The sequence below is a fragment of the Staurois parvus genome, unplaced genomic scaffold (assembly GCF_062004578.1).
Source record: "Staurois parvus isolate SC_StPar_1 unplaced genomic scaffold, SC_StPar_1.0 ptg000458l, whole genome shotgun sequence".
Classification (NCBI taxonomy): domain Eukaryota; kingdom Metazoa; phylum Chordata; class Amphibia; order Anura; family Ranidae; genus Staurois; species Staurois parvus.
The window spans coordinates 3566566-3638654 of NW_028318254.1; the positions used below are offsets into that span (position 1 = coordinate 3566566).

Consider the following 72089-nt stretch of genomic DNA (forward strand, 5'->3'; position numbering starts at 1 on the left):
TGAGCTGCAGGCACAATGTGCAAGGGCAGAGCCTTTGCAGGACTCAGCCCCTTTCCATGGGACAGTGGGAGTAGGGCCAGATTGCAGGACAGTTCTACTGCATATATGTGTTAAGCCAGGAGTGGACAACTGCATGCAGCTGTTGTGGAACTATATATCCCATGAGGCATAGCAAGATTGACAGTTACAAGCATGACTCTCAGAGACAGAGGCATGATGGGACTTGTAGTTCTGCAACAGCTGGAGAGATACAGTTGCCTGCAGTCAGCAAGAGGCAAAGCTAAGCTCCAGCCTTCTCTGCAGTCTTGCACAGTTGTATTGGCTCCTCTCCTGTACTGAAATTGCTGTGAGCCTCTCACAGTGTGCAGTAGAAGTTGAAGCAAGGCTGAGAGAGCCCACAATGTACATCCATTGTCAATCACGTCGCCCAGCAATGCAGATCCATGCCAGTCATGATGAACAACACCCAATGCTTGCCAGAAGAAAAAAATCCTACTGACTGATGGGACACGTCCAATCCCACCACTGACTAGCTGTGAATGACATCTTCTGTTCCCTGCCACTAAAAGTAAACACCTTACCCACTGACCCCAATGCATTTAGCTGAAATGGCAAATCATACCAAAATGTCTTGATTTTTGGAAGCTAGGACTCTCATTTCCACTCATCCCCAGCCATCTTTTTGGCAGCATTTGTAAATGACTAAACCAGACAGTCCTTTCTCTGGTCACTAGTTATTCAGCAGTCCTCATAATCTGATCTCTCTTTCTATTCTAGTCTATTTCACAACACAGCTGTAAATCAAGCTCCTAAAAGCTGCTGCGTTCGCCACCTGCTGGCAGCAAGTGATAAACCTAACATTTTCGTGAACAGAATTTAATAGGTGTGTATTGTTCTAAACATGCAAATAAAATATGTGTAACAAATATGCTTTGCTTCCTTTATTCTGCAGATTCTCTTTACAAACATTCAGAGATATTGAAAATAAATCATTTTAATATAATAATCGGAGCAGGCAAGCAGCTTCTGGCTCACACAGTAAATTATGCATGTGATGGGGGGTCACCCTGGACCTCTGGATTTGGTGGTGTCATCTGGAGCAGGCTTGGTACACTAGATGCAGGCTGTGAGCTGGGGGATTCTAACCTTCAAGGTGCTAAATAGCTGGGAATCTCTGTGAGTGTTCTCTGTGTTATTTCACCGATAAAATGTTCTGCCAGCCAAGATTGTTTCTGAAATGCCAGAAAATGAATTTCTAATCCACTGCTATTGGAAGAGTTCAGATGTCCTAAAATGAAATGTCAGAACATGAAAACAAGAACTGTCAGTGCAAGAAGCGTGCTCCCTCCACCACAGTATAGGAACTTTAGTTCTTCTGGCAGAGAACAGGAACAGTGTTCCTCCCACCATAGTACACAAACAGTGCTTATTCCAGCACTGTGCAGAAACAGTGCTCCTTCCACAACATTATAGGAACAATGCTCCTTCCACAACATTAGAGGAACAATGCTCCTTCCAGCACAGTACAGGAATGGTGATCCTTCTACCACAGTATAGGAACATTGCTCCTTCCAGCACAGTACAGGAATGGTGATCCTTCCACCACAGTATAGGAACATTGCTCCTTCCAGGACAGTACAGGAATGGTGATCCTTCCACCACAGTATAGGAACATTGCTCCTTCCACCATAGTACAGGAATGGTGATCTTTCTACCACAGTATAGGAATATTGCTCCTTCTAGCACAGTACAGGAATGGTGATCCTTCCACCACAGTATAGGAACATTGCTCCTTCCAGCACAGTACAGGAATGGTGATCCTTCTACCACAGTATAGGAACATTGCTCCTTCCAGCACAGTACAGGAATGGTGATCTTTCTACCACAGTATAGGATTATTGCTCCTTCCACCATAGTACAGGAATGGTGATCCTTCCACCACAGTATAGGATTATTGCTCCTTCCACCATAGTACAGGAATGGTGATCCTTCCCCCACGGTATAGGAACATTGCTCCTTCCACCATAGTACAGGAATGGTGATCCTTCCACCACAGTATAGGAACATTGCTCCTTCCACCATAGTACAGGAATGGTGATCCTTCTAACACAATAGAATTTATTCTCTCTTGACAAGAGGAGATTAAGGGGGGATATGATCAACATGTATAAATACATCAGTGGTTCATATAGTGAACTCGGTGTAGAGCTATTCCCCCTGAGGTCATCACAGAGGACAAGGGGGGCACTCTTTACATCTGAAGGAAAAGAGATTTAATCTCCAAATATGGAAAGGTTTGTTCACAGTAAGAGCTGTGAAAATGTGGAATAGACTCCCTCAAGAGTTGGTTCTGGCCAGCTCAGTGGATTGCTTTACAAAAGAATATCCGATTTCCTCTCAGGAATTAATTTTTTCCCCCTGCAGGAGCACATTAAATCATGCTTTGCTGTGTTTTTTGCCTTCCTCTGGATTAGTAGTGGGTATAGGATTATAACTTTTTTTTTGGTTGAACTGGATGGACTTTTGTCTTTTTTCAGCCAGACTAACTATGTAGCTATGTAAATATGTAAGTATGGCTCACAATAAATGGGACTTGGAGGAAGGGCTCCTACACACCAGCTGTGATGGGGTGCATTGGGTAGAACTGGCCAATGCAAGAGCAAAGCAAAGCCTTATGTCCTATATCTTCAGTTTTCAATAAAGCACTGAAAAAAAGAACATGTTCCATTTTTGCAATGCGTTCCAACATACTGTAATGCGTCACAGTGCATAATATTAAGCAGAAGTTTAAAAACAATGGAAAAAAAGATAGCACTGCCATGAGTTCTAACAGTGGACTGCAGTGTACGGCAGCATGTGTTTCCTCTGCAAACCATTGCATACATTTTATAATTTGAGTCAAAATAAACATTTCTAAAATATTCATAAATATATCTGTAAACATGAAAAAACCCACAACTAAATTCTTCCCATTAATAGTATTCACCCTTTCAGTTGAACTCAGGGCTTCTTTTTTGGCCAGAGCACGGTGGTACTCTGTGCTGCCATCTCTGGCACTGGCCTGGTGCTCACCACTGTCATTTGAAGTAAACACCGAAGCCGGCAGAGGAATCTTTCTGCACTATTTGCTTCCTTTGCCGGCTCCTGTGTTTACAACAAGTGACAATTCACTTCTGCTGGAAGGTCACGCAGAACCCTCCCTGTACCATCCCTATGACAGCAGAGGAGGAGGTCTGCAGGTTCAACCCCGTGGCAGTGGCTTCCTCTGCACTGAGAACTACTGAGGACTGCTTCTCTTCCACAGCAGCTTATCTCTGTGCCACTTTGTATTGGGAAGGTAGGGATTTGGGGATGGGGGAGAGTGCTATACAGGTGGGGGGTATTTGGGGAAAGTTCTGTATTTGGGATGGGGGGGGGTTTGAGGGAAGAGCTCTGCACTGGCAAGGGGATGTGGGGGGGGGGGGTGAATTTTGGTTGTACACTGGTCTTTGTGTAGCACATACCCCCCACAAGGGTTGCTGAAATTTTGCCCAGATTCACTTCTATTCAGTGCAGAGGCAGCCAGGCACACAGCAGCCGGCACTCATCCAGCTCAGTAAACAGTCTAGGGGTATTTTTTTTAAAGCTATATTAAAAAAAAAAATTGAACTTGAACAGGGTAATCATGGTATACTCCAGCAACATTCAGTATTCATTTGAGAACACCTACCTTCCTCCTAAAGATTCTGAACACAGTAATTGCAGCAACAAATAATGGGAGGAGCTACACTGGGACACCATGAACAATGTCCACTTCTAAGCACAAACTGAGTCTGATGCAGGAGGGATAGTAGCAGCACGGTCAATGGGATCTCACACACCTGTCTGTACGCACTAATGTCCTTGGATAGTTGGATGGCTCCTTCCAATATCTGCCAGACATCTCCTGTGAATTCTTCAGGCTGGATCCCCAAAAGGAGTCCCATAGTCAGCTGCAGCAGAATTCAGCAGATTAGGCCCCCAGCTAGCATAGCTGGGACCTCAATGAGCAGTAGAAATACCCAGCTAAAGTGAACAGAAGGGCAGCAGCCCTCCGGGCTGGGATCTCCTCTTCCTGGACAAGAACTCCTCTGCTCCATGCCTCAGGTTATTTATGCTCACTCCCAGCCACCATCTGGACACCCTCTTCCAGTGATTCATACTGTAGAATTGACTCTCTCAGCCCAATACTTTCCAGAACCATTCAAAAAACGGGGGAAGCAGCCAAACCCACAACCTGTGAAGCTGAAAGCAGCCCAGAGTAATCACAAGCAGCTACACTGATTACAAGAGAGCTAAAGAACTAAATGTAACCTAGCACCTATCTAGGAAGGTGCTACATCTGTGTTACCCACTCCTGTGCTCTATTTGATTCTTACCCCTGCATCCTGGGCAATATGCACTCCTGAGGACCTGTGCCCTGCACAATACACATTCCTGGGAACTGCACAATATGCACTCCTACGATCTGTGCCCTGTTCCATACACACTCCTGAGCCCTGCACTATTTGCACATCTAAGCAGTGCGCTCTGTACCATACACACTCCTAAGCCCTGGATAGTGCATGCTCCTGAGCAATATACACTTAATGCATACTCCTGAACCCTGCATGGTACACACTCCTGAGCCCTGCATGATACACACTCTAGAGCCCTGCACAATAAACACTTCTGAGCCCTGCACAATACACACTCCAGAGCCCTGCACAATAAACACTTCTGAGCCCTGCATAATACACACACTTGAGCCCAGCACAATACACACTCCTGAGCCCTGCACAATACATACTCCATAGCTCTGCACAATACATACTCCTGAGCCCAGCGCCCTGTGCAATACACACTCCTGAGCCCTGCACAATACACACTCCAGAGCCCTGCACAATAAACACTTCTGAGCCCTGCATAATACACACACTTGAGCCCAGCACGATACACACTCCTGAGCCCTGCACCATACACACTCCTGAGCCCTGCACGATACATACTCCTGAGCACTGTACGATAAACATTCCTGAGCCCTGCATGATACACACTCCTGAGCCCTGCACCATACACACTCCTGAGCCCTGCACCATTCACACTCCTGAGCCCTGCACGATACACACTCCTGAGCCCTGCACGATAAACATTCCTGAGCCCTGCATGATACACACTCCTGAGCCCTGCACCATACACACTCCTGAGCCCTGCACCATTCACACTCCTGAGCCCTGCACGATACACACTCCTGAGCCCTGCACGATAAACACTCCTGAGCCCTGCACGATAAACATTCCTGAGCCCTGCATGATACACACTCCTGAGCCCTGCAAAATAAACACTCCTGAGCCCTGCATGATACATAGTCTGTAGCCCTGCACAATACATACTCCTGAGCCCAACGCCCTGTGCAATACATACTCCTGAGCCCTGTACAATACACACTCCTGCACCCTGCACGATACACACTTTTGAACACTGCACAATACACACTCCGTAGCTCTGCACAATACATACTCCTGAGCCCAGCGCCCTGTGCAATACACACTCCTGACCCTGCGCAATATACACTCTTGAGTCATGTGCAGTACACAATCTTGAGCACCCTTTGCAATACATAATTGTGAACCCCGGACAAAGCATGCTCCCGAACCCTGTGTCCTACACGATATGCACTCCTGAGCCTTGTACGCAGTCCTGATCCCTGATCACAACCACCACTTTACCTCTCCTACCTGGGAAGGGGGGTGGGGATGTGGCAATGGGAATGTGAGATGCTGCACCTAATCTTTGGGAAAAATAACCCTGATTGTACTAATATAATTGTTAATATTATTTTTGTTATTCTTAATTTATATAGCACTGATAAAAGACTTAACATCTTGTACTCCCTAAATAATCACAGAAGGAATGAAATCTCCTTTCAATTGGTTTATGATCTAAAGAGGTTGCCACCAGGGATAGAGTTCTTCTGTTTGGGAAATATATTTTCTGATGCACAATTGACTTCCTGTCAGTGATCTCAAAGGAAAAAGACAGCCAGCAGCTCATCCCCATATTAAAGAACTTCAACTTACCCTCCGCTTAGTTGTAATTGTAACTTTTATATATGAGAACTTGGGATTTCTGTACATATTTAATCTGCCGCTCCCGTCTGAACTCAGATGTCACATTTCCCAGAGTTGTAAGAACAGCTGATGATACACGGTGATTCTGTCTGCTCATAGCTGAGCATGTAAAATTCATATGTTCAATATACGTGATCACTGCTCTATGGAGGTTTATTTGTTTGCAGGTTCCAGTGAGAATGTGTCTACAGTTCAAGTAAAATAGAATTTTACGTGTACATATCAGCAATATTACTGTGGGAGGAACTCTTGGTTTATGGTCGCTGGGCTATCAGGAATTTTATTCCCAAATAATATTCTAAAATAAATGTAACTGGTTTTTTATCTATGACGCGAAATCAAATGTTTCCAATTTTACAGGTTTATGAATATTGCTAGTCTTGTTGTGACATTATATATTGATATTTGGAAACAGACTCCTTTGAAATGGGCAGCCGGGGGGTAGTATAAACAGGTGGTTGATCTACGTTTTTACCACCCATTAACTGCCCACCTGCAAGTGCGTAAGGTACTGTTTGGTAAGTACACGCTGCCGCAGCCTTGATGCTTTCCACCGCAGCATGTCAGTTTTAACACAACATGCTGAATGTGACAGGCAGCACCATCTGTCAAACTCTCCCATGTATGTGAAAGGGACTGCACTGCAAATGTGAACCAAACACTAGGCTTTCAGTTATGGCGTGGCCTCTCTGTTGCTCAGGAGAGAGAGAGAGACAGAGAAAGAAAGGAAAGAAAAAAAGAAAGAGTTTGCTTCTAATGAGAGTAAGGCAAGCTATAAATGATGTGATTTTCGCCAGATTCCTTCCCCCAGCATTATTGTATTCTGTGGGCGGGGAGCCTTCCTTGGCGATAGAACACAAAGAATAATGCTGGTGGCCATAGCTGCCAACAGTAATCACATGCAAAAATCCAACAGGCTGGTTGGATTGAAGTTGACTGATGGATCGACTTCAGTATAGCCAGCCTGCCTGTAGATGGATTGAATATTGGCTAGTCCCTATTCAAGTTGTCCATATTTTATTGAACATTCTCAGACACTTTCTAATTTTATAGGTGCGTTTGTAGATAGGTAAAATCCTACTGATGGTTGTCTGCCAGGTAGATGCTGTTGGATGAGTGGGAAGAGTAGAATCTCTCATAAAAAACAAACAGCCCCCAATAATGTCTCACCTCTACCTTGTCTACCACTCCCAGGAGCATCACTAAGGGATCCAACCCCAGAGTCCGTCCACTAAAACCATTAATAATGTCTACCACTCCTGACCAGATGGGCCAAACCTGGGGACAGGTCTACACCAAATGGAAAGTGCCCGGCTGAGTCTGGCATCCTATGCACAGTGGTTTGACAGTATTATTGGTATATAGTGGAGGACCTATGTAAGAATTTAAGCTGTATAAATGTATTCCTTGCTTAAATCCTCTGAGGATGATATTGTCTAAGGCAGACATCCCAATTATCTTCTTTCAGATCAAAGCTAGTGTTCTTGCAAAAGTAGCGCATTTCGAGGTTCATATAATCTTGATTCAGTTAAATACATGTTTAAAGTATCCCTCTGGAAATGATTGCTCAATGCTCCTGTAAATATTGAAGGAATGTCTATTGATATCTTAGATCCACCTTTTTTGGATATAATGGTCATCAATACCAGTATCAATATGTAGTTCTGTTGTGTTGCAGAGGTCATACGTAAGGGATTAACTCTTTCCTTGGTTCACCCTTTCAACCCACGCGATACTCTGCAATCCCTTCAGATGGGATCCCTCAGAGTTTCTGTAACTGAGTGGAAAGATGCAGACTTCACCAAGGAAGGTCCAGCCTGGCATAACCCGGAATTTAGTTTCAGTGTACAGCACGTTCACCTATCAACTTTGGGGTTGATTTAATAAAAGTATAGAGTGAAAAATCTGGTGCAGCTGTGCATGGCAGCCACCATAGCTACTATAAGTAATGAATGCCCCTGCAAGGCTTTCAGAGCAGTACCAACTTTACTGGAGCAGCATTTAATAGCATAACAGAACAACAGTCATTAGGGACAATGATGGTCCAAACTTAATGGAGCAGTTGAAAATTCTCCAGAGGAGAGAGTTACCTGTGCCTGCAGATTTAGGAGTAAAAATGTTCATCTGTGATAAAAGTCAGTCTTACTTTCCAAATGGGAGAAGTCCCTGCATTCCCCCCAAGGGGAACGTGCATTTCAAGTGGCACACGCATACAAGTTCCCGGGTTCCCCATTAGGGGAACTGGCATTCTAGGTGGCACACCAACAACTCCCTGGGACCCCGCAAGGGGAACATGCATTCCAGTGGCATAAGCCTACAAATTCCTGGGCTCCCCACAAGGGGAACATGCATTTCAGGTGGCATACGCCTACAAGTCCCTGGGACCCCGCAAGGGGAACATGCATTCCAGGTGGCATACGCCTACAAGTTCCTGGGCTCCCCCAAGGAGAACGTGCATTCCAGGTGGCATATCCCTGGTTGATCCAGGGAATATCTATTTGCTTCTCGGGGAATCAGGAAGGAATTTTTTCCCCTGCAGGGGCAAATTGGATCATGCTTTGCTGGGTTTTTTGCCTTCCTCTGGATCAACTGTGGGTGTTGTATTATAACTTTTTTTTTTTTCATGGTTGAATTGGATGGACTTTCGTCATTTTCAGCCAGACTAACTATGTAACTATGAATACGCCTACAAGTTCCTGGGCTCCCACAAAGGGAACGTTCATTCCAGGTGGCACACCTACAAGTACCTGGGACTACATGGTCTTCCGTGGTTCAGCAAACTCTAGCACAATCCCCAGAAGACTACATTCTCTTTCCTATAAGACTTGTAGAGGAGGAGTCCCTGGGGAAGGTGGCACAGTATTACTTTGGGGGGAGAATGACTTATTCAGCTTGCTCACAATTACAGAATCACTTTTATTCCTGTTAGATTTATCCCAACATGCCATTTTTTTTTATTTTCTGAACATCCTTTTAGGTAAACGCGTGAATGGTGCCATAATAGGAAAAATGTGTCCCCAAGGACATGTGGTATTGAAACTTGAATGGATATCCACTAACAAGAATGATAACGTTCCCAAACATGCGTATGTGTAAGCTGAGGTCGATATCCATGTGGTGTGTGGTTTTCTGGTAAGTGCAAGTGTTGGCCTATAATAAGTATGTTTTCAGAAATTTTACTCCATCCGTAAGGCAATTGATATCCTGTTGGCAATTGAATCTGATAAGAGACGATCTTACCGAAATCCCAAAAGGTATTTGAACTGATAGTATGGTGGATTGGCAGCCCTGATATTCAAAGTTTGTGCAAAATGGCAGCAAATTGGTATTGGGAGAAGCAGGAATGGCCAAGAGTCAATCTGTGCCATGTAGGTCCATCAACCCATGTAGCCTGTTGATGTTCCCCAGGTAGACTTAATCAACGCTTTATACTTTACTGGTTACTGGGATCAGCAATCTATTTAGGTTTTTGTGTCTTTAACTGTTTATTTGTAGGGTGATGCCATTCTAGTTTTTCTCTCTGTTATATTGTCAAGAGGTAAGGAATGAAGACTGGTGAGGTTCACCTTCTCAATTTATCATGATGACCATTGTCAGAAAGTGATGGGAAACCCAAATGTGGAAATCTTCCAATGGGGATATCTGTTCTGATAACAACTGTCTGAAAGAGAATTTCATCATTTTAGATTTCCTCTAACTTCCTGTTAGGTCTCCTGGAAAGGAAGTGAAGGTGAATCTCCCCAATGGTACTCAGCCAGAGGTTTTAACCCTTCCCTGCTCTAAAACTACAAAGGCACTTTAGCAGAAAATAGGAGCTCCCTACACAGATGGGAGATCAAAAATAAAGGCACAATTTTTTTTAGGAAAATGTTTTCAATAGAAGGAAAAAACAATTTCTGTGAAGCCTGTTGGGAAAGAGATTGTCTGAAGAGGCGGCTGGATTATCCTTGTAGTAGCTCTTTGTCACGCCTGTTACATTGTATATTTCCCTCTGCACTTCTAGATCCAGCCATGAAAGCTGCAAGAGAGGAAAATGGTTTTTATTACCAGCAGAAAACAGTCAGGTTTAGTCCATCAAATGAAAAATTGGGAAAGCGGTTTTTAGGGCCAACAGCTCAATATTTGTTCCATTAATGGCTCCCTGATTTTCCCAGTCTAGAATCCATGCTCTCTGTGGGAGCTGGACCTTCGGCGTGGCCTAACCAACATTTCCATTATTATACAATCCATGATGGATAGATATCACACCGCCCTCAGTTTACTGTCCAACAGTTGCATCAACACCTTCCCAACCAAAACAACACCAGCATGGCTAGAAAACTTCGAGTCTGTACCCCATTGTACTTCTTCTGCCACACACTGATCTGTAGGGAATCTCAATATGAGAATAGAGTTACTGAATCACAAGCAGCTTTTTTTATCGTGAACAATTTTATTTTTCTCCTGTGTCTTATATAGTGGACATTGTATATAAGATTTTACCTGCTTTTAGGGATCTTTCAGACGGGCAGTAAGCTTACCGCCCTCTGAAAAGCGATCCACCCCGGTACAGCAGCACGGTCACCTCCTGATTACTTTTTTCATTTTTAAATGCCAAATGGCAGTTTTATGTTGTAGGAGAGCTCCACAACTGCAAGTGTTTGGCTTGTGATTACAATGATTTCAATAGGTGAGTCTGACAGGTGCTGCAGCCTGCGTTAAACCAGTATAAAACCCAAAATCAAGCATTTTTTATATTGCAGCTTACCAATTCATAGATGTGATGGCTGCATTCATTTTCTTTTATAGGTGTATTTTCTTATATTTTTGTCAGATGATCCAACCAGGAAGTCTGGTGTTTTTCCAAAGAACAAGCTCTTCAGCAGAATTTATGGGTTACAGAGATGAGACAAACTATTTACTACTGACGGGTGCTTACAATGATCAGTTTTATTTATGTAAAACCTTTATCTCAAAATATACAAAATTGTTTGCTGTAACTGATTATAAAGTGTGAACTTAAGATTGGCTTCAATTTGTTAGTGTATCTAAATCTGCTAGTCCATCAAACACTCCCCTCCCCCCAGATTAATAATGCTGCTGTCTAAAGGTGCCCCCTGTATCCTTCATCCAGAGCGGTGGCACTCTAATACAGGAGGTGTGTTACCGTCCATATAACCAGGTGAAAACAGAGGGAAAAAAGAAAACGAATGCATCCACCCAGGGGCGGACTGACAACTCATGGGACCCCCGGGCAATAGGGGATTATGGGGCCCCTGTGTCCTTGCCTGAACTCAAAAAAGCCTATGAAAAAGGTACCAGGGGCATCTTATGGGGCCCCCTGCTGACCCCGGGCCCTCAGGCAGTGCCCGAGTTTCCAAATGGTCAGTCCGCCCCTGCATCCACCACATCTAATGATTGTTAAGCTGCAATAAAATTACATTTTTGGTTTTGGGTTTAATACCACTTTAAAATTGCCACAGCCATGTAGCAAAGTGCTGTGCTATGCGTACAGCCCTGTCAGGCTAACATTAGACTGTCAGTGGGTGGCAAAACCGTGGCACAGCTGCCTGTTTTTACTGCCAGTGTGAAAAAGCCCTTATGGATTTAGGAGGTATGGAAAGTAAAATAGCGAAGGTAAGTCTAGGTGATATACATATTCATATATCATTGTAAAAAATACATCAGAATGATGTGTGCAATTTGAAATTCTTTAATAGAAATCAATTTAAACGTAAACATAAAAGAGAAAAAAAACAGATTAAAATGAATTCCCGCACAATGTGAAGGTCAGAAGAGCCGTATCAGGCGCAGACACTTCAAGCTTTTATTACATTTCCCTCTTTATCAGATGACTGACTAATTACTTCTTTTATATCATCATTCATACAGTTTATTTTACCCTTTACCATTCATTCTATTTTGGGTTTATATTGCTCTACAGTTGCCGTCAGTCAGCAAGTCAGTCAGCAAGTCACTATTGTAATAAAGACATTTGATTCATTTTGTTTTTCATAATCTGATCATTTCCTAATCCAAACTAATATTTGGAGTATGGTGTAATACGAGGAATTGTGTCTTGTACCCCAAAGCTTCACTTACTGTTATCAGAAACCAGGAGCTGGCAATCTATTTCTGAAAGTACCAACTGCCTGGCTTCTGCCATAAACATGAGATTGCGCTACAGTCTGGCCAGGGGCGGACTGACAACTCATGGGGCCCACGGGCAATAGGGGATCATGGGGCTCCTGTGTACTCGCCCACACTCAAACCACACCCAAAAAAGCCTATGAAAAAGGTACCAGGGGCATCTCATGGGGCCCCTACTGACCCCGTGTCCTCAGTCTGGCCAGGGGCGGACTGACAACTCATGGGGCCCACGGGCAATAGGGGATCATGGGGCTCCTGTGTACTCGCCCACACTCAAACCACACCCAAAAAAGCCTATGAAAAAGGTACCAGGGGCATCTCATGGGGCCCCCTACTGACCCCGTGTCCTCGGGCAGTGCCCGAGTTCCCAAATGGTCAGTCCGCCCCTGAGTCTGGCCCAAGCCCATCCCTCTCCTCACTTCATCCACTTTATGGTGGAACCACAGCCAACACTGTCGGTTTTTCATTTTGGATAGAACAAGGGAGGGTTGTAACCTCTGTTAGTTATTTGTTATTTTTATATTATTTATTATTTTGTATATTATTTTATTTATTTATTTATTAAGTATTCATTTATTTATTTTGCATATTTTGTATCATTGTGGAGATTTCCCTTCACATCCTGTCCCATAACCACAACAAGAAGAGAGAGAAAATGGCTCCAAAGTAAGGGAAATTTCTGCTTGTCTCCAGAGTCTCCAGCACTCTCCCCACTGGAAGATTCCCCTTCTATTCCTGTTCTGGTGACAACCCAAAACTTTGGATTTCTGTTCACTTTCTATCCTGGTGACAATTGAGACGGTGAATCTATCCATCAATTACTAACCCTCCCTACTCTATCCAAATCTTTGGGAAAAAAAAACATTTTGGCTTTAGATACACTTGGGGGTGTATTTGTTAACCCTTTGAGGACCAAGGGACGTATTTGTTCCATGTTTTTAATTGTGTGTATCATCTGATTAAGAACTTAAAACTCTTTTTTTTTTGGCTTGAGTCAAAATATTAGTTCTTTTCAACAAACAGCAAATGGATCTAGCTTTTTGCCAATTATTTCATGAAATGGCTTAGCTACAGCAACTGAAGTGTACGAACTTTAAAAACAAAATAATTGATTCTTTTGGCGTTCCAAAATCTTACGGTCCTCAAAGGGTTAAAGATTTGGCATAGCAATTCACCCAGTGAAAGTGCATCAGCATTCGTTCTGTGCAGATGAGTAAAAAAATGACATTAGGCTATTTCTTGTGCTGGATGAATGTTTTTGATCTAAAACTGAAATTTCTGCATTTGGCCACTAGATGGCGAAACTATGATACTTTCCTATGGTACTTAGGTCCATAGTGGCCAAATGCGATATTTTCTATATTAATAACATTCAACCAGCAAGGAAAATAGTCTGATAACATTCATCATTTCACCCCAATTGTATAGATCAAATGTGCTTGCACTTTCACAGGGAGACTTGCTATGCGATTTTTTTTCAATACAGCCCTATAACTTTTTTAAAAGGAAAATGACCTTTCTTAAAGCGGTATTAAACACAAAAATGTCTTACCAATCTATGCATGTTGTGGTTGCATTAGTTTTCTTTTTTAGACATTCACACGTGGTATGTCAGATCCATCAGCACCATCACATCACCATCCCTGATTTATGCTGGTTATACTGGTGACCATTAGGTCAAGGTCTGGTATGACCGGTGTGATATGGGATTCACTGTACTGAAGGGCTCGTTCTCTCACTGGATTTTATGGGAGGTGCATATGTTCTGTGTTATGTGTAATAAAATTATATATATATATATATATATATATATATATATATATATATATATATATGTATATGTCAAAGTTGTTTTCACCCTGAGGGTATATAAGCACCTTCAAAGTCCTTCACACTTTAGTTTCCTTTTTTAGGCTTTTTTCCCCCCTCTGTTTTCACCTGGTGATCTGGCCATTAACACATCTCCTGTATTAGAGTGCATCCACTCTGGATGAAGGACACAGGGGGCACCTTTGGACTGCAGCATTGTCATTCTGGGAGGAGGGGAATGTTAAATGCACTAGCAGATTTAGATACACTAACAAATTGAAGCGACACTCCAACTAATATTTTATAAGCAGTTACACCAACATTTTTGTTTTCCTTTTGGGATAAAGGTTTTACAAAAATAAATAAAAGCTGATCATTGTAAGCACCCCTGTCAGTGTCAAATGGTTTGTCTCATCACTGTAACTGCTACTTATCGCTGGAGCATTTGTTCTTTTGAAAAACAGATTTACTGGCCAGATCACCAGAAATAGAAGAAAAAAAATGAAGTCACATGATATGACGTAACGCGTAGGGTGCGCCGATAATGTCAGGCCGCAAACTGGGAGCGCACGTGCCGCCATTTTGAATAAGGGATTTCTGCACACTTCTTACAGCAAACACTGTATAGTGCGTTTTGACCCTGTAGTGTCCCAGGAGGACACATTTTAATTGGAGCGATCTGGAGATGTTTAAAAGTGCTGGCTAACGGTGGTGAAGATCTATGTACCAGTATACCCTCACGGGTTAAAGGGGAAAGCGCAGTTTGACCTGTCATTTGGAAGTGGAAGTGGATGAGCACAAAGGGGTGACACAGGAGCACTGTACACGTATATATGGTAGTGTGTTACACTGGTCTATTTGAAGTACAGCAGATTTAAAGGGACGGTTCACCATTTTTTCAGACCATATTCCGATGACACTTATAGTTGGTGTATTTGGATCACGATTTATGGGCTATATACCACACAAGTCCACGTGCTGATATTCAAGATTTAAAGGGACAGTTCACTATTAAGGACATTTATTTGTTATTTGTGTGCACAATTCTTTAAGCACTGGTTATGTGCAGTTTATGGAGCCCTATATGTATGTATTGATTAGATGTCCGGTATAGCACACATTGATTTTCACAAGCATAGTCTTGTTTTTGCACGTATTTATTGTTTAGCACTATATTTTGTATATACGTATATTCTTGCACTGCATTTTTCCATTTATTTATGTTGTACATGTGGGAACACATTATATGCTAGCTGCACAAGTTTTTTTCAGGAGGTCCATACCGCTAAGAAAACTAATGCAACCATCACATCTAAAAACTCATAACCTGCAGGATAATAAATGTTTGCTTTTGGGTTTAATAGCCCTTTTATCAGGTAGCAGTTTTCTTTGTGAAGATGTAGGAATTGGATAAAAAGGACCATTTAGGAATATTGGGGATTCTTGGCCATGGTAAGAACCTGCACTTCTTATTTTAGTTGTTATTGATCCAGTCACTTATAAACCAGATTTCTACAGATAATTACTATTGGGTCATGACCACTATGTAGGAGTAATCCCCTATGTATTACAGCCTCTAAATATTCTGTAACCTGCAACAATCTTACTGGCACTTTACAATAGTAAAAGGAAGAGCGGCGAGATGTTGGAAAACAGTATAGAAGGAGGCAGCAGGTAGACAGGTAATTATCTGCTAACAGAATGAACTTGTAATAAGCATTGGGCTCTTCTCCAGCTCCCGGTCTGTGCCTTGTCTGTAGAGGACAGCTGCAGGACAGGCCATGGCCTAAGTGACAATGACAATGGCTGTGATTATCCGAGCTTCAGGTGTCATCCCCTCTGCACACAGGCGGGATATCTGCATGTGCCCCAGGCAGAACAGCCAGAGCCGCGCTCTCTATGAATAGCTCCTTCTTCCTGTCACTCTTTTAGAAAACTAAATTATGAACGTGTCTCCACTCAGGACAAAGGAGCCGGGCCAGGTCTACGACTCCCTGAGCAGAAGAACCCGCACAGCTGTCCATGAATGGAGAAAGAACATCAATGCTGCCAGAGTGACCGGCGGAGAGAACTTCTCCGAGGGTGAGCGCAATTACCGAAATATGCACTTAAAGTAGATGGAAATGCTGGATGACATTTAGGGCTCTAGCTATAAAAAAAAATGTCGGAGGAATGTAACAAGCAATCACCCATTCTTGACAAATTCCTGCTGCATTTTTCTTTACACCATGATATCCTCTGATCAGCAGCTCTGTCTAGTGGTCATTATGTGATATGTATGTAGAAAAAATCCTGCATTATAGTCACTAGATGGAGCTGATGATCATAGGAAATCACAGTAGAACTACAGGCAAAACTTTTTTTTTTTTTTTAATTCATTTTGGATGGTGTAAGGAAGTGTTATAGCACTTGTCAATTTTTTTTTTGCCATTTTTTAACCTTCATTTCTTGTCTAATAGCCAAAACAGGACATGCAAGGAAACCCATACAAATTAAAGGAATCCCTTGGGGACCCCCAGGTCACCAGAACTAGTGTCCACAATGGAAAGTTTCCCCTCTATTACTTTTTTGGGACAACCCAAAATATGGGATTTTCTTTCACTTTCAATGATAAAACAGGACAACTAGAGAGGGTGAATTTCCCTAACAGAAGCACAGACAGTAATAAAAACTTGACAAGTGTTCTAATCCCTCTCCACTCTATCCAATATTTAAAAAAAAAAAATGGAAAATTGTATCATACTTACCATAATTTTCCTTATCTGACGCCAATCCATGGCAGCATACCTGTGATATATCTCTGCCCCTATATCCACCCACAGGACCGGTGTATAATGTATAAAAATCTAACTGAGAGCAACCTCCCCCATTCTCCATACAATCAAGATCAAACAAGGGAGGGTTCGTATGCTGCCACGGACTGGAATCAGGAAAGGAAAATTATGGTAAGTATGATACAATTTTCCATTTTCCTGACACCAACATGGCAGCATACATGTGATAAATAACTAGCTAAACAGGGAGGGCTAAACTGTATAATCAAACTGCATTACAATGGATATGGAAGCCTAGACTACCATTCTATTGAAGTCCATTTACGTTTAAACCCCTGGATCTTCCCTGTAGTGCCTGAGGTAGGTGCACTGTCGTAACTAGCCTGCTGCTTTGCAAAAGTCTTCATAGACACTTTGCATTCGCTGCCCCAAATGTAGAGATGGACCTAGCTGAATAAGCCTCTACCACTTCTAGGAGTACATCCAGCTTGACTAGGTTAGGTACCATCTGTGCCAGAAAGGATGGAATCACCAATTTGTAAGATGAAAACTGAAGCCACCTAGGGACAAAGGTGCTCAAGGGGCATAGGCCCCAACTTGTTCAGAAGAAAGAAGATGTAGGACTCTGTAGCTTGAAGCACCTGCAGGTCCAAAACTCTGCCCCCCTAAAGTTATCGAGGGACACTGCTTCGAGTGATGTCCTATTGAAGACTCCTTTCTATTGGTGCAAACAAAGACATGGCAAGGAAATCCAGTGCCAGAATAGAATCCCACAGGGGAAATGTTTTTCCTCCTCAGGGCAAAGACTCAGGACCAACCTCCTGAAACGCTGGCAGCTCACACGCGCATATTCCCTAATGAAGCTGAAATGGCTGAAATTTGAGCCCTTACAGAACTAGGCTGAGCCCCAAATTCAAATCTCTGTGAGGAAATTATAGCAACTGGGCAACCACTGGGTTGCAAGGATCAAAATCCTGCTCAGCTGCAAAGACTGAACTTGTTCCAGACTTTGGAGTAAATGGCATTTGTTTGCATCCTTCCTGAAACCCTGCAGGATTTACCACTGAAAGAGAATGGTCCTAATCCTTCAATCCTTCCCTCTCAATTTCTAATCCATCCTGGCCAGGTGTTGTGGAAACACTAGTAGCTGAAGTGCTTGGTCCAGACTCCAGTTCAATGGCTAGGGTAAAACCCAGACCTGCAGGCTAATCGGGCATGCGTGTTATCACAGTGAGACTCTCGGACAACAGTCCCCCCTGGAACTTCATGACCAAAGGCAGTAGAGGAAAGCCATTTGCTAGGCAACTATTCCTTGGCTGAGTAAGCGTCCACTTCCTCCACCAACCGGTGAGGGTAGCATAAGAAGCATCTTGTGAAAGGATGATGATGCAAACAGGATCAACTGAGGGAGGCCTAATACTTGAGTGATATGGGCAAGATCTTTTCAATTAAAGACCCATTCATTGGGAACCAAAAACCCCTGGCGTCACAGCCCCTTTTGGCATCCTGGGAACCTGCAGCCTCTGTAGATTACATTGGATCATGGACATGATAGTTCCACTTCCACTGGAACCTGCAGTTGAGTTTCCTTTATTTCTAAATGCATGACACTGCTGCTGTGTTAACATCATGCAGAATAACCAGTCAAGCCTGAATGCGAGGGGACAGCAAGGTGAAAATAGTCCCAGATAATGAACCTACCTTCGAATGATCCCATCACACCCATACCCAGAGAGTCCTGCACATCTGAGAAGAAGCACTTTGAATCAGCTCAAGTGCTGACGTCTGTATTGCAAAAAGGAAATTCTTTGGAACGTGTAGAGAATCCAGTGTGCCTAGGGTAGCATAGGGATGCAAGACATCATCGTTTCCTGGAGACCCCTGAATTGGGAAGCTTGACAAAATTGGCAGAGATACCTCTTCCGAAGAGGCTTCCTGCTCCTTGGCCTGTTCTGAGAAGGAGCAGAAAAGTACTCATTCCAGCACTGAACTGGGCTTCTGTATTGATGACTAGATGGGTCTGCTCTCACAGTTTTGACACATCCAACCCAGCCAAAACTTCTCAGGCTGGCTGGATGAGAATCCATTTTGAACTAGTAGGTGATCTGGGCTCTGGGCCAACAGTAGAATACCATCCAAGTAATGATAGATGCAAAGCACCCCATTTCCTCAAGGGGGCTACACAGAGATTAGAACCTTCGCAAAGGTCATCTGTGAGGTGGAGAGCCATGAAGGAAGGTATGTAAACTGGAAATGTCAATCATCCACTGAGACTCAGTTTCTTTAAATTCAACACCAGTTGAATCTTCAGTCTTCTTCGTACAGACACAGAAGAGAATACAGGTCTGTGAGGGAGGACTTAGAATCAATGCCCTTTGCAGTCATATTATTGATGTGCTGAAAGAGGATATCCACCTCTTGAGCAGAAAATGTTACTCTAGTCTGGATGAAGAATAATTATAGAGGGCAATGTCTGAACCACCAAAAGTAACTGCGTTTTACCATAGAAGGCACCCATGGATCCCAAAAATGGGCTTTACCATCTGTGCGCCAAATCAGCCACACTAGCCTGGGATGGGGGGGGGGGGGTGTCCTCTCAACAAAACTCCTGTAGGAATTGAAAGGAACTAAATGGACCATGGCTGTTCACTCTTCCAGCAGCTCTTGAGTGCAGTGCTGTAATGTGTGTTACTGCAATGAATGTTAAGTGCGTTAGCATGTGGCCGTGCCATTATCCTCAACAGAGAAGTGGCGTTTTCCTCCTAGATAGGGTATAATTTTGCAGCTGCTTACTAATGAAAAACTTCATACCATTATTGCCACTCCTCTTGAAACAACCTCTTCATCCTTCCATTCACTGCGGAGAGTGGAAGGCTGTGCTTTGAAAATGTGAAGTATGTTCTGACTTTGAAAGGCAGTCATCTGGGTCATCCTGTTCTGAGCCTGCTACCCTAATGAATGACTGGCCCCAAGAGACACTTGAACCCTGCTTAGCCTTTTGAAGGAGGATGATTGACCTTCTTCTACCTCTGGTGAAGCCAAGTACAAGGCAAAAGTGAATGGCTTGGATAAAGGTGCCTCCAGAGCCAGGAATAAAGATGGCTATTATGGGCTTGGGCCTCCTTGGTAAGGAGGGCCATGGTGCCCTGTACTGCTGTGCATCCTTGGCATTGTGCTCGGAGTCTGCTGGCATAAGTGGTTGGAGAACTCGGAGGATCATTAACTATTTGTCCATGAAAGACCATGACTTGCTGGCTCCCAGCCTCCTTTGTCCTTAGAGAGGTTTCAGCGGCAATATCATCAGACATGCTAGTCTGGTATTAGGTCCACGCCGCAGGCTCAGCACTCTATCCTTTGTCACTCTTAGAGCTCAGGGAAGCAGAGATGCCAACACTCACTGGAAATTGTGTGCATCCTGGGTGAGACTTGCGGGGCTGGAAAGCCACTGAACTCGTCATGCCATGGCAATGCTATATTAGCTTGACCTTAGGGCTGGTTCACACTATAGAAACACAGTCCAGATGTGTTCTGGATGCATTTTTGCATGCGCATTTTTGACACGTTCCGGTGGGTGTTTGATGCATCTCAGTGCGTTTCTTATGCATTCCAGTGTGTTGTTTTCCCCTCTTGATTGCTTTAATTGAAATAGGGACATGTACGTTCCAGTGCAATTTTGGTGCATATTGGTGCGCCTTACCACATTCTAGTACAGTTCTGTGCAGAAAAAAATCCAGCCTTTTCTACTTCTTTTTCTGCAATCGGAACCCACTGGAACTGGAAACACTGATGTGAACTATGACATTGACAACCATGTAACCTACTTTCTGTGCATTTTGGATGCAGAAAAAAGCAACTGAAATGCATATAGTGGGAACTGGCCCCTAAGCAAGAGTGAGTGGGTTGGGTTGTACCAGAAGATGAAGGTCACACTCAAAGAAAGGCACTCTTTTTTTCCTCTTCTTACCACACTGATGGTCCCTACCTGAGCACATGGAGGTCTTGGTTATGTGGCAGAAGGCTCATGTTGGAGCAAGGATGTCAGCACTGCGCAGAAAGTAAAACGAAATTCAGAGAAAGAAGCAAACAGATCATAGACGTGCATGAATCATTTCCCTCCACCTCTCATTCATTTGCAGCATAAGCACGGGGAAACAGAAGTTTCCAGTGCAAACCCACCTTGCATCTGCGTGAGCCTGGACATGCCTCAACAAAGATGGCCGCCACAAGAGGCCTTCTGCACAGTGTGTGTGGATGCCATAACCAGCCATGAGACCAGAAACAGCCACAAACCCCAGACCGGATCGTGTACACATGCTGGCCACAGGTGAAAGGAAAAAACTGCTAAAAGAAAACCCCTTAAATCACTCTCACAGGAAAAATGACAAAATCTAATGAAGGTAGAGGCAAGGGAGGAGGACAAAAAGGATCGCACTAACCTGTGGGAGAAAAGAAAAAGGCAGCACTACCTCCAGCACCATGATACTGCTCAGGCGTGCCAAGAAACACGCAGCATGGACTGCAGCAAACAAACATGGACTGCAGTTCTGACGTCTCTGGTTAGGGAACTCCTCAGTCCCAAAAGACCAACAGAAGGGGCTCCCCGCCTTGTTGGTGCATTTAATTTTCCAACCTAAGATGCAGGACTGCGCCTGGGAAAGGCTGAACCCAGATGGGCTCCAATTCAGTTGGCAGGTAGGGGCTTATCGCAACTTCACGGTCTTGCAGGTGGAGATCTTGAGGACAAAAAGGTGAATGGGAGAGGTTGCTCTCAATCAGATTGTAAGCCCTCAGGCTAGGTTCACATATGTGCGGGTGGTGCCGCTGTAGATCCGCACAAAAATCCATGCAACCGTACCACCCACACAGAAGAATGTGGACCCGTGGGCAGGTACCAATCATTCTAATGGCACGCTGCCCGCACTGGAAATCGCAACCATACTGGGAACTAAGGTTCCCATGCGGGCTGCATTTTCAGAAGAAGTGCAGGGACTTCTTCCCTGCATGTCCCTGGCACGGGAGTCTATTCATATGAATGGGCTCACGTGCCCGCGCAAAAAGCGGCCCGCAGGAACACGGATATGTGAATCAGGGGTCATGCACACTTGACGTTTTTACAGATGCTGTTTGTGGCGTTTGACGTTTTTTTCTACAGTCAATAAACTCCCCAGCATGTTATCCTATGTGTCCGTGCAAATCAACGTTTTTTGCCAGAAAAAAGCCCCAAAACTAGTGGGTTTCTAGAGGAGTTTTTTAGCTGTAAAAACGCTCTAACACTGAAAAACATGGCAAAATGCTGCAAACTGGCGTTTTTGGATTTTTTTTGGCTCCCCCCAATTTTTTTTTTTGGGGTAAAAAAATGCTAAAAAACGCAAATGTGGGAAAACGCCACTAAACACTAATGCAAAAACGCTAAGGAAAGCTGTAAAACTCACATTTTTAACATGACTTTACACAGCTAACATTACCCACGTTATCAAACCGTCCCATGTGCATGAGGGCTCATAGATATACACAGGTTCTGTGGGTGGACATAGGGGCGGAGCTATATCACATGTATGCTGCCATGTTTGCGTCAGGAAAAAGTTTTGCCTTTAGTTATAATTTAAGACAAATACGGCCTGAATTTGGCAGAGATGAGCAAATGCTTGTTACATTCATCCGATACAACATTTTAGTAGATGCCTTCCCTTGCTCTGCACTGTATATCAAAAGCAATTGCTGTGTTTTAAATGAAATCTTATTTTCCCCTTTTTTCATCCTTTGTGATGCTGGTCTTCTACAGTCTCTTTATAGTCATTTCCTGTCCATAGATGGCTGCAATGGCATTTGTCAGGCTGGCCTTTCCTGATGGTCCAGCAGTGGTCTATGTCTGTGTAATGTGTGTTATAGTCTCCATCGGAAGCCTGTATGACAGGGTGACAACACAGGGACACAGTTTGGAGACAGGGATAAAGTGTTGTCACCCTGTAACAGGACGTGCCTGAACAAGGATCTTCATGGCAGAATCATCAGGGATTATTTCAGAGAGATCTGCAGATTTATAAAATAGAAAAGTTGCTTTTGAAGTGACATTGACATGTTAAAGAATATGTAAACCCAACATTTCATATTTCTGATATGTGCCCGCCGTATCATGTACTTAAAAAAGTATCCTGTTCTCTTTGTATTGCTTCTTTGCTGTGAAATCCCCAGTGTTCCTTCCAGTCCCTCTGCTTTCCTATTAAAAACTGACTATACTAGGCATGAGAGCACAGTGTGGTCAGTTTTCTGGCTGTACTGGAACTCAGCCTGCTCTTCTTCAATGATCAGACTGCTGCTGACACGCCCCCTTTGCAGAGCCATTCACTGTGAAGACTGGTATGCTTCTGTTTCTCCTCCCCCCCAGCTCTCTCTTACTGCTGAGAATGGCAAGAATGTGATCACTTGTCTTAAAAGGGGAAACAAAGGTGTATATAATGTTTTTTTATATCTATACACAAATGTTTTGCCTCTCATTTCTATTATATACGGAATGGTTTATTTTACAAGGTGAAGGTTTACATATACTTTAAAGATTATATGAGATTTGCTTTAAACGAATAAAACACACAAAACTGTCATCGGCAGCAATTAACAAGCCAGTTCTGGCTGAGAGGCGGCAGAGCAAAATGCCCCAAAGTAATCTACCAATAACATCGCCCCCCTGGACTGGTCGTCTGGAGCTGTCTATAGTTACCTATGGGTATCCATGGAATACTTGCTATCCATGTGCCTAGGTGTATGGCAATGGCATCATGCGTTGTGTCAGAGCTTTCTAGCAGACCTGATGGATACTACAGGAGCCTGCACAGCACAGAGCGAGCATTTCGGGAATCAATCCTATTTACACAGGCACTATTCTGCTGTGATGTCAAATATTGTGTGCTCTGTGTAGTATAATAACAAAGCAGATCAATCTCAGATGTCCAGTCTCACCCAACATACAACAGGGCAGTCCCGGCGGCAAGAATTTCACCTAGGGACTGTTATGACATTCGGTAAAATGCCGCTTACAGGTATTTGGCCCGTAGACATCATTGGTGCTATTAGGCCCATATCAGCAGACATCAAGAACTACGGCAATGCAGCTGGCGGGTCCCTCGGTGCTCATATAGAACAATTTGTTCCTTCTGCTAAAACCAGAAAGCTCTATTAAATGGAAGAGACAAAATACAGTTCACATCTATGTATGTAAAAATCCTCCGACGTCTGTACAGAGACCAGGATTATATGGCGCCTGCTGTGCCAATTCCTTTGCTTTTGGCATGAAAATGTCTGCTGCTAGATCTCATGGATTACACAACAGAGAGTCAGACGTGCCATTGCAAAAAAAAAAAACACTCCGCACTACACCAGGTTTGGTTTAAGTGGATTGGAGAATATTGAAAGGATGGAAGGGCCACAAAGCTTGGATGAGTATGGTTAACTAAAGACAACATTTTTGAAACTGGTGTGTAAAAAGTGTCTTGGTGCCAATCAATCTAAGAAGCACCTCACCGGCATATATAGGGGAACAGTGTCTGCATCAAGGTGCAGTAACTTGCCCCTTGAAGACGTCAAGTGACGAAACGCGTTGGACCTGGCCTAGTGGATGTGACGTTGGAACGTTCCTTCCAGCTGTCGGCTGTTTGATCGCAGTGCAGGAGGTTCGTCCCTTGGTTTTTCCCTTGTGGATGTGGCATTTTAGAGGCTGTCATTGCTGGTGTCGGCTAGACACCTTCCTTGTGAGTGTTATACTTTATTAATGAAATTTTACTGGTTTTAAACGTACTGCACCATCATATCTCTTCTTATTCCTCGAGCTTTGCCCATGTTATTGGAAGATCATTTGCTGCTTAGCTGTTCCATATGTGCTGCCTAGCTGTTCCATATGTGCTGATTGGATTACTATTGGTTGCTGTTCCTCTACTGGGATATGCTGCAGATCATCGCTCCCAGGGCAAAATGCTATCATGCTGGTTTATAATATAATCAGCATATAGCTCTGGTGAGTGTATTCATCTCATCTGGTGTCGGATTTGCACATGGGTGTTTGTTTTCAAGATTGACATTAAGTTGATATTGGACTATCACTGTTATGGTGGCTGGACCTATGTTTATATTTATGAATTCATTTATTTTTATTATTTATCCTTGCATGTTTTGTGAATAATTAGCGCACTTTTTATTTGTACACTAACTTGCAGTAGAGAAGAGGAGAAAGGACAACGTTCTAACCGCCCATGTAGTCCTGTGTATTGGAGATGGCCATCACACCGGCCATGCCACTTACGCGTTTCACCCCACCCACCTGGGGCTAAGGAGGTCGGGGCGAAACGCGCCAGAGGTGTGTGGCCAGCTTGATGGCTAAGCCCATCTCCTATACACAAAATTTTTTTTTTTAATCGTTTTGGATAGCGTAGAGAGGGATTAGAACGTCTGTCAGTTTTTATTGCTGGCACTTACTACACATCAAAGGATCATTATATGAATGCAGTAAACATAAAGTGCTAAAATAAATCTATAATTGTGTATACTATTATGTGCAAATATACAATCACAATAAATACCGTATTTGCCGGCGTATAAGACGACTTTTCAACCCCTGAAAATCTTCTGAAAAGTCGGGGGTCGTCTTATACGCCGGTATACGGCGAGCCAGTGTGTCAGGGCAGCACTTTTTCCAGGGGCGGTGTCCTCCAACGGACACTAAGTACAGGGGTGGGCAGAGGGGCTGCTGTACCTTACCTGGCTCCGGTCCCGGTCCCACGATGATCCGGTCCAGGAAGCGCGGCTGCTCCTTCTTTCAGTTCGGACGCTCGATGGTCGCGCGGCCGCTCGGCTCCGCCTCCTTACCGGTAATTGGGCGCCAGCGCACACAGGCGACCAATCACCGGTGAGGAGGCGGAGCCGAACGGCCCCGCGAAAATCAAGCTGCCGAACTGAAAGAAGGAGCAGCCGCTCCTCTCCCCCACTGACACTAACGATGGGGCACTATTCCTCCTCCCCACTGACACCAATGATGGGACACTATTCCTCCTCCCCACTGACACCAATGATGGGGCACTATTCTCCCCACTGACACCAATGATGGGGCACTATTCCTCCCCCACTGACACCAATGATGGGGCACTATTCCTCCCCCACTGACACCAACGATGGGGTACTATTCCTCTCCCCACTGACACCAACGATGGGGCACTATTCCTCCCCCACTGACACCAATGATGGGGCACTATTCCTCCCCCACTGACACCAACGATGGGGCACTATTCCTCCCCCACTGACACCAATGATGGGGCACTATTCCTCCCCCACTGACACCAACGATGGGGCACTATTCCTCCCCCACTGACACCAACGATGGGGTACTATTCCTCTCCCCACTGACACCAACGATGGGGCACTATTGCTCCCCCACTGACACCAATGATGGGGCACTATTCCTCCCCCCCACTGACACCAACGATGGGGCACTATTCCTCCCCCACTGACACCAACCATGGGGCACTATTCCTCCTCCCCACTGACACCAACGATGGGGCACTATTCCTCCTCCCCACTGACACCAACGATGGAGCACTATTCCTCCCACTGACTAATGATGGGGCACTATTCCTCCCACTGATACCAATGATGGGGTGCTATTCCTCCCACTGACACCAATGATGGGGCATGATTCCTCCCACTGATACAAATGATGAGGCACTATTCCTCCCACTGACACCAATGATGGGGCACTATTTCATCCACTGACACCAATGATGGGGCACTATTCCTCCCACTGACACTAATGATGGGACACTATTCCTCACACACTGACACTACTGATGGGGCACCATTAGTGTCAGTGGGAGGAGTAGTGCCTCATCATTGGTATCAGTGGGAGGAATCATGCCCCATCATTGGTGTCAGTGGGAGGAATAGCACCCCATCATTGGAATACCATACTGAAATACCATACCATATTGAAATCAAATCTGATGTTTTTTCATTTTTATTTGGTGTGCGTTGGAAGAGGGGTAGTCTTATACGGCGAGTATAGCTCAAACCCTATATTTTAACAGGAAAAGTAGGGGGTCGTCTTATACGCCCAGTCGTCTTATACGCCGGCAAATACGGTAAGCCAATCAGTGCTTTTCAATCCACCATAACAATATGTGAATATACACTTGTAAAGAAATGTACTCTACGTCTCTATATTGAAGTCCTTATGTAAAGGTTCACTTGTGCCCAAATTATAGACCTGCTTATGACATATATGGGCTCCATACACTTCAGTGAGTGTGATGAAAACATGACAAGCACTGATCACTTTAATTTGGGCACAAGCACTTTACATTAGGACTTCAATATAGAGAGTTTGAGGAGAGCTCTGTGAGCGGATTGGAGGGAAGGGACACCCCCCCCCCTTCACACAGCACACAGGAACTGAGCTGAGGCTGTCAATCACAGGCTGTGTGCTGGAACTCCCTCCCCGTCACCTTTTTTCTCTTGGTGTCAGGAAAACTATACAGGTAGCAGAGGAAGGAGGCAGCAGAGAGAGAAATGACACTCAGTGCTCTGAATTGAGACAAGTGTATATTATACAGGGATATGCTTTGTCCATATTTCATGTCCCAGGTTTACAACCACTTTAAAGTTTATTTTTAATGACAAGACGGTCAACATCCGATGTGTTTCAGGGGTACAAAACTATATATTTATTTATAAATAAGTGTATAACCACCTCCACCCCAAAATTCCTCAAAAAGTCATACTTTCTCCCCAGAAAGTGCAATAATTAAATATTATAACCTTTTTGTGATAGAATTACATAAACATAACAATATTCAAATTACATAATAATATCATAAATACTCAAAAGAAAAACAAAAAAAGTCCAATAAAAAAGTGTCTCAATAAAAAAGTGTCTCAATAAAAAACAATAATGTCCAAAAAAAGTCCCAAATTTTCAAACTTTATCATCCAGTAGGAAGAAATCCCATTTCATCCCGTGGTACCTCAAAAAAAATATAAAATGAATAATCTAGTGCATTACCTTTGTAAACAATATATATTCACTCAGTGCAAAAACACAAAAATTGTGCAAAAACTATATATATATATATATATATATATCTCGTGCATATATGGATTAACTGTGACCACTCCGTGAACACTGCAACCCTGTGTATCCACCAACACCAATAGTATTACATACTATTACCCTCTGTATCAATATAATCAGCATCCAATCAGAGATCTTCTATTTTCTCTCCAAAGAAATTTTTCCAAGGTCCTCAAAAGACAAGAAGGGTCTCAAGGCTCATGTTCAAGGTATAGGTAAAAAGATTTTAATAGCCACTTACATTAAAATTCCACATATCCAGCTCCTAACATGGTTCCTATGCGAGTTCTGCCAAACAAATGCAATAGGCCATGTGTAAACAACCCACAAAATGGCCGCGGCGACACTTCCGGTCTGCGTGCGTGCGTCTCGACGTCACACCACTAACGCGTTTCGTCACTTCCGGACTTCGTCTGAAGTGCGGAAGTGACGAAACGCGTTAGTGGTGTGACGTCGAGACGCACGCACGCAGACCGGAAGTGTCGCCGCGGCCATTTTGTGGGTTGTTTACACATGGCCTATTGCATTTGTTTGGCAGAACTCGCATAGGAACCATGTTAGGAGCTGGATATGTGGAATTTTAATGTAAGTGGCTATTAAAATCTTTTTACCTATACCTTGAACATGAGCCTTGAGACCCTTCTTGTCTTTTGAGGACCTTGGAAAAATTTCTTTGGAGAGAAAATAGAAGATCTCTGATTGGATGCTGATTATATTGATACAGAGGGTAATAGTATGTAATACTATTGGTGTTGGTGGATACACAGGGTTGCAGTGTTCACGGAGTGGTCACAGTTAATCCATATATGCACGAGATATATATATATATATATATATATAGTTTTTGCACAATTTTTGTGTTTTTGCACTGAGTGAATATATATTGTTTACAAAGGTAATGCACTAGATTATTCATTTTATATTTTTTTTGAGGTACCACGGGATGAAATGGGATTTCTTCCTACTGGATGATAAAGTTTGAAAATTTGGGACTTTTTTTGGACATTATTGTTTTTTATTGAGACACTTTTTTATTGAGACACTTTTTTATTGGACTTTTTTTGTTTTTCTTTTGAGTATTTATGATATTATTATGTAATTTGAATATTGTTATGTTTATGTAATTCTATCACAAAAAGGTTATAATATTTAATTATATATTTATTTGTTAGCCTTGATCCTTGGTGAAGTAGAGAATTTTGAAGCCCCGAAACATGTTGGAAGTTGAGAACGCTTTATGGGGTTCTCATCCTTTAAATATTCACCTGACAACTTCAGGGGCCTTTAGTAAACTCTCATCTGCCTCTAAGGGTCCATTAACACTAGGAACTGCATGAAATGCTGTGCAGTTCCTGTGCGATTCACATGCAGTTCTGTGCAATGTGATTTCAGCCCTATTCTTTTTGATTGGGCTGAAATAGCACCGCACCAAAAGTAGTGCATCAACTACTTTTTTTTTCACCACGAAGTCAGTTGTGACGAAATGCAAAGGATGGAGCCTGCCGTGACATCATTGCGTACCGGAAGTTTGACGGAGACCATCTTTTCTGCTTGTCATAGGTTTGTTTATACACGCTAATGCTGCATTATACATGGGAGTGCTTTTACCATAAATAATAAACTTTATAAAAGGTTTTACACCTTTTTTCTTATATACTTGTTGGATGGACAACTGTATATGTGCCTGTATATATGGAGATACCCGCTGTTCCAGGTTATCTTGGAGGAGACCAACACTGGATCTATGCACCAAAGTGCTCCATGACCTTCCGTGATTAGAGGGCCATGCCTATCCAGTAAGGGTGTATGGAGTTGTCTGGTGGAGGCCCCTCAGATCTTCCCAGGACACTGTCTGTGTACCCTTGGATGTGGTCAATTGTTCCTTTGGGGTTTTGAACACTGATTTCTCCATTTGGATATTTTTGTTTTCACATTGAGACTATTATTTTTTATTTGTTTGATCACAATTGTTATATTCATTGTTATGTTGTTTACAATCATAATGCTGCACATTGTCATTCCATTTAATCTTCACTATGCCCATACCACCTAGTATGTCTGCAGATTTTGAATGATTTGGTATACACAAGCGCAGTGCACAATTTGGTGTACACCATCCATGAACCTTCACTACATATATTGTGAAATGTCTTCCAGCCGGTGAGCACACTGTGTCTCTATAGGACCAGGGGCGGACTGACCATTTGGAAACTCAGGCACTGCTCGAGGGGTCAGTGGGGGCCCCATGAGATGCCCCTGGTACCTTTTTCATAGACTTTTTTTTAGTTTGGGCAAGGACACAGGGGCCCCATGATCCCCTATTGCCCGGGGGCCCCATGAGTTGTCAGTCCACCCCCGTATAGGACAATCACATGCCTGGACCACCATGGGGTCTCTGTAGGTACTGGACCTCTTCCTCCCCCAAGCTTCTCTATCCACACTGCAATCCATTGCCCAAGAAGGTTCTGGTCCGGTCAGTTCCCATCTTTGTGTATTTAAGCAGGATATACAAATAAAGCAGAACTTCACTCCTAAAGGGTTGTTCCACGTTTTTGTCTCTTCCCCTGCTCTTCAACTTTTCGACACTTTTTTATGGGGGAGTAGGTACCTGTTTTTCCCATTTCCATTGGATTGTCTTGGCTATCTGAGCAATGGTGTTCAACCCTCGCCTGTAGGCTCTTGGGACGCATCACGTCCTAGGAGGTTGTGGAACCATTTACAGGGCGCAGAGCAGCTTGTGGGTGCCAGCTGTAAAAGCCGCAGGGAGTCGCAGCTGGCTTCACAGTTAGCATGGTGACTCAATGACTGGGGAAGAACCAGAGTGAGGATGGCGCTGGATCCCTAGACAGGTTATTAAAAGACAGCAGCTACAGCATTTGTAACTGCTGGCATTTATTTTTTTGGAGGGGGGGGACTGATGAACCTCTTAAAGAAGTAACACATGCATTTGTCAGGTCCAGCCAATAGTGATGTCACTGCTCTTCCTCTCCACCTCGTCCAATCACAGAAAGCTTTGCATTTATTGAGAAAATGCAATGGCTCAGTTCAGCCATTCTGACTTCACTGGCAGCATGCTTGTGTCAGTGATTTAAAATTCACAAAGGCCAGAAACAGCCAAGGAGGGTAGCATTTTCAGGCATTGGTCAGCATTGGCGCTCCTGGCTTTTCCGGATTTGCAGGTTTCCTTTAACATCTTTTTGGACCTGATCCTGAAAGTCTGTGTACAGCAGGACAGAGCGGCTCTGAGTGAATCGATTAGACTGCAGGCTGAGCAGCAGCTGGTTAATAAAACTGACACAAGAAAATATCAGCAGGTGGTAATGCCAATAAGAACTGCGGGAGGTTAGTTGTCGCATAATGACGGAGAGAATAATCAGCCTCCAGGAGCAGATGCCATTAATGGCGGAGAGATTGAGGTGTCGGTATAGGACCAAAGCTGTATGTTCAGAGGTGGTGACGGGCTAAGGTCACCTGATGCCACGCTGACCGACAAATACAATCAATATGTTTTTATTACCATTGTTTGTAACAGCTCACATACCTGATTTGTATTCTTTCATGTTCAGATTCAAAAACAATCAAATCCCAGACAGTTTATCAGGGAATACCATGTCATGGAGCCTTCATTTTCAAATCAACAAAGATTACAGATGGTTACATTGTTACACTTCTTTTGGATAACAAGAATGTTTCCATTTTGTGGCTTTTTATTTACTTGTTTTTAAAGGTATGCTAAGTTTAGACATGTGACCAAACTGCTGCGCCTCTGAAATGCGACCCATGTTCAGATCACTTTTTAGAGGCATTTGACAGGCAGTGAGGAGGTGACATGACTCCTCCTCACTGTCTATTGTAAGCCCACAACTGCATCATTGCATACGGTTGTGGGGTGTTTGTGACTCCTCTTCATTCACTTGAATGGGCCGCGTTTGTCGGTGGTCCCACCCTCTGAATGTGACATGAGAAGCATTCATTTTATTAAGTGGATGCAAACCAAATCATTACAGTTTCAGCATGTGAATCCCTGTGTCCTCTGCCAGCTTCCTGGGGGGTGCTAGAAACAGCTCAACCTTGAGGTTTTAAAGCCCCCCCCCCCCTTCCCCCATCACAAGTCTATATGAGCACTAAAGGAAATGTTGAGAAGCAGCAAAACAAAACATTTATATTTAAGCCGAATTACCGACTTCTGTTAAATGGGCATGTTGGAAAGACAGCATCCAATTCGCGTTGGCAGCCAATAGCTGACTGGTGGGTTCTGGTGGGGGGGCAGTCCCCCTGTTAGAACACAATAGTTCAGCAGGGACATTGCATAGTACAGTGAGCTCCTCCCCAGCTCTTCAGTTTGTTTCTAGCCCGCTGGGTTCAACAACAAAAAACTGACAGTGTGTACCCAGCATAAGGCTGCCCATACATTATACAATTTCCCTTTAGATTTACCTTCAATTATGTAGTGCAATGGCCTGCCTGATTGCATATAAATTGAACGTGTTTAGGTCTGACCTCATATTATATGGTTTTGGTAAATGTAAAGGAAAATTGTACAGTGTATGGCCAGCCTTACTTCAATTACAGGTGGATCTGACTTCCTTCACAGGGGGATCTGATGTCTTTTATAGGTGCATATGTCCTACTTCCTTCACAAGTCTATTTGACTTCCTTCACAGGTGGGTCTGACTTCCTTCACAGGGGGGTCTAACATCCTTCACAGGTGGGTCTGACTTCTTCATAGGTGGGTCTGACTTCCTTCACAGGGGGGTCTATCATCCTTCACAAGTGGATCTGACTTCTTCACAGGGGGTCTAACATCCTTCACAAGTGGATCTGACTTCTTCACAGGGGGTCTAACATCCTTTACAGTTATATCTGACTTCCTTCACAGGTTGATCTGGTTTCCATTACAGGTGGATCTGGTTTCCATTATAGGTGGATCTGACCTCCATTACATGTGGATCTGACCTCCACTACAGGTGGATCTGACCTCCACTACAGGTGGATCTGATCTCCACTACAGGTGGATCTGACCTCCACTACAGGTGGATCTGATTTCCACTACAGGTGGATCTGATTTCCACTACAGGTGGATCTGACCTCCACTACAGGTGGATCTGATCTCCTATACAGGTGGATCTGACTTCCAGGTGGACTGACCTCATTCCAAGCTGCATTAATCTGCTTCAAGCTGCTTTTGCAGTCCCACTGAATTGCATTACACGATAAACTGATTTAATCTGAACAAAAATCTGTCGACAGGTGGTCTACAAATGTCCTGTGGTGGGGGACATAACTGACATCTCATTGTGTATTTGCACTAACATTAGTATGGCACAGCCTCCGTGTGACCTGCCCTATACGCTGTTTACATCTCCTGTTGTGAGGTTACATTTCAGAGAGCGCCTTGGCTCTGGTGGCAGCAGAAAAGATTTCCACTTCAGATTGCTAAGCAGGGAGCGCAGGGAGTCCAGACACATTCTGGGAGCCGGTGATTGTTTTAAATAACACTCAGTCTTTTCATGGTCGATTATGCAAAATCATTGTGGATAAAATCCCATTTTTAGTGTGAGTGGGTACTGCCCGCCTCAGTAATGGAATGTGTCACGTCTGACAGCTCTGAGCTGTCAAATCCGACTTCTTGTAGGGCTAATAGCAGCCAGGGACCGAGGCAGCACACGGGTCCCCCATAGGCATGCAAGACTTTGTCCAATGCCACAGCAGGCTGCCTGTGCCCATGTATCACCGCATGAGGCTGAAGCTGCCTCCCCTGCTGATACAGCTGTGCTCTGCATGACCTATCCATGTCAGCTCACGTCACAAGGCTGGGGAATCATGGTCTGCCCACCACACTGAGCCCTGTGCCATGTCAATCCAGATCAGAGCACAAGACTGCAAAGAGCCGCCACAAATCAGGTCCAGGGCCCATACAAATCCTGTAACAGGGGCAGAAATGATGTGTAATTACTGAGCCATAGTTCATTTACTACTGCAGCTGCCTGAGAAAAATCAATCCATAATGCTCCATCTACACATATCATTTATCTGTTCCACCTCCAATACTAGCGATCCAGATACACACACCCTGTCTACTGCTCCTTCTGTATGCACAGCTCATCTACTGCTCCATCTACACACACAGCTCATCTACTGCTCCATCTACACGCACAGCTCATCTACTGCTCCATCTGTACGCACAGCTCATCTACTGCTCCATCTACACGCACAGCTCATCTACTGCTCCATCTGTACGCACAGCTCATCTACTGCTCCATCTACACGCACAGCTCATCTACTGCTCCATCTGTACGCACAGCTCATCTACTGCTCCATCTACACGCACAGCTCATCTACTGCTCCATCTGTACGCACAGCTCATCTACTGCTCCATCTGTACACACAGCTCATCTACTGCTCCATCTGTACGCACAGCTCATCTACTGCTCCATCTACACGCACAGCTCATCTACTGCTCCATCTGTACGCACAGCTCATCTACTGCTCCATCTGTACGCACAGCTCATCTACTGCTCCATCTGTACGCACAGCTCGTCTACTGCTCCATCTGTACACACAGCTCGTCTACTGCTCCATCTACACACACAGCTCATCTACTGCTCCATCTGTACGCACAGCTTGTCTGCTGCTCCATCTGTACGCACAGCTCATCTACTGCTCCATCTGTACGCACAGCTTATCTACTGTATGCACAGGTCATCTACTGCTCCATCTACACACACAGCTCATCTACTGCTCTGTCTACACACACAGCTCATCTACTGCTCCATCTACTGCTCCAACTACAGCTCATCTACTGCTTCGTCTACACACAGCTCATCTACTGCTCCGTCTACACACACAGCTCATGGGACCGAGGCAGCACACGGGTCCCCCATAGGCATGCAAGACTTTGTCCAATGCCACAGCAGGCTGCCTGTGCCCATGTATCACCGCATGAGGCTGAAGCTGCCTCCCCTGCTGATACAGCTGTGCTCTGCATGACCTATCCATGTCAGCTCACGTCACAAGGCTGGGGAATCATGGTCTGCCCACCACACTGAGCCCTGTGCCATGTCAATCCAGATCAGAGCACAAGACTGCAAAGAGCTGCCACAAATCAGGTCCAGGGCCCATACAAATCCTGTAACGGGCGGAAATGATGTGTAATTACTGAGCCATAGTTCATTTACTACTGCAGCTGCCTGAGAAAAATCAATCCATAATGCTCCATCTACACATATCATTTATTTGTTCCACCTCCAATACTAGCGATCCAGATACACACACCCTGTCTACTGCTCCTTCTGTATGCACAGCTCATCTACTGCTCCATCTACACACACAGCTCATCTACTGCTCCATCTACATGCACAGCTCATCTACTGCTCCATCTGTACGCACAGCTCATCTACTGCTCCATCTACACGCACAGCTCATCTACTGCTCCATCTGTACGCACAGCTCATCTACTGCTCCATCTACACGCACAGCTCATCTACTGCTCCATCTGTACGCACAGCTCATCTACTGCTCCATCTACACGCACAGCTCATCTACTGCTCCATCTGTACGCACAGCTCATCTACTGCTCCATCTGTACGCACAGCTCATCTACTGCTCCATCTGTACGCACAGCTCATCTACTGCTCCATCTACACGCACAGCTCATCTACTGCTCCATCTGTACGCACAGCTCATCTACTGCTCCATCTGTACGCACAGCTCATCTACTGCTCCATCTGTACGCACAGCTCGTCTACTGCTCCATCTGTACACACAGCTCGTCTACTGCTCCATCTACACACACAGCTCATCTACTGCTCCATCTGTACGCACAGCTTGTCTGCTGCTCCATCTGTACGCACAGCTCATCTACTGCTCCATCTGTACGCACAGCTTATCTACTGTATGCACAGGTCATCTACTGCTCCATCTACACACACAGCTCATCTACTGCTCTGTCTACACACACAGCTCATCTACTGCTCCATCTACTGCTCCAACTACAGCTCATCTACTGCTTCGTCTACACACAGCTCATCTACTGCTCCGTCTACACACACAGCTCATGGGACCGAGGCAGCACACGGGTCCCCCATAGGCATGCAAGACTTTGTCCAATGCCACAGCAGGCTGCCTGCGCCCATGTATCACCGCATGAGGCTGAAGCTGCCTCCCCTGCTGATACAGCTGTGCTCTGCATGACCTATCCATGTCAGCTCACGTCACAAGGCTGGGGAATCATGGTCTGCCCACCACACTGAGCCCTGTGCCATGTCAATCCAGATCAGAGCACAAGACTGCAAAGAGCTGCCACAAATCAGGTCCAGGGCCCATACAAATCCTGTAACGGGCGGAAATGATGTGTAATTACTGAGCCATAGTTCATTTACTACTGCAGCTGCCTGAGAAAAATCAATCCATAATGCTCCATCTACACATATCATTTATCTGTTCCACCTCCAATACTAGCGATCCAGATACACACACCCTGTCTACTGCTCCTTCTGTATGCACAGCTCATCTACTGCTCCATCTACACACACAGCTCATCTACTGCTCCATCTACACGCACAGCTCATCTACTGCTCCATCTGTACGCACAGCTCATCTACTGCTCCATCTACACGCACAGCTCATCTACTGCTCCATCTGTACGCACAGCTCATCTACTGCTCCATCTACACGCACAGCTCATCTACTGCTCCATCTGTACGCACAGCTCATCTACTGCTCCATCTGTACGCACAGCTCATCTACTGCTCCATCTGTACGCACAGCTCGTCTACTGCTCCATCTGTACACACAGCTCGTCTACTGCTCCATCTACACACACAGCTCATCTACTGCTCCATCTGTACGCACAGCTTGTCTGCTGCTCCATCTGTACGCACAGCTCATCTACTGCTCCATCTGTACGCACAGCTTATCTACTGTATGCACAGGTCATCTACTGCTCCATCTACACACACAGCTCATCTACTGCTCTGTCTACACACACAGCTCATCTACTGCTCCAACTACAGCTCATCTACTGCTTCGTCTACACACAGCTCATCTACTGCTCCGTCTACACACACAGCTCATGGGACCGAGGCAGCACACGGGTCCCCCATAGGCATGCAAGACTTTGTCCAATGCCACAGCAGGCTGCCTGCGCCCATGTATCAACGCATGAGGCTGAAGCTGCCTCCCCTGCTGATACAGCTGTGCTCTGCATGACCTATCCATGTCAGCTCACGTCACAAGGCTGGGAAATCATGGTCTGCCCACCACACTGAGCCCTGTGCCATGTCAATCCAGATCAGAGCACAAGACTGCAAAGAGCCGCCACAAATCAGGTCCAGGGCCCATACAAATCCTGTAACAGGGGCGGAAATGATGTGTAATTACTGAGCCATAGTTCATTTACTACTGCAGCTGCCTGAGAAAAATCAATCCATAATGCTCCATCTACACATATAATTTATCTGTTCCACCTCCAATACTAGTAATCCAGATACACACACCCTGTCTACTGCTCCTTCTGTATGCACAGCTCATCTACTGCTCCATCTACACACACAGCTCATCTACTGCTCCATCTACACACACAGCTCATCTACTGCTCCATCTGTACGCACAGCTCATCTACTGCTCCATCTGTACGCACAGCTTATCTACTGTATGCACAGGTCATCTACTGCTCCATCTACACACACAGCTCATCTTCTGCTCTGTCTACACACACAGCTCATCTACTGCTCCATCTACTGCTCCAACTACAGCTCATCTACTGCTTCGTCTACACACAGCTCATCTACTGCTGCGTCTACACACACAGCTCATCTACTGCTCCAGCTACACACAGCTCATCTACTGCTCCATCTACACCCGCAGCTCATCTACTGCTCCATCTACACCCGCAGCTCATCTACTGCTCCGTCTACACCTGCAGCTCATCTACTGCTCCATCTGCACACACACCTCATCTACTGCTCCATCTGCACACACAGCTCATCTACTGCTCCATCTGCACACACAGCTCATCTACTGCTCCGTCTACACACACAGCTCATCTACTGCTCCGTCTGATCAGTCACAGCCAATGTAGCGAAAGCTGGCAGAGGGATGGTCTCTTGTGATTGTTCACAGCCAATGTAGTTAAATCATGTAGTGTTATGGTGTCATGTGATCATTCAATGTAGTGAAAGCTGGCAGAGGGATGATACCATATGATCATTCAACTCAGCAACTCGTAAAATAACAGAGCAGGGTCAGTGCATGCTGAAGCGTACAGTGCGCAGAAGTCACCAACTGTCTGCAGAGTCAATAGCTAAAGATATCCAAACTTTGTGTGGCCTTCAGATTAGCACAAGAACAGTGCGTAGAGAGCTTCATGGAATGGGTTTCCATGGCTGAGTAGCTGCATCCAAGCCATACATCACCAAGTGCAATGCAAAGCGGCAGATGCAGTGGTGTAAAGCATGCCGCCACTGGACTCTAGGAGCAGTGGAGACGTGTTCTCTGGAGTGACCAATCATGCTTCTCTGTCTGGCAATCTGATGGACGTGTCTTGGTTTGATGGTTGCCAGGAGAACAGTACTTGCCTGACTGCATTGTGCCAAGTGTAAAGTTTGGTGGCGGGGGGATTATGGTGTGGGGTTGTTTTTCAGGGGTTGGGCTTGGCCCCTTAGTTCCAGTGAAGGGAACTCTTAAGGCGTCAGCATACCAAGACATTTTGGACAATTTCATGCTCCCAACTTTGTGGGAACAGTTTGGGGATGCCCCTTCCTGTTCCAACATGACTGCACACCAGTGCACAAAGCAAGGTCCATAAAGACATGGGTGAGCGAGCTTGGGGTGGAGAAACTTGACTGGCCTGTCCTGACCTCAACCCGACAGAACTTCTTTGGGATGAATTAGAGTGGAGACTGCAAGCCAGGCCTTCTCTTTAGACATCAGTGCCTGACCTCACAAATGCACTTCTGGAAGAATGGTCAAACATTCCCATAGACACCCTCCTAAACCTTGTGGACAGCCTTCCCAGTAGAGTTGAAGTTGTTATAGCTGCAAAGGGCGGGGCCAACTCAATATTGAACCCTACGGACTAAGACTGGGAAGCCATTAAAGTTCATGTGTGTGTAAAGGCAGGTGTCCCAATACTTTTGGCAACATAGTGTACATATCATTTACTACTCCGGCTGCATCCATCACATTCATTCACTGTTTCAGCAGCACAAAGTACCTTCCCTCTTTTCTCCAGTACTCACTGATCTTGAGACACAATTTTCCAAAGGCCCAGCATGTATTTAAATTAAAACTATTTTTGCTTGATTGTGATGAGTGAGCTGAGAGATTATATTGATTTGCTCCCAGTTTGCAGTTTCTTGCAGAACTGCCCATTCTTCACCTCTAAGTCATCTCTGTGGAGCGGGCTGCTGGATGTCACTGCAGAACAAGCCCGGATCCTGACGGTATTGATCGCCAAGTGCGGTGTTAACATGACTGATGCCAAAGTCTTGCCCAGGCATGAGAGCTGTGCTGCAGACAAATAGCGGCTGATAGGATGAGCGGATAACTGTTAGCGAGATGAAACGGTTTCCCTGACCTTACAGAGTGGCCGCCGCAGGCCAGAGGGCTGAGAAAATCCATTTTCAAACAGGCAGAGTTTTCTAGAACTGATAATGTGGAGATACAACGCTGCCCGATCACATCCTATCCTCACAAACAGCTTGTAATAGAAAGAGGTCCAGACGTGAGGAAAGGAGATTCAGGCATTTAGGTCTTTGTCCCACGATCACCTTCTCCATGTCTGTCCTATCAGCAGTGTGCTTTGTACAATTGTCCAGTACTGGGGGGTGTTCACACATGGCCCAGAATGGCGGGTGAAGACATTCTGCCCCTGAGAACCAACTGAATTGGATCTCTAGATGCCACCATAATAAGCACTTGCAAGACAAGGTTGAGGGGCGCACAGTGCCAATACAGTGAAAGCTGGTAAGGGGGTTGATGTCATGTGATCAGAGGGATGATACCATGTGATCACTCACAGCCAATGTTGTGAAATCTTGTGGAGGGATGGTGTCATGTAGCGAAAGGCGATTGTTACCACAATGTACCATGTTACCAAAGATAGGAATGTGATGGTAGAGAGGGTGAGGGCAGCGTGGTGCAGCTGTAGAAGACACCAGACTTGTATTGAAGAAATGACTTCAATGTACAAACAACCCAGCAGGAAGGCCCCTAGCTGGGAAACACTCACAGTACTTTGCAACGTGTAATGTAGAGCAAGTTCTGATGACCCGATCGCATCTGTCGCGAGGGCGGAGTGCAGCCTGGCCAGCCTGAGCCCAATGGAGAGGATTCCAAAGCAAGATGGTGTGCCCCTAACTTGTTCCTACTCGTCTAGAACCTTCTCTTACTGCTGCTCACTTTCCTTGACAGATGGGTGCTATCCCTACACTGTCCAATTGCAAAAATGCGCACCAGAGCCTGGAGGCAGGCACTTAAAAAGGCTCTGCTGACCCAAGATGGCTGCCAAGGTCACCTGTATGAAGCGTAGTCAACTAGAACACTGCCTCAGAGGAACAAGGAAACCAAATAGAAACCAAATGTCTCTCAACTTCCTCCTCAGTTGCATTATAACTCTGGCCAAGCGCCCCCTACAGTGGAGAACTGGGACTACACCTGCCTATAGTGTTGCCTCTGAGGAAGAGGTTGTGTCCTCGAAACGTTTTAGCCAGTTGGTCATCCAGGGTTCCATCGTACGGACTCAGATGTTGTTTGGATCATACATCTTGTTCAGTTTGACATGCCTGTGTTTTTATCCCAATTGTAAGTATGATACTTACATTGTTTCTTAAATAAATATTTTAAATGATAATGCACTAGGTCGGTGCCCCCTTTTTCTGTTTCTCCATTTGCATCTACACTGTCATAGCTGCAATATGGTAGCTCACAGAATATGTACAGTTCAGAACATTCTTCAGGGGTCACTTTGAACAGATATAGCGAGAATTTCGAATCATAGTAGATAAAACTGTACCTTAAACAGATGTGTGGATGTTTTCAACTTAAAAAAAAAAAGGGAATGTTATGAAACATGTTAGAACTCATTTAGATGATAGATGCACAAAGTATACAGACATTGAGTACCTACAGTAAACAGACTGGCACCAGGATTACTTGGGGAACATTCATAAAGGATATCACGTAGTTAGCTGCGCTTATGAAGGAAAAGGATGAACAAGGCTAGCTTCAATCTATGGAAAGATGACATGAGCGCCCCCTGTAGGTGCTGCTCAGGTACTGTTCTCTTTTAATGTAAATCATTTTCAGACTTGTGCATAACATTTGTATTTTACACATCCAGTGGCAGGTTTAATATTCAGCTTTGAGTTTTGTGCAGACTGTAGAAATACTGAACATATTATACTTCCCTTTTTTTCTCTGCAGATTGGGGCAGCTCCTGTGCTTTTCCATTGATTTTGTGGCAGCTCTGGATCCAGCTGGAGTGAAGACAATTCTTGACTTTTTATTGCAATGTACAATCAGCAATAAAGAGATACAGCATTGGCGATCTGTCTGTGTGTGCCCTTTACTGTCCTGATAGCCCGTCTGCCATCACATTGTAACAATTATCTGCAAAATGTTCTATCACACTAATTGATCTGTTTAGCTCAGGGGATATTGTGATAAAGTTATATAATTATTGGAACCTGTGCTATTAAATTCTTCATCAATCGATTTTGCACATTTCTTTAAAACATAAAAAAATGAGGATTTATTATTACCCAACATTTCCTGCTTTCATTAGAAGATTTAAATTGAATCTAAAGCCAAAACTGTTTTTTTTTTTTTTTTTTAAGTTTTAGATGCAGCGATAAGAGGTAAGACGATCTGTCAGGTTTTTATTGCTGTCTGTGTTCCCTTTGGGGAGATTCACTGTCTTTATTTATCCATGAGACAGAAAGTGAAGAATATCCAAAATTGTGCAGTTATCAGCAGTACAGAAAATAAGGCCAGTTTCTCACTGCTCTGCTGTAGTCTGCCTGCTGCGCAGGTGTACCCGCAGTTTACATAGACTTTTTCTATTAGACCCCGACCGCTCCAGCCCTGGCAGACTGATCACATCAAAACCCTCAAACGACACAGTCGTGCCCTAGAGCGACTATGGCGCAAAACCAAATCCCAACAAGCCTTCACCCGCTACAAATCTGCCTTCCGCACCTATACCTCCTCCCTCCACGCAGCCAAACAAGCCTACTTCCTGACCCTCATCAAGACCCTCTCCTCCAACCCTCGCCGACTCTTCTCCACCTTCAACTCTCTACTCTCTCCACCCCCACCTCCACCCAGCACCTCACTCACCGCCCTTGAGATTGCCAATCACTTCAGAAACAAGATTGACACAATTCGCAAGGACATTGCCGCAACTCACACGCCCTCTCAACCCGTCCCCTCTCACACAGCTACCCCCTCATCCCCCCTCGACATTACCCGCAGGGACTTCGTCACTGCTCAAACTCCCTCCAACCCCGTTCCCCTCACTCAGCTACCCCCTCATCACCCCTCTCCCACGGCCCCACCACTGCTCTGACCTCCACTTCCACCCCACCCTACATTCCTCATACTGAAGCTCCCCCAACACTCCACACCTTTGACCTTACTACCATCGAGGAAGTCTCCAAGATCCTCTCTGATGCCCGCCTCACCACCTGCCCCCTTGACCCTATCCCCTCACAACTCCTACGACCTCCCTCCCCCTCCATCCTACACTCCCTCACCCACATCTTTAATCTCTCCCTCTCCTCCGGCACTTTCCCCTCCCCTCTGAAGCATGCACACATCACCCCCATACTTAAAAAGCCCTCCCTGGACCCCAATGACCCGATTAACCTCAGACCCATCTCCCTGCTCCCATTTACATCTAAACTCCTCGAGTGCCTCGTCTACACCCGCCTATGCTCTCACCTCAACGACAACCACCTCCTCGATCCCCTACAGTCCGGCTTCCGTCCCCTACACTCCACCAAAACCGCCTTACTCAAACTCTTCAACGCACTTCTAACCGCCAAAGCTAATGGCCACTATTCAGTGCTCCTACTCCTTGACCTCTCTGCGACCTTCGACACAGTTGACCACCCCCTCCTCCTCAAAATACTACACTCCCTCGGCCTCAGAGATTCTGCTCTCTCCTGGCTCTCATCCTACCTGTCACAACGCTCTTTCAGCGTTACCTATAATGCTACCATCTCCCCCTCACTCCCCCTCTCTGTTGGGGTCCCTCAAGGCTCTGTCCTTGGGCCCCTTCTCTTCTCCATCTACACCTCCTCCCTTGGCCAACTCATACACTCTCACGGCTTCAACTACCACGTCTATGCCGACGACACACAAATCTATCTCTCAACCCCCCACCTCACCCCCTCGGTCTCTGCCCGAATCACACACCTACTGAGCGATATATCAGATTGGATGTCGCTCCACTTCCTTAAACTGAACCTCTCCAAACCGAGTTCCTTGTCTTCCTGCCAGCCCAGACACCACCCCCCATTGACTTCTCCATCACATCCAACAACGCCAATATCAAACCCGCCCTGCAGGCCAGAGTACTTGGTGTCATTCTGGACTCCAACCTATCCTTCCAGCCCCAAGTCCAATCTTTAACTAACTCGTGCAGACTCCACCTCCGCAACATCGCCAAAATACGCACGTTCCTAATCCCAGAAACCACTAAACAGCTCATCCACTCGCTCATCATATCACGACTCGATTACTGCAACTCCCTCCTCACTGACCTGCCTCGCCACAGGCTATCCCCGCTTCAGTCGATCCTGAATACGGCTGCCAGACTCATTCACCTTTCCAACCGCTCCGTTTCCGCCACCCCCCTCTGCCAATCCCTCCACTGGCTTCCGATTGCGCAACGGATCAAATTCAAAATCCTAACACTGACGTACAAAGCTGTCCACCATACTGCCCCATACTACATCACTGACCTAATATCCAAGTACCGCCCAGCACGCACACTCCGCTCCTCACAAGACCTCCTTCTCTCTAGTTCCCTGGTCTCCTCCTCCCATGCCCGCCTCCAGGACTTCTCCAGGGTGTCACCCATCCTCTGGAACTCCCTGCCCCAACCCATCAGATTATCACCTACTCTCCTCTCCTTTAGGCGCACCCTGAAAACCCATCTCTTCAGGGAAGCCTACCCTACCCCCTGCTAACTTGACTGACCTCCTCCACTCTTCCTACCACTTCATCCCCCACAGCTATCTCCTCCTGTACCACTATCCCGTCTCTTCTAGATTGTAAGCTCGAAAGAGCAGGGCCCTCGATCCCCTCATGTTTTGCATTGTATTGTTGTTGTTCTGTCACATGTTCTGTCCCCCTTTGTAATGTACAGCGCTGAGCGAACTATTGGCGCTTTATAAATACTGTATAATAATAATAATATTAGGTTGCTCATTTTTGGTGCAGTTTCTGGAAGCGGACCAAAGTCCTGCATGCTGGATCTTTGGTGCACTTTCAGAAAACATGCCAAAAATGTATTAATGGAAAGGATCTTATGTGCTGCCAAAAAGGTAAAGAAATACTAAACTTAAGAGCAGCAAGCATCAAATGGTGTTCCACCACTAAACATAAATAGATAATATAAAGTGAGTAAATAGTGCTGCGCTATAAAACTATCCCCTAAATCACTATGCAAAAAGACATAAATAAATCCAAAATCAAATAAGTACATTAAAGGTGCAGAGCAGAATTCAATAAAGTAAGTAAACACCCGCCAGAGCCTCAATCCAACACTAAGATAAATACCCAATCAGGGCATCGATATGCCATGCAAACGATATGCCCAATCCTAATTAAAGGATGACATACTAGACATATGTGTAAAATAACGCAAAAAGCATAAAAAATAATAAGTAAATACCCAGGTGACCCCCTCACATGGGCCGTGTGAAAAATTGCAGACAAGGCACTAAACACGTGACATTAAGTGATAATACATGAATATGTAGTGGTAAATAATGAGTAAAAAACATAAATAGTGACTTTTGAGTGAATTTTCAAAAAGAAAGTTCATATAAAAAGTGATAGTCCGTGATGTCAATAAATCCACAATGTGTAATATTCGAGAATCTTGCCCTTTGGTGTGCTGTAATATCCACCACCACCAGGCATGCATGATCACCTTCACTGGTTGACCCACATCACATGGGTCAAACAAGGCGTAACTCCAACTCTTCATTCCTCTGCATGCCCTGGCCAATCACGGAAACCCGCAGGGAAAATATAGAATAAAAGAAAGGGGCTCCTCATAGTCACTTAATGTCATGTGTTTAGTGCTTTATCTGCAGTTTTTCACACGGCCCATGTGAGGGGGTCAGCCGGGTATTTACTTATTATTTTTATACTTTTTGCGTTATTATAATAAGTAAATACCCGGCTGACCCTCTCACATGGGCCGTGTGAAAAACTGCAGATAAAGCACTAAACACGTGACACCAAAGGGCAAGATTCTCAAATATTACACATTGTGGATTTATTCACGGACTGTCACTTTTTATATGAACTTTGTGAAAATTCACTCAAAAGTCACTATTTATGTTTTTTACTCATTATTTACCACTACATATTCATGTATTATCACTTAATGTCACGTGTTTAGTGCCTTGTCTGCAATTTTTCACACGGCCCATGTGAGGGGGTCAGCCGGGTATTTACTTATTATTTTTTATGCTTTTTGCATTATTGTACACATATTTCTAGTATGTCATCCTTTAATTAGGATTGGGCATATCGATGCCCTGATTGGGTATTTATCTTAGTGTTTGATTAAGGCTCTGTCGGGTGTTTACTTACTTTATTGAGTTCTGCTCTGCACCTTTAATGTACTTATTTTATTTTTGATTTGTATATGTCTTCTTGCATAGCGATTTAGGGGATGGTTTTATAGCGCAGCACTATTTACTCACTTATATGCCAAAAATGTGCAACCTAATAGAAAGTCTATGGAAAACCATGGGTTAACTGCAGAAAAACCACAGTGTGAAACTGGTCTAAAGGTAATTCTTCCAGTGGGGACCCCTGACCTGCTGACAACTACAGGGAGATTTAGGCTACTTTCACACTGATCCGCAGCATAGACACGCTAAAAATGCATATGGGCTTTTGCCATGTTTGCGGTGTGTCTTACACAGGACATGTGACTCAAAAACCGCATCAAAAACGCAACACAGGTGCATTTTTGATGCGTCTTTCCCACGTTTTCAATGCATTTTAATAAGGAGGAGCATTTTTTTACTGCACCAAAAATGCAGAAAGCAGGATTTTACTAAACGGAACAGATTGGTGCGAGCAGTTCAATAGGATTACATGGTCACGTTTTTCTTCTGCTTTTTTTTTTACACACAAGCAGAAGAAAAACGGATCAATGTGAAAGCAGCCTTATTTCTCATTTCCTGTTGTCTACAGGACATTTAGGGTTCTAAAATGAAAAAAAAATGGCAATAGATATTGATTGAGTAATATCGATTAACTCCTAGCATAACTATAGGCAAGTCATATAAAAAAAAGTGTTAGGAAAAAACCATACTAATGCAGATAGAACAAGTCAACCAATAGTACACACAGCAGGTTAACAATGAATTTTGGAAAATTTTTTGAATTTCCCATCATCCTTTTTGCTGTCAGCCCGCGTCTTTTGTTTTCCTTCCAACATTGCGGCACAAAGTCAGCGCTTATTCATTTACTGTAACCGGCTTTCCTCCCAGCACATTACACAGAAAGGTTCCGAATCCTCTCCGCTGCTTTCTTCAATACAAAACCTTCCTATAATCATGAAACAAAGTGTAACGTTCCATGTCACATTGTGAATACGATAATTACAGTCTTCCCAGCAGTTATCATCTCATGACTTCATAATTATATGGAAAGTCCTGTGTGTATAAATACACATTGCACATTGTGTCCCCAGCCATGCGCTGTGCCTGCACTCCTTTCATGAAGGGTTCACGGCTTCCATTATACCATATGAATTGACTGCAGGCTGGAATTAAAGATAAAGTGCTTTAGTTGTACAGCGTCTAATGGAAATAGCCAAAAATCAGTCATGTCGCAGCATGTCTGGAACAAGGAGCATGGAGTCTGGAACCACAAATAGCTGCAGACAATGCGGAGGCATTAAATTGGAAGGACATTTCTCAGCAGATGAGGCTCATGGCTCAAACACGAAACGGCAGAGTTCCTGGGCTCACAGAGACCTCTAGGAAAAACCAATAAAACCAGAAGGGCAAGAAGTCAGAGGCCCTGCAGCGGGTTATCTGGCAGAAAGCCTGGTCTATATACCTTACTTGGGAAAAGGTCAAGGCCACATACTTTACATGGAAAGAGGTCAAGGACATATACCTTATGCAAGACAAGGTCTGGGCCATACATCTTACCTGGGAGAAAGTGTAGGCCATATACCTGTACATTATCTGGGGAAGGTCTGGGCCATTTATCTTACCTGGGAGATGGTCCAGGCCTTATATTTTATCTCGGGGAAGGTCTGGGCCATGTATCTTACCTGGGAGAAGGTCTGGGCCATATCTTACCTGGGAGAAGGTCTGGCCCATAAACTTTACCTAGGAGAAGGTCTGAGCCATATACCTACCTGTGAGAAGGTCTGGGCCATATACTTTGCCTGGGGAAGGTTTGGGCCATATGTTTTTTTGGGAAAAGGTCTGGGCAATATACCTTACCTGGGAGAAGGTCTGGACCATATACCTTACCTGGGAGAAGGTCTGGGCCATATATATCACCTGAGAGAATATCTGAGCAATATACCTTATTTGAGAGATGGTCTGGGCCATTTATCTTACCAGGAGAAGTTCTGGGCCAAATACCTTACCTGGGAAAAGTTCTGGACCATATACCTTACCCGAGTGAAGGTCTGGGACATATACCTTACCTGGGAGAAGGTCTGGACCATATACCTTACCTGAGTGAAGGTCTGGGCCATATATTTTACCTGGATGTAATTCTGGTTTATAAAACCTACCTGGGAAAATGTCCTGGCCATAAACCTTCCCTTACCTGAGAGAAGGTCTGGGCCATATACCTTAATTGGGAGAAAGCTTTGGATATATACCTTACCTGGGAGAGGATCTGCGCCATATACAGTACCTTACCTGGGAGAACACTGTACCATTTACAATGATCTCTGCACCTGAGAAGCTTACACTTTAATGTCTACTTCATACTCCTACAATTACATATGAAGCGAGCTAAATATCTTGGATGTCAGTGAACTTGTTGGTATATTTTTGGATTGTTGAAGGAACTGGAGCATTTGTAGGAATACCATAACTGTACAGAGAGAACATGCAAACTCTAAGCACACTGAATATTGAGGAGACCTGAACTCAAGACCTCAGTGCATCTAAGCAGCTGTGCTAACCAACAAGCCACCCTGAGTATATTTGATGACAGATATGTATGTTTCTTCTCTTCAGATGGATTTTTCTTTATGTTTGATGAAGCAGGGTATGTGCATTATTCCATATGTCTCCCATATATCATTATCACAAATCATCCATCTTCTGCACTTGTCAAGCTGCAGACAGCACCATGATCCATAACATGCTGCTATGATGCAAATCAGGACAGTTATCATAGTCTGCAAACACTACATGAGGAATCCAATGCAGGCAGCGCTCAGACTGGCTTTGTATTGTAAAAAACAGATAAGGAACAGAGTGGAGAGTGAATCCATCACCATGACACCGGCGACTTTGGACACGAAGGCGTTTCGTGCGGAGTCTTTCCACCTTTGAAAGTGGACGTAGATGACATTTGCTCGGGAGATCCAGCCTGTTGTATTCCCTGGTATGTTATACCCCATTGGTCACCAGGACCAGATTCACCAGGAGAGGGTGAATTTCTGCAATGGGGACAAAGACCACATCAATACATGACAGTAGCTCCAACAACTTACAATTCTATCCAAAACCAAGAAAAAAGGTTTGGATCTACTTAAATACCAAAGTTGAAGTCACAGAAACAGATCTGGAGCCAGATATTGAACTAAAACCCTTTTTATCCTGTTATGACTTAGAATTATAATATGCAGTCAAATAGGCACCATTAAACATTGTGCATTTAGTAATCAGCACTCAGTAACAGACTCAGTCTGACACACCCCCTCTTTAGCCTGGCACTCCTCCTCTCTTCATCTGTAACATAAAAAATCTGTGTGAGGATACTTGTGCTGGGGGGTGCGGCTGTAATGAGGGTGCGGCTGTAATGAGGGGTGTGGTTTTAATGAGGGGTGTGACTGTAATGAGGGGTGTGGTTTTAATGAGGGGTGTGGCTGCAATGAGGGGTGTGGTTTTAATGAGGGGCGTGGCTGCAATGAGGGGTGTGGTTTTAATGAGGGGTGTGGCTGTAATGAGGGGTGTGGTTTTGATGAGGGTTGGCTGTAATGAGGGGTGTGGTTTTAATGAGAGATGTGGCTGTTACTTAGCTCTGCCAGCAAAGAGCACTGCAGTGTGAGCTCAGGAAGCAAACATTTTACCTGTTCCAACAAAAGGTATTTGAAGGCATTTTCAATCAACAATCAGACCACAAATCACAACATGCGGGGGGTGCAGGACCAAACCGAGATTGAAAAATGAGACCTCAACTAAGTCTTACTTACTTTGCCATAACCAATGTCCTAACCACTAACTCTACAAGAGTCATAGTCCTTATGGCAATGTTACTTTCTCACCAACAAAATCATGCAGCAAAATAAATCTGTACCGTAATGTACCAACAACCAAGACCTTGGCGCCATATGCGCTAAATGTCAGATTGAATGACACCATTTCCATTGTTTTTACAGACTTTTTGCTGTTTTTGTCAGTTGTCCCCTGTTTATACCAGGGGCTTAACTACAGATCATGGACCCATAGCAAAATTGTGATGGGGTCCCCCCCAGCAAACTCCCTGCAGTCATCGATCTTAAAGTGATAGTAAAGGATATTTTGGTTTTATTCAAGTAAAAAAGAGGTTGTACCTACAGTACAACAATATTGCACAGAGCAGTCTCTTACCTCCTTTTTGGTGGTCCCCTGCTGGTGCTATCTGCTTCTTCTCCCTCCGTCTGGCCCTTTGCAAGCTGGCTGCTAAGAGGGCACCTGTGCAGGTGCGCTCCCGACCCACATGGAAGAAAAATATATTTGAAATATTTTTTTTTAAAAATTCTTCCCAAATATATTGCCATATATTTGAAATGCTACAATTTTGGCCATATTTAATATATTTCAATAAATATATATATACTGCCTGTTGAAATGCATTTTTATTACAAAATATATGAAAAATATTTTTAAAAATACATTTCAAATATACTGTATGTCTTTAAAAATACAAATCTACATTTTTGGAATGCATTTACAGATATATGTAAAAATATGTTAAAATTTTACTTTTTTATATGTTAAAAAAAATCTGAAGAATATATTTAAAAAATATATATTTTTTAAAATAAATATATAGCCGAGGCAGAGTGCTGAGAGCAGTCAGGTAGGTGTTTAGGGATGGGGTGGTGGGATGTTTTTTACCTTTTAATGCAGGAAATGCATTAAGGTAAAAAACCCACTTTAACATAAAGTATATCTATATTGGGAAAAGATAGCACAAGATCTGTCAGCATAGTCAGTCCAGTACTAGGGAGTAGAGCTGTGGACAGAAGTTGTCAGAGAAGAGGGGGGATCAGTGCAGGGAATTCACTTTGAACATTTATTTTCCCACTGATCGCTCCATTTTCAGTCGCTCTCCAATCTTTACAGCACTTCAGATCTCGGGGCCTCAGGGTAAATTCTAAATCTTTCCACCCATTTATATTCTTTTCACTGACTACTACACCACCTCCATGGCAAGCAAGTCCTGAAGGAGGCGGTGTAGTAATCGGCAAAAAGAATGAAAGAGTTGCAGTAGCAATAATATTGAACACCATATTATTTGATATAATTGTTAGCACTTCTGCACGCAATTACGGCTTATACTCACGTGCAGCAACCCTTGACGTCCCTCTGAAACGTTTTTCAGAGGGTGGTTGACAGATGGCTGGAAGGCAATATGTTGTCTCTTTACTGCTTGTTTTAACCCCAAAACGGCAGAACCATTTAACTTTAATAGGTCACGTTCATCGGCAGTACTGCTTGGCAAATTACCGAGAGTTCAAAGGATAAGTTTACCTTTCTCAACATGCTACATCCAATTTTTTTTTTTTAAACTCATTTTTATTGAGTATGTACAAATAAATGTACATTCACAAAGAAATATTCTGTATATGTAAATAAAGGTACATTCAAAGAGAAATATTCTGAATATTTCAAAAATTTAGCAAGGAACAGATGGCATAATTTTAGGGTGTAACATAATATGTTGAGCCTCTGCCTCCTCTCCCTCCAATTTGCTGCCTCCTTGTAACAGTGAGCTGGGGATCTTCTCCCCGCATCCACTGTCACAGTTTGAAAACTGCGCGGCCCTGAAAGGCTCCGCCCACATGGCTATGTCATTCATTTACAGAGTTCTGTGAATGAATGCCTACAAGTACTGTCAGCCTTTGCAGCTGATGGCTTGTAGTTCTCAAAGAACTGTGAGGGTGCTAGTGAGTGCTCTCGCAGGCAGTCCATTGAGCTATCTGGACTTCAGTAACTGCCTGTCCGTATGAAAGGTACAGGCAGATAGTTTACTAACAGTCTGCAAGAGCCTAACATTGCACCCAATCAACTGATCACAGGTGCAATACTTTACAGCTTTAAAAGAAAAAAATTATAAATGTACATTTTTGCCTGCCAAAAAAAGGTGCATTTATTATTTTTTTTTAAAGGTGAACTTATTCTTTAACTTCTGACAGAAAGTGAATTATTGCAGGAGCAGCAAGTGTATAGCCCTGAGCAGCTGCATGTCTCTGCTTTGGTGGGTATCACGGGGGATGTTAGAACTACGACTTAATGGCCTGCTTTTATCACCGCTTGGCCACACACATTACATTGCACATGAACTTTAATGGCATCCCAGTCTTAGTCCGAAGGGTTTAATATTGAGTTGGCCCACCCAGGGGCAGACTGACAACTCATGGGGCCCCCGGGCAATAGGGGATCATGGGGCCCCTGTGTCCTTGCCCAAACTCAAAAAAGCCTATGAAAAAGGTACCAGGGGCATCTCATGGGGCCCCCTACTGGCCCCGGGCCCTCGGGCAGTGCCCGAGTTTCCAAATGGTCAGTCCGCCCCTGGGCCCACCCTTTGCAGCTATAACAGCTTTAACTCTTCTGGGAAGGCCGTCCACAAGGTTTAGGAGTGTGTCTATGGGAATGTTTGACCATTCTTCCAGAAGCACATTTGTGAGGTCAGGCACTGGTGTTGGACGAGAAGGCCTGGCTCACAGTCTCAGCTCTAATTCATCCCAAAGGTGTTCTATCAGGTTGAAGTCAGGACTCTGTGCAGGCCAGTCAAGTTCCTCCACCCCAAACTCACTCATCCATGTCTTTATGGGCCTTGCTTTGTGCACTGGTGTGCTGTCATGTTGGAACAGGAAAGGGCCATCCCCAAACTGTTCCCACAAAGTTGGGAGCATGAAATTGTCCAAAACGTCTTGGTATGCTGCCGCCGTAGCCTCCCTAGCGGTCTGATTATGTCCATATTTCTGTGCACAAAGCGGTACATTTTTTTGCATGGAAATATGTATTTTTTTTTATTGTAGGTCTGTAATTTTTAGTAATACCTCACTGAAATCTGTCCGAAAAAGAGTCTAGTAAGCATCCTGGGTATGTTAAAATTTGAAACACGAAATCATAAATTATAATTTAATAAATATTAATAATATAATAAAAACAATATTATAATAATAAATTTAATTAGATAATATAATCAAACCAAAAACACTGAAATATGAAATAGAGTGCCAAGTTCGCACATCACTGAGCAAAGTCGCAGAATCGTTTTCAGTGTCTGATGACGAATTTCCCCACAAGTCTCATGCGTAGGGCAGCCCATTGAAATGAATGGACTGGCCTCAATGAGCTGCACAGAAATGTGTGGAAACATACAAAACAAAAACACGCTCTGCTGCACCTGCAAGGTATGAAGTAATAATACATTACTGGATTTGTGTTATCTTCACACGCACACAGATGATCTATGTTTAAAATGCCTCAACAGCCCCCCTAATGTGGCCCCCTTCCACCCCAGGCCCCATGGAAGCCACATGGGCTGCTATGGCCATTGTCACACCACTGGTTTATATACCTATATTGGTCCTTTTCACGTTGAATATGTTGGTTTTATTCACAATCTGTTTATTGTCTGGATGGTTATATTAGCAGCGTACGACCTTACCCCAGCTGCTAGTAAATACTGATTTGTCATTAATTCCACGCACGGTATGACTCTGGGATCCTTTTTATGGACTTCCTTTATCCGAGACGTCCAGAAAGACAGTAAAAGAAATGAGTAAATACACCAAGAGACGTTTATATAACAAGCAAAGGCTGAGAGCCGGGAAATCTTTGTGTTTTACTTAACAGCCCGCCGAATTCCTGATCATCAACCTGACAAAGCCGTAAGAAGTGCTCAAATGTTCAACATAAATAGTGCAGAATCCACCCAACCTGCAGTCTCTATAAGTGGCCCCAAATGTTCTCTACACAGTCAAGAATGCAAAGCAACTGTGAGGAGCACTGCTAGAAAACCACATTAAAAAGGACCTTCACCCTTTTTTTTATGCAGCTTTCCCCCTAAAAAAAGGAAAAAATTAATTTATTTCCCCTAAAGTTCAGGTCCGCATGCGCAGGGTGATTTTGGGATCCATTGCGCTGTTTCTGTGCATGTGTGCGGTCCTGTGAACTGCATCCTGGGTTTTCGATGTCACTCCTCCCAAGAGGCAGAGCACTGGATTTTGTGCATGCACAGAAACAGCGTAGATGTCTGCCAGTTTACTGGTATGGTGTTTCTGGTCATGCGCAAGACGCCAGCTGCGTACACAGACATGCCATGGGGATCTGCCAGGTCCCATAGACCTGGCAAAGATCTGTGCGGCATGTCTCTGCATGAATTCAAGATGACAGCGCCGGACAGGAGCAGTGTAGAGAGAACGTTCCTTACAAACGACAACACTGGACTCCATTGATTAGTATTTGTTTTTTTCCAGGAACAAATTTTAAGATTTAAAATATTATTTTTGATAGTAATGGCGGAGTTTCTCTTTAAAGAAGGCAAATACAGGGGACAACAAGTACAATCCTCTTTCTGAAAATGCTAGTTTCCTGGCTGTCATATTGCTCCTCTGGCTTCAATACACTCTCGTAAACTGATGTGAAACAAGCATGCAGATCAGGGCTTTTACACCAACCAGGGTAGACTCCACTGAATCCAGAGGACTAGCATGAGAACAGCAGGCAAAAGTCTTTTTCAGAGGAAAATCATCAGCTCCGGGCCTCATATGATAGTTTACAGGGCCATTAAGTAGTGGCTGTGTTTGGATTATTTTTGGAGAGTAAGTATATTGTTTAGTGTCACTTTAAATCTGCAGCTTTTCAAAATAAACCCTGGTGATCCTGCCATAAATCCATGTTCAGGCACTTCCTGTTATAAAGTGACAACTCTCCTGTCACTGACACCTGTCCATAATACACAGAGCACATTGCAAATGACATCATCCAGTTAGGGTTTGCATCTACGTTAACCTGTACAATGATTGGAAAGCATGTATCTGTGTTTTCAACTAGATTTCAGTGGGGTCGTATGGAGTATTGATCATACAAGGAGGAAATATTTATTCTGAATAAGCTGTAATGTGCGGAGGCCCCAGTATGATTACCTTTGATTTGTGAGCTAACTGTGCTTGGGTCGATTGGTATATTTCTGAATGCAATATTTAAAATAAATGAATAAGAGGATTGGAAAAAGCCAAGGCAGGTGTATACAGAAGGAAAACAGTTCTTGAATCTATTGCGGATAGGGCCCCATTGTACACCATCTTGGGGCCCGGTACAAGACAGGTTCCATGTTCGGTGTCATCTGTGGATGGTTCTCCATCCTGAAGTGAATTCTACGTCTTTATGACGGGGACAGAACTTTGAAGATGAAATACATGGGATGGTTTCTGCACAGTTACATCCAAGACGAGATTGATGGCGGGATAACGGTTTTCTGACAGCCATATTTTCCGGGCGGCAGATGAGATGACAGGAACACATTACACGGCCCTTGATAGAGGGGGAGAGACTGATTAAAGCGGCAGATTCTGCAGGAGACTGAAGTACAGGCCTCATTCTTCTCTCGCTGGATGAATGAGATGGACGGGATTTTAATACACTTTACCCCTAGTTTACCCAGCATGTGGCAGACAGTGAGAGCCAGACAGCATTTACAGAGAAGTGTGTGTAAGGAGAGAGCGGGCAAGGGGTACAGAGAGAAAAAAACTGGGCAAGGATCACCATGACCCCATCAACAGAAACAAGACCCCATTCCCCACTTTGTCTATTGTACCCCAATAATCCTCTCTATTTTACCCCAAAGCATCCTATGTTCTTCTATTGTACCCCAATATGCGCCCTCTTCCCCTCTATGTTTCCCCCTATTATACCCAAATCCCCCCATGCCTCTATTGTATCCAAATGTTTTATCTGTCACACTATTGTACTACAATCCCTGCTTTTACCTGCACCCCTCTGTTTATTACACCGCAATGTACCATTTGTCTCTCCATTGTACCCCAGTCCTCTCACTGTCCCTCCATTGTACTCCCATCCCCCTCTGTCCCTTTAATATACTCCAATAATCCCCCATCTGTGCCTCTATTGTACCCCAGTTCCCCTCTGTCCCTCTATTGTACCCCAAAGCATCCTCTGTCCCTCTATTGTACCTCAATCCCCCTCTATTGCACCCCCATCTCCCCCATGCCTTTATTGAACCCCAATGCATTCTCTGTCTCTCTACTGTACCCCAGCCCTCCTTCTGTCCCTCCATTGTACCCCTGTCCCCCGCCATCCCTTTATTATACAGCAAAAATCCTCCCCTGTTTCTCTATTGTAATGCAATTCCCTCTCTGTCCCTCCATTGTACCCCAATCATCCATCTGTGTCTCTGCTGTACCCCAATCCCCCTCTGTTCCTCTATTAAACCCCATTCCCCGTGCCTTTATTGTACCTCAGTGCATCTTTTGTTTCTCTATTGCACCCAAATCCCCACCCCCCTATTGTACCCCCATTGCCCCCCTGTCCCTCTACTGTACACCAATTCCTCCTCTGTCCCTCTTTTGTACCCCAACCCCCCTCTGTTTCTCCATTGCACCCCAATCTCTCTGCTATCCTTTTGATGTACCCCAGTAGCCATCTCTGTGCCTGTTTTGTACTACAAGGCAATCTGTTTTCTTCAATTGTACTACAATCCTCCCTTTGTCTTCTTTTGTACCCTAATCTCACCTCTGGTTCTCTATTATAACCCAACCCCCAACTGCACTCTGTCCCTGTATTGCAAGAGTCTCCAAACTTTCTAAGCAAAGGGCCAGCTTGCTGTCCTTCAGACTTTAGGCGGGGCGGACTGTAACCAATGGGGGTATAAAATACCCCGGCATCAGTGCCCTATCATTGGTTTTAAAGGGAGGAATAGTGCCCCATTGTTGATATCAGTGAGAAGAATAGTGCTCCATTGTTGATATCTGTGAGAATTATAATGCCCCATTGATGGTGTCCGTAGGGGGAATGGCGCTCCATCATTGGTGACAGTTGGTAGAATAGTGCCCCAAAAGCCAGATAAAGGCAAGCAAAGGACCACATCCGGCCCCCGATCCGCAGTCTGTGAACCACTGCTGGATTGTATGCCATCCCCCCAACTCCACCCCTCTCGATAGCCCCCCATAAACCCAACACAGTAGCTATATGGGGTTAAACACATGCCGCAGCTGCAGCAAAAATGATACTCCCTATTGCATTTAACAGGCAGTACTGCCACTGAATGTGACCCATTTTAATAACTGGGACGATGTCCCAGCCAAAGTACAGCCACGTGCAATGCATGAGGTTGCAGCACAGTGGGGCAGGGGTTTTTAAGGTGCAGGGCTTTTAGGGGTTAACATAGAATTACACCTCCCAGCCATCTGTCAGGCACTGTTATCTGAGGTGAATCACTTTTCAGAGGGGCAGCAAGAGCTGCCACAAATGTGAACAAGTTCCCAAAGCAATTGTCTCATGCACATCTGCAAGCAAGGAAAGTGTGAAAAAAGATAAAAGTATTAGATATTTTACAAAGATATTCTAAAATAGTCTGGAGAGATGTTTTGCTACCCCAAGTAAAGATTATAAATAATTGGGTCATATATGTTATTAGTATCACACATATCACAAATCCATTGTGCTGTTTGATATAATGGTGTGCACCATATTGAATATGTACCAGAGAAAGTTAAGGAAAAAGTTGTCTGTGGAGATCAGATTAAAAATTATAGACCAGCATGCCAAAGGTAAGGCCATAATTTCATCTCCAAACAGCGTGATGTTCCTGTGACTTCAGTTCCAAACTGACTTCAGATACATGGGAGTGTAGCCACCCAACTTGGATATGGCTGCAAGAGGAAAACTGACTCCAGACTGAACAGAAGGTCGGTTTGAATGGTAGACAAAGAGCTAAGGAAAACTTCCAAATAGATAAAAGCTGAATTACAAGCTCAAAGTACATCAGGGTCTGTTTGCTCCATCCATCGCTTTTTGAAGGACAGTAGACTTGAAGAAAGAAGAGCAAGGAGGACTTCACTGTGGAAAGAAAACACAAAAAAGCCAGACTGGAATTTTCTAAGCTGCATGTTGAGAAACCACAATGGATGTGGGGAATGTCCTTTGAACAATAAGGATAAAGCTCATGTTTTTGGCAGATCACATCTGCTCTGTGTGAATAGATGAAAAATTAAGCTTTCAAAAAGCACATACTGTACCTACTGAGGAACTTGGACAGGACTTGGTCGTTTTGTGGCTGCCATGCTGAGTTGGGCATCGAGTGAAAACTACTGATGAGTGTCAGAAAGCTCTCTCAGTTGCAGGTCACAGATCATGAGTCCTCCAACAGGATAATACTGAAAGAAAGAATGGCAAAAACATTAGGTGGCCTTTTATGATACCTGACCTGGAATATGTAGTCTGGAGTAGGCACCCTTCATACCTGGGATAATTTGCTCAAGAAGAGTGGACCAAACTACTGTACCTCTGGGCAGGAGCAAAATTCACATTGAGAGCTACAAAAACACTTGTTTGCAGTGACTGACACTATAGGTTGTATAACAAAATATTAGGTTAAGGGTCCCATCATTTTTGTTCATACCATTTAATCAAAAAGCAAATGTAAAAGGACCAACCCTGTTAAAGGGGAGTGCCAACATCACTATAGTGTAAGCCTGAACCAAAAGTGATCATAATGTATGGCTCCTTATTTCAGTGTAAATGTCTTCTACTGGCTACAACAGTCAAGCCACTCTTATTTATGTGATGTTCACTTCTCTACGTAGATTTCTGGTGACCGGCACATATTTGTTACCTGTTTGCTTATATTTGTTTTAAATAAAGGAATTACATGTAGTGCCCTCTAGGTAGCTAGGCTTTGTTTTTTTTTTAGACAGAGGCTGTTTAGCAGCCTGGGATGAGTCAGCCTATTTTAATACTGGAATAAAGCAACTCACAAGAGAACAACATAAACTTGCATAGCACATGATTACCTATCCTATCCTGATATGATTACCAATGGAAGTTGGCAATCATGTGATATGTGAGTTGATGTGCTTCTATTGTGAGTTGCTTTATTACATTATTAAATTGTTTTTACTACAATACTACGCTCACAAAATGCTGCTGTATGCCTTCTTCTTTCTTTCCCTACTACAAAGGAGCTTCTACTCTGACAGCTGGCTGCTTCTCCGCTCTGAGTACCCATCAGACAGCGTCACATGGACTTACTCACAAGGACTATGGACAATAATCTTTTTATTTAGATTATATGTTTTTTTTTTATGGGACATTGATCATTTAGGTGTTTTTTCCCCCTTGTCTTTGACTCCCAGAGCGCCGCTGCATCTCCCCAACTGCTAGATCTTGGAATCCCATGTCCAGTGATACCCTCAGTGCAGCCGGGTGAAGAGAAAGATTCATGTGGGGTCTGAGGAGGTACACCACGGGGACTTCACTGCTTCTTAATAGACACAGTTGCTATTTTGGATTCATTTTTTCTTGTACAGTATAGAGGCTAAGAGGTTTGTCCTCAAGATTACAGTTCCTTGGGTATCCTATATACCCCTAGGCCCCATCCAAGTTGTTACCCCTTAATAAAAACAGCTAAAAACCAGCTCAAGGACTGTCCACTGACTCTGAATGTGCAAGTGTGGAAAATATGTGTTGGCTGGCCGTGCAGAGCTTAAGGGGACCCAAAACCTATCCAGTGGCCCTCAAGACGGTAGTGCTGCATACAAAAAATAATGTATGGGATTTTTTGGGAACATACTAATATGTGAAACCAATATCAATAAAAGTTACATGTTTTTTCATAGCTCTTTAGAAAAGTTTAAAATCAAAAAACACATTGAAAGGCTGATAAAGGGTGGTAATGTATCACTAAAAACAAGCACATAAATAGTCCCTCCAAAGACCTACAAGCAATATCGTTATGCAACATCCAGTATTGGCTGGGTACAGTCGTTGTATGGTTGAGCTTGGTGCGTTTCGTAAACTTCTTCAGGAGAAGGAGGTAATAAGTATTGTATATACAAGGTGAATCAACCTTCCATCAGCCTAAGATAAAAAACAATTCCGAAATTGTCTCAACATCCAGGAAGGCAGCCAGTAAACCCAGGAGGGCCAATGGGACCAACAAGGACCTTAAACAGAGTGTATTGGATATCCCTTCACAATGTTGCTCTAAATAGTGAATGAGGACTATTAATTTATATGATTATTACAGTTGCTGCACAAACAGGAGTGCGTTGACAAGTATAGAAGAACCAACAGAAATCAGGGAGTTGCCACCTAAATGACCCACACTTATATACATGGATGTCCACATGGACTCTGTTTGGTCCTCCACCAGATAGGCTTTCCCCAAGCAGGATGAGTTAGGACAATTACTTCCTTTGTGAATTTGAAGAAATTTCAGTTAAAACCATAGGTTCTCCTTTTTTTTTGCGGAAGGGTACCAACAAGTTTTCCATTGCTGTACTTACAGTAATATGATAATTACATCTGCCAAGGGCTGGTGTGCGGGGGTGTGCAGAAAACCATTTGTAAAACAGACCTGCTAATTGGGTGGGAATTTAGGTGGTGTTGCTCTGTCTAAACCTGCAGCTTGTTGTAATGAGGTCCTGTCACCAAAAACTACAATTCCTGTGTGAGCAGACACACATAGGAGTTGATTTACTAAAGGCAAATAGGCTGTTGCACTTTGAAAAGTGCAGTTGCACTCAGCACGTGCCATTGATCCAGAGCTTGGTAAAAGAGGGAAAGTTTCACTTTGCAAAGAATATCCAATCACATGCAAGGAAAACAAAAAAAACAGCATTTTTGCTTGCAGGTGATTGGATGATGGATGTCAGCAGAGCTTCTGCTCATTTACTAAGCTCTGGAGCAAATGCCCTTGTAGAGTGCAACTGCACTTTGCAAAGTTCACAGTCTACTTGCCTTTAGTAAATCAACCACATAATGTTTGCTGATTTTTTTTAGCTTCTCATATTAAACCAATAGATGGCTTTTTAATAAGGACAAAGCTCTTGTTTAAGCTGTCATGCAATGGCCTTGATTTATCAAGCTACACGGGCACTTTAGGAACCCCAATGTGTACTTAAAGTGGTTGTAAACCTCAGATATGAACAAAGCATATACCTCTATAGTGTGGACTTGTCTAAATTAAGAGTACCAAGTGTAAATTCTGTCTGCTGCTTCGTTACTCTACTATCAGCATGAGTCACTTCTGACAAGTTTTCCTGACACCAAAAGAAAAATGGTGACAGAGAAGGGACCTCCAGCAGATTGACAGCTCTGATCCTGTAAGTTGTGTAAAGGGGGGGGGGGTGTCCCTTCCCTCCAATCAGCTCTCAGAGCTCTCCGCCATCTTTTTACTGAATTCTCAGACAAGCCTTAAAATTCAGCAGTTTGAACAGATGTAGAGAAGAGAAGACTGCCGATAAACAGGTACAACTTATGTAGGAGGATTTGTTTCATCTCTGTGTATCTTCTGAGGCCAGTCCCTTCACTGCATATATGTAGGGGTTTACAACCACTTTAATGTATGCTGAAGTGGCCTTTCAGTCAAAATATTTGTTAGTCATTTAAGCATGCCTAAGGTGCCATTGACTTGTGATGAGTTGCAGAGACATTATGGCGACCACCAATCAGCAGTGTGAGAGGTCAAATTCCTTGTCTGTTCCCATAATTCCCCATTATTCTGTCCCTGTCCTGATGACAGTTTGTATGTTAGATTTTGCCGTCTGTTCCTCACCTATACTCTCAGCAATTTATTGTCATATAGAAACTTCTTCTGTCAGCTGAAGTTTCACAGCTACCAGACAATCGATGTTAAAATGAGTTGGTGCTGCTGACACAGTGCATTCCCGCCTCACACGTGCGGAAAATGACTTCCCGCTAATTTATTCACCGCCGCCCTGTAACCCCTCCCCAAACTGCTGACACAGGCAAAGTAAGGCATGTCAAAACTTCACAATCCGTGAGATGAGGGGGATCCGCTGCCTCTCCGACATCTCCATTTACTGGACTGAAACATTTCTAATGAACAAACCGCTCATTTATAAAACATTTTCTGGCGGCAGTAAAAGAACGGGGCTGAGTTCTGAGCATGGAAACACAGCGCGACTGATGGCTGTCATGTCCGAATACTGAGAGTGTAAACGGTATTAAAGTAGAACTCTGCAAACAAAACACAGGCATCCACTATAAATATTTAAAGGCAATGTCTAGGCAATCATATAAGAAGCTGTTTTACCTGCCAAAGGATTTGCATTTCTGTCCATCTAGTTCTTGTATTTGTACACACCTTCTATGTACACTCAGTCTGGTGACCTGACTTTTCTCTGCTGAAGTTAGGAAATACGGCTTGGTCACCTTCCCACCCCCAGGCTGTGAATGGACAATGAAGGAGAAGCAGTAGACTGATGGGTCATCTCTCTGCTCTCTTCTCCTATGAGCTTGTTCCCTGTCAGCCAGCACATGAACACTGTAGCACACCTGATTGACCCCTGCCCCACCATTTCAAAGTCTAAGGTCTGCTGTACCAATGACATGATGCCAGATCAAATATTTGAGTTCAGCTTTAAAGTGAGAACTATGTGCAACATTTTGGACCTGCAAGAGAAATTGAATCCTTGTGTTTCTAAAAGCTCAGTAACTAGCCATTGCACACGATGGAATACTCACAACCTGGAAAATCATCCCCATCTTTATCTACGACAGTGGTCTCCAAACTGCAGCCCGGGGGGGTGCGGATGTGGCCCCCTGCTTGCCTTTATCAGGCCCTTTGGTCACAATTCTCCCAACTGACACGAGACACTATTCTGCCAATTGACAATGAGGCACCATTTCTCCTACTGACACCAACAATGGGACACTATTCCTCCCAATGATGGGTCATTATTTCTCCCTCTACTACCAAATTTGGTGAGGCACCACCACTGATGCCAGGAAAATTTCCATGCCTGCTGGCCACAGTCCACCCCCCTAAAGTCTGAAGGACAATAAACTGGCCCTTTGTTTAGAACGTTTGGAAACCTCTGATCTACGGGGAGCTCAGTGTAATATTCTTACAAGTCATTACTAGAAAAGGGTGCAGCCTGATTACATGACCTCATATTATACATTTCTGGATGGATCTCTCTTTTAAGATTTATTGACCCATGTTAACCTCTTGCTCCTAAAGGGGTTGGTTAAGGCTGTCAGCACTCCAGTGTTGACTAGTCTTAGGTTATTAGATCTGTGCCAGGTGTCTAGTCTCTGTACACTGGCAGGTGTCAAGTCTTAGGTGCTTGTTGGACCCCCTCTTGTGTCTCTCCTGATAAATAACACCAACATAGGGTGGAGAGGGCACTCTGGCAGGCACCATGGAGCTCTCTCCTTGTCTTACCGGCAGGTCTTGGAGGAATAGGCAAGGGGGTTCTGGGGCAAACTTTGACTGTTCTCTCCAGAACTGTCAATAGGGGTTTCAGGCAGTAATCCTATCCAGGCCCTAACCCCAGGGTCAGCAGGTGGCCTGGGTTCAGCTTGGAAGCAGGTTGAATCCCTGTTTAGATAAGGTTTGGGAATGGCAGTACATTTTACATCCTACTGATGACAGCCGGAAAAGAGCTGGATCAGGAGCCCTAAGAGCTACAGTGGATAGAAAAAGTCTACACACCCCTGTTAAAATGTCAGGTTTCTGTGATGTAAATAAATGAGAAAAAGATAAATCATTTCAGAACCTTTTCACTTTTAATGTGACCTATAAACTGTACAACTCAATTGAAAAACAAACTGAAATCTTTTGGGGGGGGGGGGAGTAAACATAAAAACTAAAATAATGTGGTTGCTTAAGTGTGTACACCCTCTTATAACTGGGGATGTAGCTGTGTTCAGAATTAAGCAATCACATTCAAAATCATGTTAAATAGGAGTCAGTACACACCTGCCATCATTTAATGTGCTTCTGCTTAACCCCAAATTTCAGCTGTTCTAGTAGGTCTTTCCTGACATTGTCTTAGTCGCATCCTACAGCAAAAGCCATGGTCCGCAGAGAGCTTCCAAAGCATCAGAGGGATCTCATTGTTAAAAGGTATCAGTCAGGAGAAGGGTACAAAAGAATTTCCAAGGCATTAGATATACCATGGAACACAGTGAAGGCAGTCATCATCAAGTGGAGAAAATATGGCGCAACAGTGACATTACCAAGAACTGGACGTCCCTCCAAAATTGATGAAAAGACAAGAAGAAAACTGGTCTGGGAGGCAGCCAAAAGTCCTACAGCAACATTAAAGGAGCTGCAGGAATATCTGGCAAGTACTGTCTGTGTGGAACATGTGAAAACAATGATATATAAGGTGCGGCGCTAAAATAGTTCATACATAAATGGAAAAACATAAGTGCAATCCACAAGGTTTGAGGTATATAGGAAATATGCCCCTCTGCCATGGATCCACAGTACTCATATAGATATCCCAGAAACCGTGACGCCCGTGATGATGTCATTGATGATGAAACGCGTAGGGAGGAACCAGAGGGTGTGACATCATCACGCACCGAAACGTGGTGGTCATAATGTTGGTTTGAAACATACTACCAGTGACATGATCTTTTGTACTATTTATGATGTACATTTTATACTGCGTTTTAAGGCATTACATATTTACTCTAATTTCTACACTATGAGGATCCCTTTTATCTTTGAATTGGATTGTCCTCTATGAGGATAATATTTATATTTGGTTCACTCTTCAGTCCATTTAGTGTGAAGATCTGGATTTAAAGTGTGTATAAATCTTTGGCTTGTCTCTGGGGATCATACAGCGCATTTTGACCCATCCTTAATTAGAGTCATTATTATCCTGTAAGAGGCACTGTGTTTAGTGGTGGTGAAGGAATTCTCCTTTTTTCCTCTTGGCAGTTTCTGGGATAGCTATAGGAGTGCTGTGGATCCATGGCAGAGGGACTTATTTCCTATATACCTCAAACCTTGTAGATTGGACTTTTATGTTTTTCCATTTACAGCTGTGTTCAAAATAATAGCAGTGTGTTGAAAAAAGTGAATAAAGCTCAAAATCCTTCTAATAGCTTTTATTTCCATACACACAAATGCATTGGGAACACTACACATTCTATTCCAAATCAAAACATGAAGAAAAATATATTAAATTTGTGTTGTTCTTCTAAAAAAATTTAAGAAAAGTGAATATTAGACTGTTCAAAAAATAGCAGTTTTTGTATTCTTCTTTACAAACTCAAACATTCATTATATAAACTGAAAAATGTTTGAAGATTTTGCTTTCCTTTGAATCATTTAACCTCCTTAGCGGTATTCCGAGTGTAAAATGTCTGTACCAAAATCGGTAACCCTGAGCTACACTCGGGCTTACCATGCGGCGCTGCATAGGGAGTCCCTGCAGAGCTTACCTTGTCCTGCGCTCCCACGATGTGTCCCCTGCAGCGTCCCCGGCCATCTCCTCTGGCCGATGCCAGCATCCGGCTTCTGTGTTCCGGTCCCTGTGACGTCGGGACGTACGGGCGCCGGCGGCGGCAGGAAATTTGAAAATTTTAAAAAATGTCACTTTTTTCCAAACAAATTTTACATAGTAAAACATTGCTGTTTCAACCGATTTCTCATACATTTTGTCCCGAGTGCTTTGTCCTGTGCCCTGCCTGCATTTTGTCTGTTCTTTCTGCCTGGAAACTGAGAAATGTCCATGGCGTCCAAAAAGCGTCCCTTTAGGTCAAAAGCGGATTTAGATCCTCTAGAGAACAGCGATAGTAAATGAGAACCATTTGCAGAATTGAGTGATAATGATTTGTGGGGAAATTCGTCACACTGAAAACGATTTTGCGACTTTGCTCAGTGATGTGCGAACTTGGCGTTATATTTCAAATTTCAGTGTTTTTGGTTTTATTATTATATTTAATTAAATTTGTTATTATTATATTATTATTTTTTATGATTATTTATTAAATTATAATTTATGATTTCGTGTTTCAAATTTTATCATACCCGGGATGTTTAATAGACTCTTGTTCGGACAGATTTCAGTGAGTTATTCCTAAAAATTACAGCCTACAATAAAAAAACTACATATTTCCATGCAAAATAATGGTACCGCTTTCAGCACCAAAAATCTGAAATAATCATACCGCCAGGGAGGTTAATTAATATTTAGTTGTATAAGCACAGTTTCTGAGAACTGCTGTACATCTGTGTTGCATGGAGTCAACCAACTTCTGGCACCTGTGAACAGGTATTCCAGCCCAGGATGATTGGACTACATTCCACAGTTCTTCTCTATTTCTTGGTTTTGCCTCAGAAACTGCATTTTTGATGTCACCCCACAAGTTTTCTATTGGATTAAGATCCGGGGATTGGGCTGGCCACTCCATAACGTCAATCTTGTTGGTCTGGAACCAAGATGTTGCACGTTTACTGGTGTGTTTGGGGTCGTTGTCTTGTTGGAACACCCATTTTAAGGGCATTTCCTCTTCAGCATAAGGCAGCATGACCTCTTCAAGTATTCTGATGTATTCAAACTGATCCATGATCCCTGGTATGCGATAAATAGGCCCAACACCGTAGTATGAGAAACATCCCCATATCATGATGCTTGCACATCCATGCTTCACTGTCTTCACAGTGTACTGTGGCTTGAACTCAGTGTTTGGGGGTCGTCTGACAAACTGTCTCCGGCCACTAGACCCAAAAAGAACAATCTTACTTTCATCAGTCCACAAAATGTTGCGCCATTTCTCTTTAGGCCAGTCAATGTGCTCTTTGGCAAATTGTAACCTCATCAGCACGTCTTTTTTTCAACAGTGGGACTTTGCGGGGGCTTCTTGCAGATAGCTTGGCTTCACATAGGCGTCTTCTAATTGTAACAGTCCTCACAGGTAACTTTACACCTTCTTTGATCTTCCTGGAGCTGATTGTTGGCTGAGTCCTTGCCATTTTAGCTACTCTTCTATCCATTCGAATGGTAGTTTTTCACTTTCTTCCACGTCTTTCAGGTTTTGGTTGCTATTTTAAAGCATTTGCAATCATTTTAGCTGAGCAGCCTATCATTTTCTGCACTTCTTTATATGTTTTCTCCTCTCCAATCAACTTTTTAATCAAGGTACGCTGTTCTTCTGAACAATGTCTGGAACGACCCATTTTCCTCAGAATTTTACAGAGAAATGCACTGTAACCAGCATGCACAACATTTGCTGCCTTCCTTCCTTAAATAAGGGCAATAATTGCCACCTGTTTTTCAAAGAATGAATGAGCTCACTAATAGAACTCCACACTGCTATTATTTTGAACATGCCCCTTTCACTTAGTGATTCAATTACACAGAATCAGCAGCATGCATGTCATGACTGTTGGGTCTGTTGGATTTCTATTACTCTACTACACCTGCTAGTAAATTATTTGCCATGTAGAAATATCATTTCTTCCAAAAACAGTGATTGATCCGGTTAGTGATGTCTGACTGCTATTATTTTGAACACAACTGTATGTATGAACTATTTTAGCACCGAACTTTATATATCATACATATTTTATATTGTTACCTGCAATATTATGGTGGCTGCTTATGTGATTTCTGTCCACTTTAACCTTTTTATATCATAGCGCAAATTCTTTATCATTTTTTAGAGTTCTACATGTGACAAGCCTTTTTTACAAAGAAAAACATCCAAGCCTGGCTAAATTTTACAAAAACACATCTGAAGTCTCCCAAAAGCATGTGAGAAAATGTGTTCTGGTCTGATGAAACCAAGGTTGAACTTTTGGCCATAATTCCAAAAGATATGTTTGGCGCAAAAACAACACTGCACATCACCAAAGGAACACCATACCCACAGTGAAGCATGGTGGTGGCAGCATTATGCTTTGGGGCGGTTTTTCTCCAGCTGGAACTGAGGCTTTAATCAAGGTAGAAGGTATTATGAACAGTTCCAAATACCAGTCAATATTGGCACAAGACCTTCAGGCTTCTGCAACAAAGCTGAACATGAAGAGAAACTTTATCTTTCAGCATGACAACGACCCACAGCATACATCCAAATCAACAAAGGAATGGCTTCACCAGAAGAAGATTAAAGTTTTGGAATGGCCCAGCCAGAGCCCAGACCTGAATCCGATCAAAAATATGTGGGGTGATCTGTAGAGGGCTGTGCACAGGAGATGCCCTCGCAATCTGACAGATTTGGAATGTTTTTGCTAGGAAGAGTGGGCAAATATTGCCAAGTCAAGATGTGCCATGCTGATAGACTCATACCCAAAATGACTGAGTGCTGGAATAAAACCAAAAGGTGCTTCAACAAAGGATTAATTTAAGGGTGTGCACACTTATGCAACCATATTATTTTAGTTTATTATTTTTACTTCCATCCACCTAAAAGATTTCAGTTTGTTGCTCAACTGAGTTGTACGTTTTATAGGTTAAATTAAAGGTGGAAAAAGTTCTGAAATGATTTCTTTGTCTAATTTTTACATCACAGAAACCTGACATTTTAACAGGGGAGGGGTGTGTAGACTTTTTATATCCACCGTACATGAGGAAAGACAGCTTGGAAAGGGGCCCAGGCCTCATTGGGCAGAAGGGGTCCTGGGTTCTACTTGGAAACAGGATGAGTCCTGGCATAGGCGAGGAACATGGCACTGCTGTTCCCAGGAGGAGCTGGATCAGGAGCACTGAGGGCTACTGAGAGCTGAGCGCGGAGAGGTAGTTTAGGAGCACCAATAAAGTTATCATTGTTCTTCAACCAACTGGAGTCTCCAAGACTTTCTACATACAGTATGCAACGTGCCCACCTCCAATAGTCTTCACGTGCTTGAAGGAACCACTATGAGGACCCCCATGAGTTAATCCATCACAGACCTACCCTCCACCAACAAGGTCTATTGCTACCAAACACCGACACTACAAATAATACCATCGGTGCAGGTTTTTTAGCATCAAAGGCAAGAAGGACAAAGTGCTCCACCCCTATGAGATGTGAACTACTTCAGAAGCATAGGTTGCAGGTCTTGCCTTTTTTGCACCCCCTCCTGCTTAAGTGCCCAAGGCAGCTGTCCCTTCTGCCTACTCCTTGGCCTGGCTCTGAATACCATGCAGACACTGGTACTATGACCAGAAATCCCACGATAAGACCTCACAGCGCTGTCCTACACAGAAAACTCTGCAACGCTTGACCTTCCTGATTGGTAGAGGAATGCTCTGAACCTGTTATACATATCTCAACGTTGGTACTTCCATGAGATGAGAGCACTGTACAGAGGTGCCATGGCACAACATTTGGATTCCACATATACTGTATGTAATATGTGCAGCTGAGACCTCTGCTTTTAAAAAAATCCTCGGAAAGGCATCAGGCTGCTATTGTTGGCTGACATTGGTTGAGCACTTGGCAATTCTTTGATTGCTTGTAAAGAATTCTTCCACCCATATGTACTTGCCTGACTTGTTATGGATTTATTGAGATGCTGCTATAGATATAAGATCAGCTTATAGAACCCGTTATGCAGGTCAGTGATGGGTCAGCAAACCGTGGGATTTTGGGCTGTGTCTTGATAGTAAATGAGGGTCTGCAATGGCAAAATGATCCCCCCCCCCTCAGTGTCCTTGCCATCCAACAGTCATCATATATATGTCAGATACTTATGATTTATGACCATTAGAGTGCAGAATGAAGATGGCGATATTAATAATGGCGCTTCTTTGGCAGGTAGTGAGAATATAATTTAGAACATGGAGGTTGACATGGCCATTAAGCTGCTTTCTGAATTCTTCCACATGTGTGGGACTGTTGAAGCCATGCAGTGCACATAATGGGTTATCATTCTGTTTACTAAGGCTGAAGGATCGAAAATAATTTTTCTAATTTTTTTTTTTGCATTTTGTTGTATTGCTCTACATTAGTTAGGTGTCGGATTTTTAAAAATATCACTTTAACCTCTTATAAATCATCCCCATAGTTTTTAGGGCGTCAGGCACAACCGCTGGTGTAAAGAACATAGTCTGTAGCAGACCAGAGACAGGTCCTCTTCTCCCCTGCCAGTAGCCTGTTGCGGAAGAATAATGGTGTTTTCCTCACCCCCTGTTATGTATGCAGTGCGGAGATTTCCTGGTGCACGGTGCAGCAAGCGCTCATTACGCCATTTTCCTCCAGGAATAGAGCTGAGCAGGTTAGGCAGAGTAATATCTGTCATTATTTAGCTGCCGTTCTCTGGGAGTCGCCGTAAGTCCCCGCTCTGGGCTTGTTTCAGAGGCTGAAAACATCTTTTTTACAAAACGTGCCGCAGTTTACATCTGCATCCTTAAAGCCGCAAATTATCCATCAGGCTGTACACGGAATCACTTTGTATCTGCAGCAGATTGCTTAAAAGCCTCAAGAAAAGAACATTCTATATTTATCATTTCTATACATAACGTAACAGTACAACCATACAGAGTATAGTGAGAAAGGACTGAAGCAATCATAAAGCCCTCCATCTGACTCAGTGCATAGTACAGTAAAGCCTTCCTAGAATAGAAGGTATTCATATATCTCATTCCATCACATACCCAAAATGAGATGATTATTCCTCATTTCAAGGCAGTGGGCAGAGTCATACATTGTTTCTTTACCTCCTATCAACGAGATGCACATCCAGAACTGATGGTGTATAACGCATAGCCCACTAATATAGAGCCAATTATTCCAAACTTCATACAGCTGTGTCAGGCTTTTTGCTCATCATCAGTGCAGTGTATGGAAAGCATGACTTGGAGTAGGGCTTGAGATAGAATAAGACAATGTAACCATAAAGGTTATGTGAGGAAATGTAATTACCTTCATTTCTAAGAAGGGTTTACTGTGCTACTCTCTGAGTATGTTGGAGGGCTCTGTGATCCCTTTAGTCCCTTCTCACCATAGCCCTCCAAGATGGGTGCTAGGTTAGGTAAATTTATTGTTTAGCTCCACTGTAATCAGCTGAGCTGCTTGTGATTATTGTGGACTGTTCTGTGTCTTACTGGATGCAGGATTAACTGTTTAATCTTGTTTTCTGGAGGAATCTAGAAAGTAGTGGGTTTGGAGAGTCAAATCAGCAGCTGAATGTTTATTCAGTCCCAGCCAATCTCTGGGGGAGTTTGCCCAGATGGTGGCTAGGAGGGAGCATAAATAGCGTGGGTCCTGGAACAGAAGGGTTCTTGTCTAGAGGAAGAGATCCAAGCCTGAAGGACTGTTGCCCTTCTGGGCAGTTCAGCTGTGCTTTTCTACTGCTCATTGAGGTCTCTGCTATGCTAGCTGAGGGGCCTATTCTGATGAACTTTGCTGGAGCTGACTGAGGGAATTTCTTTTTGGGGATCTGGTATGAAGTTTTCATAGGAGATAAGTCTGCAAGATATTAAAAGGAGGCATCCAATTATCAAAGGACACAAGTGAATACAGACCGCTGTGTGAGATCCCTGTGATTGTGTGCGTCTGCTATCCCTCCTGTTTTAGAGTCAGCCTTAAAGCAGAGCTCCACCCAAAAAGGGAAGCTGCACTTGTCACATTTGGCACCTTTTGGGGGAGGGAGTGGGTACCTGTTCTTGACAGTTCGTTCCCCCCCCCCCCCCCTTTCCCCTGCAGCCTTCTGGGACACTTTACAGGTCGCAGAAGACTGCGGCTCATTCACAAAGCGCAGTGCACTTCACGCATGCACAGTAGGAATCCAGGAGTGAAGCCACAAGGCTTCTCTGCTGGTTTCCCTTAGTCAAGAGTGGTGCCAGAACCTGATAGGCGCTTGAAGAATCAGTTTGGGTGAGGGCACCGCTGGATGTCTGGACAGGTAAGTGCTCTAATATTAAAAGTCAGCAGCTACAGCATTTGTGCAATAGCTGCTGACTTTTATTTTTTTTTTCTTTTTGGGGGGGGACTGGAACTCCTCTTTAAAGAAGACATTGTCCATGGTGTCCAAGTGTAGCTCAGCCCATCATTTGCTGCTGCAAGGACTGTGCTCAGAATCTCTAGAAGGAAGAGAGAAGTCCTCAAATGATTGCTTAATGTTGCTGGAGTATCCCACAGTTTCCCTGCCCCTGCACCCAACCAAGTTCAAGTTTTGCAGTAAAGCTTTGAAAAGAATATCCCTTAGACTGATCATTGAGCCAAAAGAGTGACTGTGTGCCTGGCTGATGGTACACCTACTGGGAAAGAACCCTGGGACCTAAATAGCAGGCCTTTACAGGGGTAAGCACTACACCTTTTATGGTTGTACTGTCTCGTTGGGTTTCAAGCCCTACTTCATAGAAGCCATGGTTTCCATACACTGCACTGATCGTGGCCAAAAGAGCAGAAACAGCTGTATGCAGTTGAGAATAAATGGCTCTATAATATTAGGCCAGCCTATCTCAATCGTTTTACCACAGAGGAACCCTTGAAATAATTTGCAGACCTCAGAGTACCCCTGGTAAAATAAGAT

General features: G+C 43.9%; 1 long non-coding RNA gene across 1 annotated transcript; it reads left to right on the top strand.

Moving 5' to 3' along the window:
• The first annotated feature begins 15880 nt into the window (after positions 1-15880).
• On the top strand, positions 15881-41494 carry LOC149452866 (uncharacterized). Its single transcript, XR_016314822.1, has 2 exons — positions 15881-16148; positions 41373-41494. It is a non-coding gene; the product is annotated as an uncharacterized LOC149452866 (long non-coding RNA).
• Positions 41495-72089: the final 30595 nt, after the last annotated feature.